Source organism: Porites lutea, chromosome 7 (assembly GCF_958299795.1).
Source record: "Porites lutea chromosome 7, jaPorLute2.1, whole genome shotgun sequence".
Taxonomy (NCBI): Eukaryota; Metazoa; Cnidaria; class Anthozoa; order Scleractinia; family Poritidae; genus Porites; species Porites lutea.
Window position 1 is genome coordinate 24,522,422 of NC_133207.1, and position 71,116 is coordinate 24,593,537.

A 71,116-nucleotide genomic window follows, 5' to 3' on the forward strand; every position below is an offset into this window, starting at 1 on the left:
CTTACCTCGATGCATTTTCACTTGGCTTAATACTGGTTAAATTGTCAAAAATGCAAATGTGGGGCCACTTGTGTCTTAGAAAACGGATGTAACTATGTAAACATATACAGCTCTTTGTCAATACTGCAATTTAGATTCCTCGTTATTGCTGATGAACGTTTCTGAAGGCAATGTTTTTTTTTTTTTTAATTTGTTGATTTAATTGCACCGATTCTCCGCTAGATGTATTTCCACGGCTACTCTCCTTAATCTCGGTGAGTGAAAATTCCGAAATAGTGGTTTAAAGCATTGGAACTCAAATAAGTACCAGCTCTTTTTACTGATGTGACGAAATGATCCATAAACTTAGAAAAAAAGTGAAAAATAATCACTTGGATCACCTTGCGTTTCTTGATCAAGTTGCCAGGTTCTTCCGCGAGGAAATCGTATGACTCAAGTGTTTTAATTTCTCCGGCTTTGTCGCGTTTTTCCAGATTGGCGGAAACATAACCTTTCACAACAATATTATTGTTATACAATAAAAATGTAAGTAATGGAAATTGTTGTTTATGATCAACTTATCCCAACTTAGAGAAAATAATTTAAATAATAATAGTTAAGATAATTCCCTGTCACATCATAGCTGTATTGAGTCTTCAAGCTGTAAATGACCTGTAAGAAGTTGTTAGCCAGCCGAGTTGTAATCAGACTCGGTACGGTTGCGTTTTTGGCATCGCATAGTTAATAAATATATAAGCAAGTTTAGCCAATCACATTCGGAGAAGCTAAACACCTTACCAAGATCGACTACTCCATATAATTTTCAAGCAACAACTTTAGAACCTTCTTTACTAATATTGTAAAAATTCTATATAATACTCAACACCTTGTAATTTTTACATTGCTCTCCTTGTTTCATTCTTACTGGAAAGCCCAATCTTAACAGTGAAATATGCGGATGGGTCACTTCCAGCCAATCACAGACTTGCGTAAGCATTAATTTGAGCTGAGTCGGTATAAAAAGCAAGGTGTGACAACAATAGAGAGAGAATTGTAAAAACTTGAAGCTAAAAAGTGAATAAACGTCCTGAATTATAGAAAAGTTGTATTTGTGAAAAGGCCACAGCTAGTCCCCGCAGAAAAGTCTTTTTACAAAATTAATAATTTACAATTTCAAACAAAAAAGTCCGGTAATTTCATAATTACTGGCACTAAATCAGCGAGTTTCTCGAAAGGAAATGGCTGAAAATTATTGCGAGAGGTTGCCAATTAAATTGTCCAGAGAAATAAAAAACAAACTAATTACAACCGCAATACCGATCGAATACCGGCAATATTTAATTTATTTGTTGTAATTCCAATGTGTTTATATACACCCGAGATAACTGGTAAACAGTGTAGTATTTTGAAGTAACTATAAATATAAATTTATGCATGAACATGGTGAAACTTTTTCTCTCGACGTTTTGAGAACATCACGTTGCAATGAGTGTGCAAAACCCCAAAACTGACATTTTTTGCACTAAGACGACATATTGCTTTCGTTCGTTTGTTTATTTGTTGCCTTATACATCTATTCGGATTTTTGAAAACGTTCAGGGGCACCCAACGAGAATATAGTTCAAAACCGTCAAGTAGACCAAAGTAAAACTGAAAAGAACTTAGAGTGCAACCGATTGCTTTATTCTCTTCCCCTGGTTTCTTTTCAAGTCTTCGCTCCTGGCTCTCTCTCCTTCCTTTTCCTTCGCTGGTGTGATTTTCGAGCTTATCAGCCGCAAAAACCCTGCCTTTTGGCCCTTTTTTTCTCAAATGGCTTCAAATTTCTTTTGGTTAGGTTCGTTTTCACAAAATCGGCTCGCATGTACAATATTCCGTCTACGAAACTCACTTCAGATTCTCTAGCTCTTGGGCCTTTTTGCAATTTCTTGAAAATAGTTCTAGTCAATAACTTATTCTGATTTGTTGAATTGGACGAGCAATTGGGTTGGCCTTGATCTGCCGAGAGGGTGGTGAGCACGGATGCAAACCCTGGCCAGAACAACACTCAGGGTATTTAAATAACTAAGGAGAAAGTACTGCCTTAATTTGTAATTGCATCTGCAAACAGTTAGACTTTCTTAGTCCTGTCGGATTAGAAAGAACGTTTGGTGCCTCCTGACAACACTTGCCCCTTTAAAAACATCTGCGACAAAGAACGAACACACTTTTCCTAAAAAGTAGGGTACGTAGTACATGTACGGTAATACATGTACTGTTAGTCTGTGAGCAAACCCTCCATGGCGAGCTGAGAGAGAACGCGCGAGCGAGCTGGAAAGCCGCGTCTCCGTTCGCGTGCCACTCATGCGCAACTCCTTGCGACTCCACCAATTGGAGAGAGTGGCAGGCTAATGCACTTGGTCAGGTGGAAGCCTACCTCTGCTCTGCCAGCATGTGGTCGGCCTGGCTGGAATAAGCTTAAAGGGCCTCTGAGCATATGAGACAACAACACACACATGCAGTCTGAAATCAGGCTTTTTTTGGGTGCTTGAACCCGTATCAAGAAATCAATCTAGAACATAGAACAGCTGTCAGCTCCTGACAACTGTATATTTTTGCGCAGGTCAAACAAGTGGGCACGGCCTACGAACAAAAAGGCCTGGACTGAGGGAAAATGACGTAAGAGTTGCGTTTGACAGCGGGCAACGAGAGAAATAGGCCATTTCCGAGTTCAAAACTCTCATTTTGAAAACGAGGCTAAGTGCGAAACCTTTGTTGTGAAAATGAGTTTTTTTTCCTATCACTGGCTTTGCACTTAACCTCGCTTTGAAATAGAGGTTGATAAGGCAATTCGGAACCGGCCCATCTGCAAAATGCAACCTTTATCATCGTCATCATCAACATCATCATCATCATCATCATCAACATCATCAACATCATCATCTCCACTCCACTCGAGGTTCATCTCCACTGTTATTATCAGTCATCATCATCACCATTCATTTCTATCTCTTCGCTCCTTATTTAGCACTTTTCATTTTCCAATAGTGTCAGACCTCATGAGAATACCCAACGCCTATAATTGTTTAACATCAACTTTGTTTCCGGTCGTACTAGCTAGGAGTGCTGCCAATAACTTGGATCTCCGCCATCATCAACGCTTTCGAACGTTATTTTTCTGTCAAATTGCTTACAATTAATATTCGGAATAACCTACTACTCGCAATCTACGTCATACTTCTTCTTTTCAGCTTTTCAAAGACAGCTTTCAAGATTTACTTACATCTCTTTATGACTAATTTCGATGTTAAACCCGGTCGGGTTTCACACAGGGGCACCCAACGGCAATTTTCGGAAAAATATCTGTTCGGAAGACGATTTGAGAACTAGAATTTTCGGAACATTTGTTGTAAAATTTCTTGCTTGCCTGCCTCTCCTAGGATTTTCGAACATCTACAAAATGGTATAATTACCCATTTTAAACGGATATTTACCCTAAAAAAGGCCACCTAGAATTTTCGGGAGCCTTTTTCGGGCTGAAATTTTCGAGAAGGTAAGTTTTGATCCCTATAATTTTCGGATCACTAGACTTTCAGCTAGGAAATCCGAACAGATGAAAAGTTTTTAGGGGATAAAAATATGCCTATATCTACCGTTTAAATACTAAAATACGTTCAACAATGCTATGTTAAGAGGTTTTGAACTATATCCTCGTTGGGTGCCCCTGTTTCACAGCGGTCGAACGAGTGAAATTTGCAAAAGTTAAGCGAAATACTTCAAAGTTAAGGTTGCTACTTTCACTATCGAAAGTTTAAGGTAATACCAACATCCTGTTAGTTTGCTAAATGTTTTAAAAGTTTAGTAAAAATGTTCTAAGTGATTGAAAAACGATGCTGACGTTATTATCGGCGCCATTTTCAAACATGATTCTCTTTTAGCGCGAAGCGTTTTCAGCGAAAGAAGCTCAAAATTTTGAGAAAAATGGAAAGATAGTTATGTTGACTAACTGATTTATACACCATTGCCCATTTTTCTCTAACTGGTAAATGAAATCGCAGCAATAAAAAACAAAAATAACGATTTAGACGTTTGACCGCGGTAGTGGTGCGGATAGTTGTTTTGTTACCCTAGTATCAAAATATCCAAGGCGTTATTAACGGGCAGTGAGGAAACTGAGAACGAGAGACTCCAGTGCATGCGCAGTTGCACAGCTGGCCGATCGGCCATCTTGGTTTTCATCCACGTTTCTGATCTTTTTCTGTTTTTGTTGGAAAGCCTTAATAACAAACGCTGCAAGGCCCTGCGGATTTGCCCGTAATGATTTATCAATGAACAGACTGGTTCTCTGAAACCTTTAAAATGTCCAGGTAAGCGCATCTTCTGACTTAAACGATTATACCGGTTTGAGATGAAAGAATTCAATAATTCTGAGAACGTTTTTTGGTTTTCGCGCCTCACTCAAATCATGTCGTTGATTCTAGTGCTGCCACCGGGGGACAAACACAAAAGTCCTATGGAATCACTTCCCCGATATCTTTGGCTGAGCCGAAGCCCAATGTAAGTTAAAACCATTTTTCTTAATTAACACTTGAATTCTTCTTTGATGCTTGCTCGCGTGCAAGCTTGGCCAAACACAGCTTGCTCTTCTATATCTTTGTGCCCAGGATCGGAGTCAGGTTACTTGGCGTACAGTGTCCTTTTTATACCTGAGACTTCCACTGTACTGCCATCCAATAAGCGGGTTAATTTTAAACGAAGCTACAAGGTAGTAAACAGTAGTGGACTTTTATTGTTTATTATTGTCCTGTGAAATATTTAAACGAAACTTTGGTCAGATCCGGCCATAATCATCCACAGCCTCAACTTCAAGCAAATCCTTAGATCTGGCATTTAGGATTGAATTTTGGCGGTTCAAGTATTTATGGTGGATACACTGTAGGGTCATTCCACAGTAATTTGGACAGAAAATATCAAAAATCAAAATTGTTTGTTTCACTCAATTTCTTGACAAATTGAAAATATACTAGTTATAGTATGTGAAAATGGTAAACTTTGTTTGTTGTCAGTTGTCGTGTATGCATAAATTATCATCAATTACCATATACAGTGAAAATAGCTGTTGCGGAGGGGAAAGTTAAATGTGTTGCTGATAACAAATTATTAACAAAAATTTTGCTGAGCTGGTATGGGACAAAAACTACTTAATGCAAAGTTACTTTAGTATTGACCAACATTGATATTTTCACCATAATGACAGCAGCAGACAATGTCATGGATGCTGTTTTCCCCTCCGCAACATTTTGAGGCCTGATAGTTTTATTTTCAGGCTAACAAATAATTAATTCAACTTTCTGTTTTCATATCTTCTAATTTTTGACCAAGGCTTAATTTTATTATGTTCTAATGGATTTCACGTTTTTAGCTGAATTTGATAAAGAATGATTAGTTTCTGTTGCGGAGGGGAAATTTTGTTGCGGAGGGGAATTCTGTTGTGAGTTTGTACTCAAACAATGCATTGTGGGATAGCTAAAACCATGTGTTCAAATTCAATATGGCTTTCTTGCTGAGTTGAGAAGTATTGAATTTTAAAAAATGCCTTCTAACACTGAAAGAAGTAGAAAGTTCAGAAAGAAAGTGAGAAGTGACCCTATTAAAAATAAAAGCAATTTTACTGTCACGCCAGTAAAATGTAGTTAATGGAACGTGACGCTAGTTATCAGTAACCCATTCATGGCGGTTCTTTTTCAACAAAGCAGTTGTGTAGTCAGGTTGTCAAGGTCAGCGAGCTCTAAGATGCATTGTATTCTAGCATAGAACTTTACGGCCTTGTTGTCTTAAGCAGGCTAGTACGAGCCACAGCATTGGCCAATATTTTCAAAGCACTATTCATGGCTAAGAGTTTGCACATGCAACGCTGAGCTGTCTTGTAGTACAGCCTTTTCTACTGGCGATGCCAGCAGACATGCGTCTAGCTAGAAAAGCGTAGAACAACTGTTCAGGGGGTTCCAGTGTTCAGCAAGGTTTAAGCGCTCAGTATACTATTCTTGTAAAAATTTTCCCTCCCTAGCTCCCTCCCTTTGGAGACGAGGTTTGGGCTTTGTTTTGTGCTATGCCATCAAATAAACTAGGGACACTCCTCGCAGTGCGGTTAAGTCTGTGCAGGGACTTCCCCCAAGCTTGTTGGCTGCATTGCCGTTTAATATCGCCTGCAAACCGATACTCTTGTCTGATCCAGCACGTACTGTATTGCATTCAGCTCGTAGTGCTGGGGAGATAAGTGAGGTTCTTTTAAATTTGCTCACGCCATCGCCGGAAGTCGCACACGCTAACCTAGCGCACGGCAGTGCTCCCCCATTATCGCCAACTTGTCATTATTTGTTTTATAATTAAGTCATTTCGCGTTAGACATGCATCATAAAGGAGCAGAGACATTAATAAATATAAAGCCAATGTAAAGTTGTTGAAGTTCATATATTAAAATATGGTCGTTATAATTAGGTTTTCGTGGCTTGTTTTATGAATACTGAAATGTGGACACATTTTCCCCTCCGCAACTTCCCCTCCGCAACAGTGGATGGTGGTCTTGGATCCTGCCTCACTGAAAAAGAGCTGTACATTAAAGTTTCCTTTTATGATTCTTGTAATTAACATAAGTTGATAAAATGGAAAAAACCAGTGAGCTTAGGATACCATTCCAGAATTCATAGAAAATTAAGAATGAAATAAAAAAACTTTGAACACGGTATTTTCTGTTCCCCTCCGCAACAGCCCTCTTTTGATGGTCTGCGAGCTAAATAATGCATTTAAGAGAAAAGCATGAGACTAGAAATGATAGCTCCCTAAAAGACATAAAAACTCCCTAAATATCCAGAAGTAAATGAAAAAAACTTATTACACTACAACATGATTAGTGTCTCTGAATTTCCCTTCCGCAACAGACGGAATACTGTGGAATGACCCTGTAATTAAAGAGATCGCATAATTATCACATAATATTATGTCTTCGGCGCCTAAAAGGGTATTGCCATTTCTAGTCAAAATGACAAAAATGCTGTCAGATAACCTGGGGCTAGTTAAAAAAAAACACCCTTTCTTAACAGTTAGCCTGTAAATAAGACTGTCATTAAGGATGGGTACCGGGGATTTCCCCTGGCTATTGTGAATGTGATCCCTGGCTACTTTCATAACAAGATACAGTATATCAAAAATACAACCAAAAGAAATCCCTAGCTGTTTCATTTCCTGCCTATCATGTTATTAACCCTGCAACTTGACATGCAGGCAGTGTTTGCCACCTAAGAGAAATTTGTCTTTGATTGGCCTTTTAAATTAGAGTTAACACAGCCACAACTGCAATTACAGTGGTAAAAATATTACTTGTAGAAAGTGAATTTGTGTTCTTTCAGTGGGCTTGATAAGAACTTGAATTCCAGCTTGTCCTTTGGACAAGCAGCTAGTTCTTGCATTTTGCTTGCCCAGGGCCATTGCTGGCGGGCTTGTCTTAGTAAATGATTTAGTTACAAGGGCAAGTGAGCTTCAAAGTTACTCACCCAGCATGAAAATCGACTTTTGTCTGCATCCTCCATAAAAGATATTAATAATTATTTACTACATGGAAATCTGTTAGTTAGAATACTTACTGAAATTGGTGAATTGAGCAGGTTGTATTTCTCTGTACCGACCAATAAATTCAAAATTTTGTTTTGACAGCAACTTGTAACACCATTTGTTTCATGTTATTTTGGGCTATTAGGGTTGTCGAAAGTAGCCGGCTGCCGGCGAAAATTGCCGCCTGCTTGGTTAGGTTTGGCCGGCTACTCTGCTTAACATTTCTTTATGGATGGCCTTTTTTGAATAAAATATCCCTGGACTGGCTGCTTACTTTGACAACTCAGCCATCTACTTCAAAACTTTCTGACAACCCTGATTATGAGCATGTTTCCCGTAAAATAAATTAATGGTTTTAATGACTCAAAACCTTGATTCTAAAAGCCGTTAAAATATCTCTGGCTTTAGTATTTTACTAAGCATTGATCATCAATAATTTTGTCCATTCCCACTTGGGCTGTTAATCTAGGTGGTTATAAAATTAACCAAAAACATCCTGCTTCCCCACCAATAGAGATGTTGTAGTTAATTTTTTATCTCAGGTAATTTTTCTTTTTCTTTGTTTTAGGGTATGGTAATGTGTGCTAATGAAGTTGAAACAAAGGCAAAATAAGAATTACCTGAGATAAAAAATTAACTACAACAGGGACTTTAAGATCCAACAACGCGACAGCGAGATCAGAACGTCGCATAAGAAGTCAATTTGCATTCTTTCAGTCTTTATTGTGATTATTCCTACCCACTTACTTTGTAAAATGTAGGCGAACCCTCCGAGATCCGAGTTCAGAAAGAGAAATAAAATTTCTTTATTGTTCATTTACTTTATCTATAAAGTGAGAAATTAGGAATTTTTACGTGGCAGTTGTGCAAAAACTGCAAAGAAATTTACAAAAAAGTGTGCTGCACGTGCAAAGTTGTTGTTTTACTCATTAAACCTTTTTTTTTTGACGTTCTTGTTGCGTCGTCTGGACTCTGGTTACTTAGTAGAGGATAGATTCTTGATACATGTAGGAGACTGCTTAGAGAGGTTAACTGTAGTTATACCGAAATATTATGCATACACTGTACAAGATTTATTTATATTTATCACGTGATGATAATTTTCTTAGGACATTGCACTCACCAAGGCCCTTGAGGAAACTCTCAAACCTTATGGAGTGTTTGAAAGTGAGGAAGAGCTCCAACACAGGTAATTAAGCTACTAAAAATGGTGTACAATTTTTCATTTATACCCTCAGGGCAGTTTATACACTGTAGATTTGTTTTCTCTCTTTTCTCAACAGGATGGTGGTTCTTGCAAAACTGAATACTTTGGTCAAACAATGGATCATAGATATAAGTTTGTCAAAGGTATCTAGGAACTCATGGATTTTATTTGATGACCAGTTGCAAGATGAATACAAAAAATGCATAAATTATATAGTATATGAAACAACCTGTATTTTTATTATTTTGTGTAGAACATGCCTGAGTCAGTTGCAAACTTAGTTGGTGGAAAGATCTTCACATTTGGTTCTTACAGGCTTGGTGTGCATACCAAAGGTAAAATTTAGAATGATAATTTTATTATTTACTGCTGTCCGATGATACTGTACATGTAATCAGATATATACACGTGTAGAACAAGAATATTAGTCTAAATGTCGAGGTACAGGATGTCATTACGTAAAGCAGAATCTTGATTTTTTGATTTTGATCTCCTGATACCTGCAATTCAAACCAAAAGTAACTGTTGAAGTGTAATGTTATTCTTCAGGAGGCTTGGAAAGTTGTGATTGTTGTACTTATTTTAAATTACATGTACTTTGTGTATAAGACTTTAAACGTTTCAAGGCTCTGCTCCAGGGAAAACTAAAGGGAGCCTAGCGCTCTGAACCTGTAAAATCTAGGGTGCCCAGCATATGATTTCTGTAAAAAATCTGAGATTTTCTAGTTGCCCAAGAGCAAAAGTTAGGCTCCAGGGGCCACTGGACTCTGCCAGAGTACAGCCCTGCATTTATATTGTATTCCCGTCCTTGGAAACAGCAGTTTTGATCTCAAGAAGGCTCAGAAATTATTAGAGCTTTGACATAATTCAAGTGGAATTATTTTCTACAGATCTTCATGAGTGTACTATGTGATTGCTTATGATTATTAATAACACCATCTTTTATGACTTTTATCCAGGTGCTGATATTGACACACTCCTTGTTGCTCCTCGTCATGTTGAGCGAACTGACTTCTTTGGAACTTTTTATGAGATTCTCAAGAACAATGAGGATGTAAAGGAATTAAGGGTAAATTTTTGCAGTAAATATGGGTCACCTTTACTTTCTTATAAAACCTGATCAGAGCTTTTTTCCTCTATTTCGCGAGTAGTCATTTACACAGAGTAGGACGTTTACTGTGTAAAGGTTGCTATCAAGGGAAGGTGCTTTCTTGAAAGTGGTTGACTGCATCACACTGTTCCAAAGTCATTTATAATTTATGGAGCATTCTGTTGAGAAAATACAATTCCTTCGCAGCTGGCTCCTTTCACACTTTTTATGCTTCCCTGTATTATAGTATAATACCTCTTTTCATTTATTCATGTTTAGTTCTTTCTTTCCTTTGACTTTTTTTATAGGCAGTTGAAAATGCTTTTGTTCCTGTCATCAAAATGGTATTTTGCAATATTGAGGTGAGTGACCATTTCTTGCATCATCATGCCTTAAAGTATACCGGTAAGGTCCCTTCAAAGATAGCCTGTGTGTCAGAGGAACTTAATTACTGGATAAGTCCATCTGCAAAAAAAGCACCAAATACCTTGTTCTGGGCCCTCACTAGTGTACCAGCATTTGAGTACATTTATGTCTGCCATAATTGGCCTGTTAACAAAGCCATTTTCAATTTACCAATCAGGTTGAAGGGAGCTTCAAGACACATTTCTGGTGATTCATTGAAGCTGTTGGGGCTCAAAACAAGGGTTGAGGTTACTAACTGAGGATTGATTACATCTTTTATGCTGGCTACTTCAATGAGGATACCCATTCTCCTCACAAAACAAAAATATGCCATTGTGTTTCATCACTGGTCATTCTCCTGGCCTTCAAAGTCTATCTGATCCAGTATAAATTGTCATCATTTTTTCACTCAATTTATAGATGGACTTGCTGTTTGCCCGACTAGCCCTCCCTGAGGTCCCGGATGATCTGAGTCTTCTTGATGAGGGTCTTTTGAAAAACCTGGACCCAAAGTGTGTTAGAAGTTTAAATGGTAAGTGTTATAGGAAAATAATATATTATTGAATTACATGGAGACAGCAGTGACTGCTGTCAGTAATTTTAGTTGCAGAGGTACATTGTGTGGTTCCAGAAAATATCCATACCCCCCCCACGGATGGTTAATGGAAATTCCTAGGGGGTGGGGGGGCTAAAGGGTAGAATTTTCCGAGGGGTACAGGGGGTGCCCACGAGAATAATTTTCCACAGGGTTGTAAAAGACGCGATCGATCATACAAGACATACTTAAGTATATGTGGATTATTTTGATTTGTAGCACAACAAAAATTAGAAGTAGATGCCCTTTCGAGAAAAAAAAACTTCAAGATGTTTGTCTCAAACGTCGATCGTCTTCTTTGCTGGGAGTTCGCTATCATCTCCACTCTAACGATTTGTCCACACGCTCTAACGATTTGTTCTAACGCTCTAACGGATTGCTCTTACGATCTAACGGTTGATTCTAAACAGCTAACGATCGGTCCGTCGAACGTTTGACTTTGACGAAGTCTTTAAATAAATATCGTCCTTCGGGCAAATCGATCGCAATTCTCAACAGGTTACTTGTCCGGGAATAAATTCTAGCGCATCGATTAATAATAATTTCTTTATGTCGAACATGTATCTAGATTGTGGACTCGACTGCAGATAGTCTGACAAAAAACTTACGCTACCGGTAATCGAGAACAAACGTCGTCTAACTCGGCGATATATTTCTCGAGCTTTGTGTAAACAACTTTATGCAAATTTCTGTTGACATTCAGTGAGCTCGTCGCGACAAAGCGTTGCGTGACGACCCAAATGAGACCTTTGCTGTATTTTATTATTGACTTCTAATAGAGTACCGTTGAAGGCAAGCTGTTTGTCCAACAGACCTTTCGCCAAATCAACTTTTGCCCGAAAATAATAACGATCTGTTCCTTCTTTGTGGAGAAGACTTTCGATCACGTGCTAGGCAACGAAATAGATCATGTTTCACTGATGTTCATTTCTGAACATGAATCGATGCAAATAGGACGCAAAATGAATGTTTGCATATTTTGTTCTTTTATAACCCAAATAGGTTTTTTTTGTAATTCCTGAGATTTGTTTAACTGCAAGTGTACTTCGTTCAAAGTTAAACTTAATTACAAACATCGAGAGATCGACTTTGTGGTGACTTAAGGACCCGAGGCCGAACAAACGATAAACTTTGTTGTAAGTTAGTTTTCTAGTAGATCCGTTTTGAAATTCGAATTTCTTCACATAGTTTAATGTTAAATCAATAGTTAACTTTGAAGTTATGCTGTAAATGTTGCATTTGAGATGAAACTGTCTTAGACAAGACGTGCACATAGTGAAACTTAATTACAGTACCAGACATCAACTTTTGTCTAACTTTGTCAGTAGGTAGATTCGTTTTGAAATTTGAAAATGTTCACATAGTTTTATTTCAATGAATAATTCAAATTTAAAGTTTTTAAATAAATGTTTGTTTTTTTAAATGTTTTCTTGAGATGACATAAACTTATTAATCTCTGTTCTGCCTCGCGCGTTTCGCTGGAAGGACTAATCAAAAAAGAGAGACCGCTCATAGTCTATCAAGCGTGCTCTACCTATGTAAGAAATACATATTGTCTTGTAAAAGATTACAAATAGGTCAAAGATTATAAGAAAAATGTGTCTTAAGATGAGAACAGTTAATTTTAAGCGGTACACGGTCGATTATCTCTAAATATGGCAAATTAAGACCATGAAAAGGAAAATAGGAAATTCCTGGGGGGTGGGGGGGTTATACATGACCCCTCTGGAACGGAAATTCCGAGAGGGTGGGGGGGTCTAATCGGAAGAACCATCCGTGGGGGGGGTATGGATATTTTCTGGAACCACACATTGTGTCATTTTATCTTTGGTATGACGATATCTGATTGTAGTTACCTTACAGTACACTGTACATGTTTTTGTATTTTGCAGGTTGTCGTGTCACAGATGAAATTCTACACTTAGTACCCAACATAGAAAACTTTCGACTTACATTAAGGGCAGTCAAATTATGGGCAAAGAGTAGGTTCTCATTATTAGTAACTTGTCAGTATTAGGACTAGAGATTGTAATTTTTTCCCGGTTAACAGAATGCAGGGTTACAAGAGCAGCAACAAGTAAATTTATTTCAACTGAGGGTATTCTTCATGGCTGTAAAGCTCTGTAGCAACTCACCACATTGGGATTTGCAGCTTTATTGCAAGCACAGGCTCTGGCAACTTGAATAAACATGACCTCCATGACACTTATCCTGAGCTCCCGAAAAATTACCAGTAGTTAAACTCTTTTGCTTGCACTTACCTGCTTAAACTCTTTTTGAGATAAAATTCTATAACCTTTCCAAGTAGTTTAATAACATACAAGGGAAGCTCTCATAAGCGGACACCCTTGGGATGCAAAAATGGTGTCTGTAACTACAGCCGGCTGCTTACGAGAATGTAAAAACTACAGAGTTTGTATGAGAATTGAGACAAACAGGGTTTTGTGGTGTCCACAGGTAGAGCTGCCCGCTTACGAGTGTCTGTTACGAGAGCTTCTACTGTAGTAACATTGTTGTAAATAATGAAGAAGGTCTTAAATGAAGAATGTTTGAGAAACCATTTAGATGATACATGTACAGTAAGTTATGCAGGTCTCAAAAAATAGTTAAATGTCATTTTCATCTCAGAGTAAAATTAAGAACTATAGATAATGTTGTTATTGTCACATACTAATTGTAACTCATTTGTATTTGTGATCAGAACGTGGAATCTATTCCAATGTTTTGGGTTTCTTGGGTGGTGTGTCATGGGCCATGTTAGTGGCTCGTACATGCCAGCTGTATCCAAAGGCAGTGGCAGCTACGCTTCTCCAAAAATTCTTTCTTGTATTTTCAAAATGGTACGTACAAAATTGTGTTTGAGGAAATTAAGAACATTTTTTGGTTCTCTTGTAAAGGGGTGGGTAATGTATTGTAATAAAAATATCACTGTATGTTATAACCAGAGATTGTACATAACTGCACTGTATTTGCTGCGGTGTCTCGTGAGACAAAGTTTTTTTTGTATAGTCATTGAGGAGAAATAATCATAATTTTGGAGGCTCTGAATTTTAGGTAATACACTCAACCCTCCCATAAGCAACTACCCAAAATGTGAAGATTTAGCAGTCGGTTAAGGGAATCGAAGCACAGGGGGTATCTTCCGAGCAAAGGTCCCGAGACATTTAAGTTTTGGCAGAGAATTTATTGTGTGCAATTATGTCACTGACAGTTCTTCATATAGTCTGAGTGGTGTAACACATACAGGGAACAAAGGGCGCTTTCTATTGAACAAAAATTCTGGTTTGAAATTTCTGAAATTTCATGTGCCCAATGGAACGGTACATTCTGGTTGCACAATTTTGTTATTTTAGGAGCTAAACTGTAAGTGACCCCTGGAAAAAAAGTTTATTTTGTTTCTTGGTAAATAATTTATATGGTGTGTTAATTTTGGTTGCGTTAACAGGGAGTGGCCAAATCCTGTTCTCTTGAAAAACATCGCCATACCTTCAGAAAAACTGAATTTTCCAGTCTGGGATCCTAGGGTAAGCAGCTTTTAATCAACTGTCAGTTTTACACTAGCAATCTGTTGTTAAAATTTGTTTTACATTGATGTACATATGAAGATATCAATTAGTTGCATTGTTTAATTAGGTTATCCAGATAACAAGAAGGGGGTTAAAAAGTAAGGTTTAGAAATCAGACATGAAACAACCTTTCAAGTGCCCGATATACCTTCTTAAATGATGATTATTTTTTTCTCTTGAAGAAATCTAAAGCTTAAGTTCGTAAAATTTTATTGTAATCACTTCAAACCCAATATCCTAACCTCGTTGAATGTAGTCATTAATATTAAAATGACTTTGAGAACACTCCATCATGCATGTTGCTGACAAATAGAAAGAATTTACTGAAAATAATTATAATGACAAATACTTACTTACTGACAAATAAAAAGAATTTACTAAAACTAATTATGTGAGTCACTGAAGAACTACTTGTTTTTTTTTGACAGAGTAATCCTGCAGACCGTTATCACTTGATGCCCATCATAACACCTGCTTATCCTCAGCAGAACTCAACATTCAATGTGTCATTTTCAACAAGAACTATAATGAAAGAAGAATTTGATATTGGTAAGTGAAAATTATTTATTTTGATAACTCACGACAATCAACCTTTTTTCCCATTTTGTAAGTTGATTATTTTTATCACAAGGTCAGGACCATTTCAGTGAAACTGGCAAAACCATGAACACTTAAAATACTTCAGGAATGTTTATTGTGTTATGACCAATCACAGCAAAGATCATTATATGTGAACCACAGTCTCGGTCAAAATTGTAACTAATTCACATTCGCATAAAAGCCACTTTATGCCTTTTGATGGATAAGTTATGGGTGAAAAATTTTGCGTAAGGCATAAGGTGGGCTGATAGAGAAAATTTGCCAGCGCCGCTGAAGGGGAGGAGGGTGGGGAAACTTGCTTGCCCGTTGTAGAGTAGACTTGCGAGAAGACGGTGAATTTGTTTGCTAGGGCGTATAAAAGGCCTAGGGAATTTCCCTGGGGACCGTAAAGGACCAATAGACTGCTTCCCGAGGGAGCACGCAGTAATCTAGTTGATTAAATCGTCACGTGGCGGCTTTTATACGAATGAGAATAGTAACTAATTCACATTCGCATAAAAGCCACTTTATGCCTTTTGATGGATAAGTTATGGGTGAAAAATTTTGCCCGACACCAGGGGTGCTATAGACTCATCCAAAAGACGGTAAATTATTGCAGAATACCTCATTAACTTGCAGTACAGCCAAATCTCCCCGAAACTCAGAAAAACTCACAAAAACTCCCTTAGAGAGATGGGCAGTGTTGGCATAATGCCTCCCAGATGTAACGGATTCAATTGAGGGGAATGGCCCGGCCCAACTGTGGGGCTTTCCCTCCCGGATACGCTAAAGGAAAGCTGAAGGGTGACTTGCAGCATGTGTAACCCGGTTAGAGAAATCCGAATGGGAGGAGATAAAAAGAAGGAAAGACCCTGCGAAAGAGGGAGGCTGGGAGGGAACCCCACAGTTGAGTCGAGTCAGGACACCGTCCGAAGACTGGATGAGGGGTGTGTTTAGGAACCCCCCCTGAGCACCACTCAAGTGTGGGGTAAGGAAATATAGTAAGCAAAAGCCAAAGAAAAATATAATATACAAGGAAACTCGTGCAAATTTATTAAGGCTGTACGCTGGAGTAAAGAGAATGTGGTTACTGATATCTAGGAGTTACGTCACTTTCTGTTTCTGCTATGTGACCTCTAAGATCACAAGTGTAATAGGTGAGGAAGAATAAACACAATATAAAAAGTGAGACGTCTCAAGGGAACAGCTGCGAGGGGGCACGGAGTATGCTGACAATGCAATGTGCAGAAATTATACAAAATGTTGACAATACAATGAGTAGGAAACGAACGGGAAAAATAAACAACTGGTCACCTTATTCTAAAATCTTTCAATACATACACGTAAAATGCCATAAAGCATCAAAGACTGTAGACCAAATGAACGATGGACGGTCGCGAAGTAAAGCCAAAGATGTCTGTTCGTCATTGTACGTTTCACAGACGTTAAAGGGCACCAACAAAATTAAAAACATGCCACCGAACTGCGTTGGTGAGATCTTCGTTTACGTTTCACAAACGCTAAGAAGCGTCAACGTAATGTCTATCCCTTGATTGTACATTTCATAGACGCCAAAAGGCGCCAACGTAACTGATTAAAAACATGCCACTGAGTAGAGCTGCTGGGATCTTCCTTTACGTTTCACAAACGCTAAGAAGCGTCAACGTAATGTCTTTCTCTTCATTATACGTTTCACAGATGCCGAAGGGCGCCAACGTAATTAAATACATTCCACTGAACTGCACTGTTGAGATTCTCCTTTACGTTTCACAGACGCCATGAAGCGCCAACGTAAATATGTTCCGGCTCGTTTTCGTTCTACTGTAACAGACGCAAAAGACGCGACAATAATCAAATAAGGGTCGTCTTACCTCTGGCACGTTGCACAGACGCCTAAAAGCGCTAACGTAAACAAACTCCAGAACAGAATGGTGAAAAAGATAAATGCCACGTATGTGACAAATTGACAAGAAAAGGGGGAAGCGAGAAATTAAAACATGATACTTAGGTGGATGGTGTTGGTGCTGGTTGAGGCTCTGTCGAAGCAATAGCTACCGCATCAGCTGGGTCTGGTTAAACAGGGACGAGAGCCATGAAAGAGCTTCAGCGGCTCTGGTCGCGTTGCGGAAGAATGAAACTTGCTTGTCCGTTGTAGAGTAGACTTGCGAGAAGACGGTGAATTTGTTTGCTAGGGCGTATAAAAGGCCTAGGGAATTTCCCTGGGGACCGTAAAGGACCAATAGACTGCTTCCCGAGGGAGCACTCAGTAATCTAGTTGATTAAATCGTCACGCGGCGGCTTTTATACGAATGAGAATAGTTCAGACACTTTGCTGTCTCCTTGCCCTCCCAATGTTGGTGTGCAAGATTTGGTCAGTTAACTGTGATAAAAAAACATTGGGAGGATCAGGAGAATGGGCCAGAAGTAAAAAAAACAGCATTGGGTGTGTGCGAACTATTTTTGTCCGAGACTGTGTTGGAGAAGGAACTGAATTTGTAGTCACAAAACTACAAGCTAATTAACATTCTTGCTTGTAGTTTAATTTCTCATGCCCGATTGGCTTTTTTCTTGCAACACAATAACATTCAAGAAATATTTCTGGTGCTCATCATTTTCCCCATTTGACAGCTCATACTCTGCTTGTACATGTAAATGTGTGATACACTTCTTGTATTTTTCTGCAATTCTGCATTCTGATTGGTTGATGTACTACTTGCTGTCTATGGGCTCATAGAGTACAGGCCACAGGAATAATTATTGTAGCATTACATGCGCACGTTTCTTGTGTGTAAATCTGCCATGTTGCACGCAAAGTAAATAAAAACTACATGCAAAAATGCATGAGAAGATACATGTAAATTTTCGGAAACTGAGTTTAAAATTTTACCCCTGGACTGTGTGTATTTGATAACTTTTTTCTTTGGCTAAAATCTGTGAACAATGAATGAAGATCTCTCACCCTCAAGGCGTACTCTGAATGTCCATCATATTTTGGGGAAAAATAGAATGATCATTTCTTTCACTTAGGCAGCTACAAAAATTAGTGTCGATTCCATTTCACTTTGTAGATTGCAGTTTAATCATTTGAGTGTCTTTTAAAATTTTCCAATGCTCCTTGTTAAGTGATTGAAACTGTGATGTAGAATGATTCGCTATTCTTTTTGAAATCTTTCTGATGTTTTCAAACATTTTCAAGGACAGGTGATGTATGGCCTGTCGGTATTTTACACCTGTAGGAGTATTTTGCTTGTAAATCCTCATATTGCATGCAATTTACACACATGTAAATGCTGCAATTCCCATGCAGGGCTGTTCTCTAAGGAAAATTGAAGGGAGCCCAGTGCTCTGAACATGTAAAATCCAGGGTGCCCAGCATATGATTTGTGTGAAAAAACGTAATATTTTCTAGTTGCCCAAGAGCAAAAGTTAGGCACCACAGGCCACCGGGCTCTGCTAGAGCACAGCCCAGTCCATGGCCTGCACTGTAGATAGCAATGACAGAAAAGCAAGGTGTTTGTCCAATACATGTAAATAATTATTTGATAGAAATGCAAAATAATAGTTCTCTTATCAATTATTTTCAGTAGAATACAGAATTTTTATGTCAAACAATAATTTATTTTAGGGCTAACCTTCGATGTTTATTAGCTTTTGATAGTTGACATGGTAGTTTGTCATCAGTCAACTTTCTGCCAGTAGAAATTTTAAGTTCAGCTTGCAAATGTCAATATACTCTGTGGTTACCTTTTTTTGCAGGCCTTAAAGTTACAAGTGATGCATTGATTGGCAAGTCCACTTGGGATGTACTTTTTCAACAACCCAACTTCTTTAGCAAATACAAGTACATAATTTTTCCTTGTCTAATTGTGTGTCTTAATCTAGCCTCAAGCCCTCCTTCCCTTGGCTTGAATGATTTTCGTCATCTAAATGTATATCTTGAACTTGCTATTGCAATAAAGAATCTCTGCTTTGTTACTGTGGTGTGTTTCATAATCTGTTCTTTCCACACAACTATTTCTGAATTAATGGTAAAGAAACAATATTTTTGCTTTATCAGTAGGTGTTCTTAAGGTGCAGGTTTTCCTCAGCAACATTCCCAAAACTGATTTTTGCTTTCATTTGCTGTGAATTACAGGCTTTCTGGGCATTCCATAACAAGTTATCGTGTATTCTCAGTTGGTTCATGTTTAAATCTGTTATATTTCAAAGTTTCATTCCTTTCATAACATTATTGAACAAAATATTGGATATTGTTTCCTGTCTTTCATTGTCTTACATTCACAGCTGCAATTTAACAACCCAAAAAAGCTGTGAAAACTAAAATTTTTTTAAGTGCATTTGAGTCTGTTGTCTTGCGGATTGCCAGTTAGAGCTGTATGCATGCTGGCAGGTCATTTATGGCTGGTGAATTCTGTTCTCCACATTTCAGACACTATATTGTGTTAAGTGCCATATCAAACTGTGAAGAGGATCATTTAGAATGGTGAGTCAAGTTAAACTGGTACTTGTTTGTGCATTTAAGTTTTACAATTTAGTTTGGTCTACAATTTTGAAGCCCAAGAAGGGTAGCCAGGAAATGCACAGAAATCAGTCAATAGAATTTGTACATGAAACTAAAATTTTAAGGGTACTGTCAAAATATGTGTGAGGAATAATAGTTTATTTCGCAATAAATGAACAGTGACTGAAGAGACGAACTTGTGGCTTGTTCTAATCCTAAACCTTTGGGAAAACTCTTGGGATCAAGTGGTATACCTCCTTTACATCCCAGGGTGAAAGAAAGTTGAGCTCAGTTTATTTTTCTTTCAGGATTGGTTTAGTCGAGTCAAAAATCAGAATTCTGATATCAAACCTGGAGAACACTCAATATGTCCTGTTAGCTCATGTTCAACCAAAGTCATTTCCTGCACTAGTACCTGACAAGTAAGGTTTCTTTCTCCGTCTTTGGCTATTAATTTACTTAAGCACAATAAATAGTTTTGGCTTTAGTGCAGAGATTGATTCAATTCTCTATTAAAAGATTACAGGATTCAAAATGTCAATTTAAGATGTAATGCACATAAAATTTAATACAGTAGTATAGCTCAATTCTACATAATTGCTCTTGTCATTTTGGTCTATTCTCCGCACACAAAGAGCATTGTATGAGCAAGTCCTTCGTGCAATCATTTTTCCTGTGACTGCTCACCTTTTAGGGATGAAAGATCAATTATTATTATGGCTTGCTCCTTGGGCAGGCAAGGTGAATCTATACTTACGCTTTTATATTGGTTAGGCAAATGGGGAAGATGTGTCTACATTGTCGGCTTTGTTCCTAGAAGAAAGAAATCAGTTTCTCTTTTCAAATGAAATGAATCCTTTATTGCTCAACTAAGTATGTTCAGTCAAGATGCCTGGATTTTTGTCTCATTTGTTCATTTTTGTGAAGAGAAGTTGAGAAGAGCCTTGCCAATATTATTTCTAGCTATATTTCAAGCTTGAAAAAAAGTTTGATTATTTATGTTATGGTTAGTGATAAGTGGATAAGTGATTTTCATGTATTATTAAATTATTATTAATCCTAAAATATCATTGGTGGATTTCTTATTATTATATGACACTATATTTTTATGTCAAGCTTGCCTTCTTCTTAATGGTGTGTTTTCTAGGGCTGCTCCTACTACTAGGTGGTTTATTGGGTTACAGTTTGAGAAAAAAGGTAAGGTCATTACCAGCATCAATTATTATTTTCTCCTAAAATTATCAGTACATGATCAAGAGAAAAAGTTATGAGAATTATTAAAATAATCATCTTAAGGAGAATTATATGATCATTTGTCAAATTCTCTCAATCAATTCTTTAAGTAAATGTGTGGAAATCCGTTTGGAGAATTTGAATCTGGTTATTGGGGCTCTAATGGTTAGGGACGAAATTTAAACAAAGTCTAACTGAAACCGCGGTTTAAGAAATCTTTGAACCTCCAGATATCTTCATCACTTGGTTACCTTAAGAAGACAAATGCTTTTCTAGTCTACGCTAAATTCTTTCATTAAACCTTTTCAGGATTAATGGTGTTTACGTAAAAGCTTTTGCAAACTGAAAATGGCTTAGAACACAGTTTTGTTAAACACTGGCTAAATTCCCTTTAAATAACTGTCTTAATTTAATTTATACATACAATGTTGTTCTTTCAGTATTATTAACAACTTGCAAGACGGCCCCTCCATTTTTTGGTCATGTTTGAAAGTCCTTCAAAGTTACAGAATTTTTGCTTGTGACAAACAGTAGACAAACTGCTCTGAAAGTTTTCTTGCTTGTTTTTGCTTTGTTTCCAAAAAGTATGCGTGTGCAAAAAGAAAAAAAATATCCGCATTCCCACTTTTAGCATTCTTTAGCCTGCAAACCATCTGTTTCTCCTCGCTCTTCGCCGCTGGGGATGTTATGTTTACATAATAAATCCGGTAGTCATGGGGTTGCAAATATAACTTTGTCCAATTTTGCGTGTCTTCTGGTCGATTTTGGTGAGGTGTTGTGTTCATCTGCCAAAAAGCTCCAGCAAAACTCAAATGCTTCTTCTAGAGAAGAACATATTCCAGAAATATTGACTTGTTTTGTTAAAGATTCTTCGCATTTACATTCGACCTTTGTGGCCTTTTGTTTTTTGTCTGTCATTCATAAACAATAGCTAAAACAATGTAACTGCTCCGTCGACCAATCAGCGCTTCTAACCAGATTCCGGACAGATTTTATGTCATCAGTATGGAATTTCTGTCGCTCTCTGTCATAAGTAACTTAAACCTGTTTAACTGATAGATGACCCATATTATCGTGATGTAATTGACCAATCAGGTTAATAACTAGAGTTAAATACATGTACCATCAACTGACGTGATTCAACTCACTTTGACACTGAAGATCACTACTGCACAGGTAATGGGTTATCATAATGTCAGTCACTGTCAACAACAGTCCTATTCAGGACTATGTTCACTCGTACGATCATGTTCAACCTACTTGTGAAATGACTCACGGCTTCATTTTCCTTTATATCTTGTCATTAACATTATTAAAAAATTATTTTGTCCTTATTTTGTGTGCATCCACAGAAAATGTGAACATTGATTTGACTGGAGCTATTCAGATGTTTACAAACACTGGTTTGTAATTTAAAAGTGCTAAACAGTTTTCTTTTGTTGTGTTGTGTTTTGTATTTTGTTTAAGAGTTACAAACAGCAGGGGCGAACTTTGCTAACTATCAGGCTCTTTTTACAAACCCCTTATTCAAATTTACCCATCTGTGCTTTTTTTTTTTGTTTACTGCATTTATTTCAACAGTGCTTTCAGTGTTTTAAGGGAGCTGTGTTACGACATTCATCAAAATTGAGACAGTGGGAACTGCAAACAAATTGAGTGACACTTAAAAATAACAGCTCCAAACTATAAAAGAACGTTGAACTATTATAAAAGGAGGCATGGATGGACAAACTTGAAGAGGATTGAAATGGATTGAAAACTTGTTAGCCTAACAGTTTTTCAAAGTTCATTCTGTTTGTCTTCAGCTTTTGATATAATGCTTGGGGGACAAAGTTGTTTGATATAAAGCAGTGGTTTTGTCATTTGCAAGTTTTTTTTCTTGCCAACCCTAAGTTCCATTGAGGCTAATGGCGCTTCCATTTTTCAGAACTGACTAGCCAGACCATTCCAGTCATGTGAGAATTTCACTTTTGATCAAAACTATCCAGCCAGATCTGTCAAATCCTAAATAGTATGCACGAAGCAGGTAGTGTTTCAACAAAAACTCTTGGAAAAAGCATTTTTCATTGTCAAAATGACTGGTCTTGCTATAGTTCGGCTGGACTGTTCTGACTTGTGGAAAGTGCCCTAAGAAAGAGTAATTGGCAATTTTAACAAAATGAACTAGGAAGCCACTGACACAAGCCTTTTAAAGGTGATGTTTTTACATGGGACCATTCGCAACAACGATTTTTAGTACAACACAGCATTACAACATTGTTCCAACAATGCTACACTGTGTTGCACTCAAAATCGTCGTTGCAAATCGTCTTGTGTAATGTCACCTTAGTAGTTATTTTTGTGTTCCACACAATAAGGTGGCCAGTTCTCCTGTCTGAATTTGGTTGAATTTCATGTTACAGTTCCCTTTAAGACTACACATAAACCAAAAGCACTGTTTGGTTTCTTTGTTTGTCGGGGGTAAGGGGAGTGGGACACAAGGTCATGATTCCAAGCTGTATCAGCAGCTACCTGGATTAAGAGTTTCATAGTCTCATTTTTATCTTTTAATCTTGGCACACTTTTTCTGCAGTTCATATGCAAGCTATGACGGCGAAAATGTTGAAGGAGGGAATGAGAACAGAGGCCAAACATGTGAAAAAGTGAGTAAACTAGGTGTGCTTACTATTTACATGGAAAAATCAGAAATTCCAGTAGGAAAATCAAATAGTTCTCACCGATATGTTTGGGAAACTGCAGAAAATATGGGCTGTGATTGAGGTGATAAAAGTTTTCCTAGTCGGTCCAGCTGATCTGGATATATTTTGTAGCTGCTCGTTCTCCCGTCACATCACATTTTATAGTTTTGTGTTTATGCAAAAGATTTTCACCCGGGTGGATTGTGTAAATGGTAAGCACCCCAGACTCAATTTCAATGCAAATCATATTCTGTGATTTAAATCTATGACTCTGTTAATCCATTAATCGTTTTGATTTTCATAACCTTACCTTATTTGTTTTAGGCCTTGATTCTTACACTTTTTTGGCTTATCATGGCTTCACTTAAAGCCAAACGAAAGTTGTAGGAGAAATGAAAAAATTTTCCTTCTTTTTGGCAGTCATAAATGGCCAATTGTCATCAAAATTGTATCCCAGAGAATGGGGACAAGTTTGCCTCTTTTGGCGTCACAAATCTTTTGTCTGCAATCTTTTGTTTGCCATGATAGCACGTGTTTGATTGCAGTAAATTGCAATTGACTATACTTATATCGGTGTTGTTTACGTGTTTTGTTTTGTTTTGTTTTTGTACAGAAAGCAGCTCAGTGAGTATTTACCAGCAAGTGTTCTTAAGCAGAAAAAGAGAAGCTCTGCTGCACCATCAGATGGCAAAAAGGAGGTACATTTCTTCTACTTTATACTTCTCCTGTATCTGTCAGTAAAACGAGACGGGCATGTATTTTGTCCACGGTATTGGGTTTTATCTTCTTTATTGCCTGAACAGGATAAGTGGCCCTCCAATTCCTGAACGTGGGCCAAGTGCCCCTCTTAGGAGGTTAGACAATAGGTTTAACGTGACTCCGAGGCTTTCTGGTCGTTTTTCTATATCTGGTTTGGTTTTGTTTTTGCTCAAGTCTCTTCTGGGAATTGTGAGCAATGGAGTCGCGAAAAATTTGCAGTTTTGACCCTTAAGCCTCGGAGTCGTGTTAGAATTGTAAATATAACGAACTTGGGCTATTAGATCAATCTTGATTGCTTGGTCAACTAAAAATATTCTTTGTTTGACTCGTACTATCCTGTCTCAGGCGTTCAGATTGTTGCTCGAAGATGTTAGCTTGTTAGCTACTCTAAAATTCGAGTATAAATAAAGTTTTATGTTACGTTATGTTATGAGACGGTGCAATGAGATGTGAGCAGGAAAAACAGCGAGGGGGTGGGGTAGGGAGTGATAGCGAAAGTTTCTTCCTCTTTCCCTCTCTTTCCCCCTTTTTTCTGCCGCTCTCTGACTTCCCGCCACACTCCACTGCCAGAACGTCTGAAAAAGGCTAGACTCGTACAAATCGCCCAGAAAAGTTTAAAATTCATGAATTAGAAATTTTATTTAGATCGTAGGAGATGGCGGTTAGGTTTAGATATTTGAGTATTGTTTTTGTTTCTAATGCTTTGTGATCTAAAATTGCAAAATGTCTTTCTGGGATTAATCAGAGTACTGTTGGAGTAACAGCTAAATCGGATGGTGGTAAAGCAGATGTGTCGCTTGACTCAACACTTAATGCCAGCGATTTGAGCCTGGATACTACTACAGAAATCATTGATGGTGCTGATTCGACAAGCGGAAAGGAAAACAATGAACAAACAGGTAAAGCAACAGTCTCCTAGTGGGAGCTACGTTAGAAACAAGGTGGGAACTGGAGCCGAAGTGCGTCCCGCAATTGCTTCTGGGATCGTTACTGGTGACGTGCCAGTCAGCTATTGGCCAATTTTTCTTTTGCCTGTCTCCAGTAACAGTTCCCAGAAGTCTTTGCGGAGGTTAACTCGTTCCAGTCTCCCTCCCGTTTCCCTAGTGGCGAATGGAAGCCACGTGACATGTCAACGTTCCCTTTCTACAGTACCGTATTTTCTCTTGGAGCCCGGCGTGAAATCGCGAAAAAATAACTAACTTTAGTAAAAATCGTCGATATTATATAGTTAAGATCACAAACGTATCAAATCATTACTTTCGCTTCACACCACGTGACAGACATCCATTTATCCTTCAGTGCACTTGAGTAAGCCTTTGCGTCTGGAGCATTCAAAAATTTCCGCCGTTCAAATGAGAAGGCATTCTTGATCTTTCATAACTTCGTGTTCTTTCGTAGCAGTTGTCAGTAGTTCAGATGATAAAAAAGTGCCGCCTGTGGTGTCTGCCTTTACAGCCCCCGTGTCAACAGTTGGTGAAGTGACGTCATCAGATACAACTGCAGTTCCTGCTGAGCCGTCAGCGGTTTCACAGGACAGGGTATGCGTTTTAAAAATGACTTGTAACTTTGAGCTGTATTCTTATGGTTGCAAGATGTTTTCCCTTTCTTTGTAACTTCTTTTCCTTTCTTTCTCAGCCTACTGGATTGAAGCGACCTAGTTCTCCTAAAGAATCCGAAAAAGAGAGCAAGAAACCTCGATTGGATAACACCGAAAACTCGGTTTGTTATTATTAATATTGTCAATTCTCGTTGTTTCTCCTTCCCAAAGATCGGGTAACTTGTCACAGATAGCTTGATTGTGCTTTTTAATACTAAGATTCATTTCCCAACTTATTGTGGCTGAATAGTCTTTGAACCAGTCAATCGCTGTTGAGAATGCCTTGTCCAATCATAGTACGAGCTGCTGATAATTAAACTAGTCAATCATATCTCGAATCTCATAGCAAATGCGTGTGACCGTCACCCAGCGCTTGAAACTGCTGTGGACAACTCACTGTTGAGAGTGCCTTGACCAATAATAACAAGAGCTGGTAATTAAACTAACCAATCACATCTCAAAGCAAATGCCTGTAACTAGCGCCAAGTGCGGTAAAACTACTGTGAGGAACTCACTGTTGGTCTTGGGTGTTTATTTTTTATTTGGATGAGAAAATCATTTATTGGGTGAATTCTTCAGTCAAAGGGAGTGTCTGACCTATGCCCTTGTAAAAATAATCTAGTTATTATTTGTGAACGTGAACGTAATCTTCGCAGTAGAACGAAAAACCTAAGTTGCTGAAAAAGAACCTGAGCGTTACGTCCAGTTATCGCAAAGGTCAGGGTTCGGTTCTCGGTCAAGCCTGAATTTTTTCAGGCTTTTAGTCACCCGCTTAGGTTATTCACTGCTGCGAAGATAATTTTCACTTTCATATCTTTATCCGTAGTTCAAAAATATGATTCTTTTCACATATTTCAATTAAGGATTATTTTGTTTCGTTACTTGAAGGCGGTCAGTTCTGTTGATTCGATTAACGGTGAAAATTCAAGGAAGCGGCCTAACTCTGCTGACGGTGACAGTCCACAGAAAAGGATAAAGTTGGAGCCGAACAAGGTGAGTTTAATTCTTTGTGTAAAATTTGTCAGAATGGCTAGGTGGGAGAAAAAGAAAAGCTTGCTCTCACTCATAAAACCGTTTGCTCTAACCCGGACGAGAAGCAGATCTGTTCGTAAAGGTGATAATGAAAGATGGAGAAGCATCAGTAACAGTAAAATTTGACCCTGGATCTTCCAGAGAGCATCTCGCGACAGAAAAAGGTTCCGAAGCGAAGTCTAACCTGACCAAAAGACCTTCGAACTTTGATCCATCGTTACTTTTACCCTCGTAGCTCTCACCAAGGAAACGAAAAAGCGTGGTACATGAATACAAGAACGCTTCAAATTCCCACAAATTACAGAAGTCTTGTCTGTTGATATGCCGTTAATCATCTGATCTTTCCCAGGACACTTCAAACGAAGAGGAAGAAGAAAAAGAAGATGGAATTACTGAGGAAGAATTTAAAGAAACGGAAGTTTATAAATCGCTTATGAACGACATTGAACTTAAATTTGGGACGATGGTAAACAATTTATTGCCCCCCACCCCCCGCTCTCCACCCCTTCCATGTTCTGGCCTTGAAAATTACCTAAGTTGTCTGTCCTCTAGTGAGTGATTTAGTATAGCAGAGAGAGACACTATCATGGGTAGACTTGGTGAAAGGTTGTGGCGTTGCCATTTCTGGTATTGGTTCTTGTAACAAAAGATTCTTTTTTTTCTTTTTTTTTTCATATTTGTTTAGCAAGAGCAACTATGTCTCCTTCTTGATGCGTTCCATTTACCTGTTACCTTTTTTTATTAGTCTTCAGGTGAATCGTCAAGTACAGAAGGTGTAGTGGATGGAAACACAGGCAACCCGACCGAGGTGAGTGATAACTTTCCCTTTATTATCCCAGGTGTGTCCCGACGTAAAGGTAATTAGTATACAATCGGACCTTTCTCGTGAGCGACCGCGTCCTATAGGCGATCATTTTCTTAAAACGAAAACAATTTTCCCAGTCAAAGCTTTATAGTTGGAGCCTCTTGCAGACGACCACTGCTCGTAAGCGACCGCTACCACTTTTGGGGGTGATGGTTTTGTTATTATTCTCTGTTGTTTGTAATCTCTTTAAGCGACCACCTGATTTCTATGTTTCAGTGCTGTATTTACCATGCTACTCAGATTATGCGAAGAATTTTTAGTGACAACGTGAACTATACATATCATAACTTTAAAATCGCATGCAGTAAATTTCGCTCTTAAAATATATATCTCCCATTAGTATCATTAACATAGAGTACAGTGAGATATAAATTCGTAAATGTAAAGCGGAGTGTTGATGAAAAATCCCATTAGAGGCTTAATAGCCACTAAAAGGATGTGGGCAAGAGGGAGTTTGGGCTCAATGGCACGATTTGTGTGTAAACTTTTGATAAACTTAATTGTTAAATGGTTGCTTGGTCCCTTTGTAGCTGTGGTTAGCGTATGTATGTATTCTGTGTGTAGGGACGAGGCCAAGAGACTTGTGAAGTAAACGAAGGCAAGGGATCCCCAACAAGTGAAAACAGCACGAAAGCAGACGTAAGCGAACTATTGTGTATTAGTAAAATCCAACTAGTGGTCTATAATCATTGCTGCTTTCTGATTGGTTGAGCTACTACTAGGCTATATGTTATAGCCCACTAGTTGGGGAAAGCGCTAGCAAACAAGCATTAAAGTCTAGCTTTAACTAGCTAAAGTTGTTTTGTCTCGATATTCTTGACCAACTAGTTGGATTTTCAATTATTCCTCTCGCCCTCATGGCCTCTGAGTCAATAACCCATTCGCCCTTCGGCCTCATGGGCTGTTGACTCAGAGCCCATTCGGGCTCAAGGAATAATTGTTAAATAGTAGTTTCAAAGACAATTCTACAACTGTTGCGTCAACATTTCAGTTATAAAAAGCAGACTCGCCATTCAGAGCTTTTATGTTTATCGTTTCCAGATACCCAAACCTGAAGAGACTAAAGGAGCTGTAAAAAGATCGATATCACCGAATAACGAGGAAAAATTGCAACAAGAACGGCAGAATGTGAGTCACAATGTTTTTTAAACCCCGTGAAAATGGTCACGACATTGCTGGCCAACAACGCCCAACATTGTTAGATGTTACATGTTGCGTCCGTTTGCACACATGTTGCATGTTGTCGCGTGTTGTTGGAAGTTGTTGTGCAGAGTTCGAAGGCGGTCAGACTTTTGATCCAACAACCCCCAACAGGTAGGTCTTTTGTTCCGTGATGGCCGAAGAATAGTGCAACAATGTTGAAATAGGATCCGTTTGAACAGCTCTTTCAACGTTCTTGGGGCCACGCACTTGCATTCCACATGGTCTTATGGGTTGTATCCTTCCCACGATGCACTCTAGGTCTCAACATTGTCTGGAGTCGTTCCATCCGTTTGCGCACCAACGCCAACATGGACGCAACAAGTCCCAACATTGTAAGGCCAACAATTTTGGGAGCTGTTGCGTCCGTTTGCACGTAGCTTCAAAGGATGAATGCTGTATATATTCACCTTCTTTACCTTGAAAGTTTTCTGCCTTTGTTGTAACTCAGTTATAATCCATATATCTTTTGTATTGTGGTCACGTGCCTATCTCTTATTTTACTGTGTTGGAAAGCAAAATATTAGACTGTTTGCACGTGATCACCTTTTGTGATTGTTGTGTAGTTGTTTGTTAATCAATTTCATTGCCCCTATTTTTTTTTTTTTTTTTTTTTTTTTTTTACATACTCGGAAAATTTCGACCGAATCATTTGGCCTTCAACAGCCAATTAAACAGCAGAAATATTCCAGATATACTCATCATCCCTGTCCCTTTTATTTCCCGATTTTAACTTGTTCTCTAAGGGCCTGTTTACATGGAGGTGGGGGACCCCAGGTAGGTGAGGTAACCCGTTTAGGAGGGGTAACCCGCCTGTCCATATAATCTCTCATTTTAATTTGATCACGTTTACATGTTAGGTGGGGTAACCCGCCACATGTTACCCCACCTACCTGGGGTCCCCCACTTATTTATTTATTTTATTTATTTCAATATTTATCCAAGGGCATCCGATTTAGCAGAGCTAGTTTAAATGGAGCCCTGACAAAACACAAAAACAAAGACATTAAAACATTAAAACATTAAAATTAGACAATTAATTAAGTTAAGACAACATGTAACGCAGGTGTTACTGTTTAAAGTGGCGCTTTAGCTTGATTTTCATGTAAACAGGCCCTTGTTTAGTTTTGGTTCCGCTGTTGTTGCAGGAACCTGAAAAAGAATTAATCGATGAAGGCCCTCCTCCAGCAAGCCAGATTCCAGTGGTAAAAAATGCAATTAAGATAAAGCTCAAGTAAAAACATACGGCGGAAATTGATTTTTGGAAGCATCCGCAAGACCATGATGCAGCACAGCCCAATGAAGTCCAGAGAATGACCTTTCTACTGTTACGATTAATGTTTGAGCCACTGAAAACCGACCGGAAAGAACCATCACTGATTAAGGAGGTAACGAGTCACATGTCCTTCAACGTGATCGGTCACGTCTTCGTCACGTGCCGCAGGGATTGTTTTCACCGCTCTCTACGTGATACGTGATTGCGATGCCATCATCCCGTACGCCGAATACTTGTATTATTTTTGTGAGTCTGTACAAAGAAAATAAACTAAAATTGTATATTTTGACCTTTGTGTTGGTGTTAGTGTAAGCTTTGTTTATCACTTGCTACAATGTTTACTTGTTTTGTTCATTGACGCCTGTGAGAACTTTTCCTATGTACAAGGAGCTTCTTAGAATGGCAGGGAGTTTATAAACTTCGTGGGTTTTACACTGTTATGTCAGGGGGTCGTTGATTATTTGTAAGGTGTGACAGAAAGTAGCAGAAGTTAAGGAAGTAGAAAAAGTTACGGAAGTAAATTAAAGGGGCTGTGACACGGCTGGCATCTCCACAGTATTTCTCTTGTTCATTTTGTTTCCAATTCCAGTTTCGCGTCCTTATTCGCTATGAAATAAGGGAAATTGAGAAATTTCTTGAGAATGATAAAATCACAGCTTTGTGTCAAACTCCCAAGCGTTAAATCAAACGTTCCAAACAACAAGAATGAACTCTGAAACACTGTTAGACTGACAAGTTTTCAACAACATTAACTGTAATCCGTTTGTATCCTCTTCAGTTTCGTCCATCCGTGCTTCCTTTTGTCTTTGTTGCATCATTTATACCTTCTTTTAACGTTTTGAGCGGTTATTTTTACGTTTCACTTGATTTGGTGGCAGTACCCACTTTTGGAATTTTGATAACTTTCGTGACACAGCTCCTTTACATAGTAAGGGACCACGGAGCTCTTAGGAACTTCTTTTCATTGGCCGTTGAAAACACACCTGCTATTGCGTTTAGGGCTAGGGATACTGTTGAAGTCATTCATCTTTAGTTTCCTCAGCTAATTAAACAACTAGCCTGAGAAAACAGCCGACATTTCGCCACCCCGCCATTGATTTGCCCGCGAAATGACGTCTGGGGAACGAGTGCAGAAATTCCATACTGATGACGTGTCACTACCCAGATCTGGGTCGTGCTTCTGATTGGGTAAACATTTACCTTAACCAATGAGAAGCACTCCCCACATCTGGGCAGTGACACGTCATCTATCAGTATCGAATTGCTGTGCTCGTTTTTCAGACGTCATTTCGCGGGGAAACCCAGCGGCGGCGTCGCGGAATGTCGGCTGTTTTCTCATGCTCTCCTCTGGGTTATTGAAGAATTTGTTCTTGGGACTTCGTGGTATCCTGGTAGGAAACAGTATTTGCAAGTTCAATCTCATTTTACGGTTAACAACTTTTGTGAGTAGTGTTAACTTTTGCTGTCTCACCTGAAAGCAATAAACACTTGTGTAATATTGTTGTGGTCTTCTGTTGTTTTTTTCGGAAGCTCTGTGTGAAGGTATTGAGTGTTACTAGAATTTTGAAATAGTAAAGGAACTTGATATATTGACCGGCATTTCGAAAGGCAAAGGCAATGTGGTCTTGCCTTAAGTCATTTGTAAGACTAAGGAAGAAATTTCCTTTCAATGTTTTGGCAATTATGTCAAGTTCCTTAACTGTCAAATCAGTCCCCTCCCCCAACCCTCTTCAAAAAATATCTAGGTGTTGAGTGACAAGTGCGGCTTGCAACGCAGGCTTTGTAGTCTACGGTGGAGATCCTTTCCCAGGTCTCCCTCGCTGTCACGAAGGTCGTGGACGGGAAAAGAATGAATATTCTAATCTTCACTTTTTTTTCCCTCCGTGTCCAGGGAAATCACGTTTTTCACAGAAAATTTTACCATCCCTAAAATTCGCTTATTAATGACAGAAATCGAGATAGGCCAGCTATTCATACTTGGCTCCGAAACTGAGGGTGCATAAAGACTCAGCCGGGGTGAATAATTTATTTCCTGTGTAACGAAGTGTAGTGAAGTGTAAATTTCACCATTGAAATTGGCCTATTTGGATAGCTTCAGGCGTTCACTCGCGCGTACGCAAAATGTGAGCAGAAAATACAGCGAGGGGGTGGGGTTTGGGGTGAGTGCGTCATTCACGGTTGGAATAAAAATTTGAGGCCTTTGGCATAACATAAATTTTATAAATCCAAAGTTGATTGTCTCCAAAATGAAGAATTCAAAGATAGTATTTGAAGTGAATTTTGGATTCTGTGCCACAGAATTTGCCGGAGTCGTCAGAAAGGAGTTTCCGGTCCTTACGGGGGGTTCCGCCTTTTACGGTACTCCCTCGTTTGTGATCTGATAAAGAAATGGCGGGATGTGAAAGTGAAAACGTTGATTACATGATGTATGATTTATCGAATGACAACAACGGCCCACCATCACTCAGTATTACTATTCCAAAGACAAGCGATCTGGTTGTAATTTCAAAGCGTTGGGCGGAAGTCCAGCTGCCGATAGATATTTTGCTTTTGGCAGTAAAGGACGACGACTTCTTAAGCTGTTACTATTTTCTGAGCGATGCCTTTCGAAGCTTCACGATAACTCTTGGATACGTATATTTCGGGAAAATCGGCAACGATGGAGAGGTGAAACTGAAAGTCGCCTTGATTACGTGCTCAGAAGGTGGTGGGGAACCCGGAGGGTCAGCGATGGTAGTGAAAAAAGCCGTTGAAGTTTTACAGCCAAAAGCGGTACTTTGCATTGGCTCTTGTAGGGGCTTGTATCGCGATAAAACCAAGCTAGGAGACGTAGTGGTTCCATCCAAGCTGACCACGTACGCATCACGAAGAGTGACAAGCACTGGAGTCGTGCCGTGCGGCTTTACAACGCCTTTAAGCTCAATAATGTCCCGCCTGATCAGACAGGCTGGGTTTGGTTGGAAGCCGCCATTGCAGAACCCGGAAGTTGGCGAAGTGAAAGTTCACCACGATATCGAACTCCTGAGCGGACCAGAACAGGTGGAATCGATTCAACGACGTGATGAACTCGTTGGATTGTACTCCAACGCTATCGCTGTTGAATTGGATGGGGACGGTGAGTAAAAGATTATTAAATTTTTAAAAAAATCTGAAAAAATCGATTCATGTTGCTTTGTTGATTTTCCATCCGCTTTCCATACATTTACAAATGTTATATTACTAGTAAAATAACAAATTAACGTATTAACTTTGTGTTACTTTATAAAAATGATAGGAAAATTTCTCATTGCCAGCACTCATCGGAAATATTTGCTGAAAAAGCAAATTCAAAGGTCAAGGCGTCATTTATGTTTGCCAGGACAGCGCGTGACATGTTACATAAGGAACACATTGATTGAAGTTGTACACCGCAGTTCGTGCGGTGGCTGGGTATAACTTTGTTGCAACGTAGGACCGGTTTCTATTTTCGGTTATAAGGCTTTGTTTGGTGTTTTAGTTGTGCAGTAGATATGGCATTTTGGCAAATACCTATCCCTTTTGCTTGAGGCCATTTTCATCACTACTTTAAAAATCTTTGAATATTATAGCAAGCGTCTAGAAATAGTCTCTTGTATTGTTTCTTGATATGACATTAACTTCCATTTTTTTAGCTTACTTCCTTTTTTCACTGATCTTTCTGCAGGATTGGCAAAAGCTAGCCATGAAGGCAAATATACATATTTTTTGTACAATCTGTTATATATGTAGGTGATCATCCTTTGATTGAACAATCCATTTTTTCACTTTAGGGATTTTTGCAGCAGCACATGATCTTAAAACAGAATGGGTTGTCATCAAAGGTATCTCTGGTTATGCAGACTGCGCGGCATCACTCACTAAACAGTGGGTGTCATTTGCAAGTGTCATGGCGGCATCTGTGATGTATAACATTCTCAGTGATACCTTTGTTTTCGAGCAATGGCCTCACTATCAGAATCCCATCAACTCCAGTCAAAGGACACTGAATGAAGGTATGGTATATTTTAAGGCCATGAAAAACGATGTGGAGTTGGCAGTGAGTGACTGAAACCCAAGACTAGTTTTGAAGTTGTGGCATAACAAATTGGAACAGGGGGACTGTTTGGAAGAGCTAATATTACCTAGAATTTTCTATTACTTGAGGATGGCTAGAAATTTCTAGATGGCTGTTCCATTCATGCACAATTTTCAAAGCTTATCTGATAAATGCCCTACAATTCTCTGAAGTTTAATTTTTCATATTTCACTCCCTAGGTTAGGCTATTTTTCGTAGAGAAAAGGAAAACTAAATGTTTTGGATTCAAAAATATGGTGGAGAGAGAAATCAGAAAAACTCTCACTTTCGTAATAATTTGCCTCAACAATTTTCTGGAAAATAATTCTGAAGCGCCCTGTAATTTCGAAAAGACTTAAGTTCCCCTAAGATAACCGAACAGATAGAAATTTTATAGCGCCACTTAGAATGCATTTCTAGAAATCTAAAAGTACTCTGGATAGCCTAAAAAGTGTTTTTAAAGTATTTGGGAGGAAACTGTTGTTGGGTGCCCCTGTTGAAAATGGACTTTTACGAAAGTGAAGTATTAAAAATCCTGCTCATCGAAGGTTTAAGGGACTTGTGGGCTAGCACAAAAGCAAATTAGAACATTTTTCAGGGGGGGAAGGGGGTGGAGAATGGAGAAGACTTCCCTAGGGTTGTTTATGGTATCACTAGATTAATCTGTAGGTTTTTCATTAAACTAGTACAATTTGAGTGCAGAGCATTATTATCTGAAGCACAGCAGTAATTGATACCTGGACATGTTTGGAGAGTAGAAGTGGCCACTGTGGAGTAAATACTGTACTTACCTGGGGTATTAAATATACATTATTGTTATTTCATATATTACAGAAAGCTTCAGCCATGCATCAGTTCAGCTACAGAGCGAAAGACCTCAGGTTACCTTGGCTCAGACTGGTCAACATCAGAACTATGGCCAGGGATTTCCAGGTATTAATTCATGAATGTGGTATTGGACGTCTATTAAAGATTTCCAAGAACTTCAAGTGCATAGTCTGTGATCACATGGTGGACTGATCACATTATCAGTCAGGGTTCTCATTACATTAGGTTTTAAAGTAGATTAAAGCTATGATATAGAGAGCAGCAGGCGCGGATCTAGGATAAATACCAACCGATTTCCTGAACGAGCGGCGAAAGCGCAAGCTTCCAGGGGAGTCCAGAGACAGGCTCCCCCAGGAAATTTTTTGGATTTTCATTCCTTAAAGTCCCCTTTCCTGGATCTCATAGTCATTCAGACAGGATACTGGCCAGATTCCAACCTTGGAAGTGTTTTTATTATCAAAACTATATTTATTATGAAAAATGTGACCGATTTCTGTAAAACAGTGGAAACCGGTGTGGATCCGCGCCTGAGCAGGCAGCTTGTCAATTGAGTGCTGAAAGCACTGAAGCTGATGCGTCATCTGCCAATAGTTTTGTTTTGAAAATTAGAAAGTAATATGTGGGAATTTAACAGCTTTTTTATCATATTGAGAACAATGAGAAGCCTTGACTGTGCTTTGTTGTGTTGTAAGCATTTGGGAAGGGGCTTCAGAGCACTCAGGAAGTAGGTCAGCAGGGTGTGCCAAAACCTATGTCCGATTGTCCGGGACAGGTAGATATACAGTTCAGACAAGTAAACCTTTGACACAACTTGTCCGTGGGACAAGCACATTTTTTATTAGAAAAAATACAGAAACAGATGAAAGTTGACTTCAAATTACAGAAGAATTAAAATTTATCTTATAGTCATAAAAGCAACCCTCATGCTTGTCAAAATAAGGTTAAATATTCCTTTAAAACTTTGCCATTCCACAGCTGTTTCAATCATTTTGTTATTTTACGAGCTCCATTTGGCTTAGGAACCTGGCCTTAGTAACCAGGCCTGTTAACTTACCTGCAAAAAGGCTGATTATGTGGTAATAAGAAGTAAAATATATGTCCGATTGTTTCTGAGTTTTGAGCAAAACGTTTTGGACAAGAACCCTTGGGTTTCGGACAACCAAATTTAATATAGTGCTTGTCTGAAGGACAAGTGGATAAGAAAATTTTGGTGCACCCTGCGGTCAGAGGGTCAGATTGACACACTCAACTACATCTCCTGTTACCTCAGCCCTATACACTTCTTCCATGCTCTAGCTGCATCCTGCATGCTTTACAACATAGCAGAGCAGAAAGAGCATGATGCGATAAAGTCACTTGTGAAAATTTTTTTTAAAGAGCTCAATTGGTTAAGAAGTTATATATATTAAGCTTTGATTTTTGAATTTCCGGCCATTTTGTTACTATTTTTAGAAACACAAGCACATTTTAAAATGCTATATCTCCTAAAGCAATTGAACTTCTCCAAAAAATTTTCACTGTTGTTTCTATGACATTGTGCTTGTTAAAAATTATCATCTGTTAGCTGGTCACCTGTTGAAGTTTAAATTTTGCTGTCAACCATGTGATGTAATTTTCTGCCAAAAACCATTAAAATCTAAAAACAAAAAACATACAAATTATTGTATGGAGTACAAAGTTCTACCATCCTGGAAACTTTGCACTCAAATGGATAAAAACTGTAATTTTTAAGTAGTTTCTTGGCTTCAATTAAGTGACCTAAAGGTTGTGACAGGTGACCCGGCGTGAGTCAAGGTTTCTTTATTGAATTTATTTCCTGTCAGTAGCCTGATTATCTTTATATTAATATTTTTATATCTTAATATAATGTTAACATTTGAGTTTGATAGATTTTATTATTCTTTAAATAACTTTTAGGCCCTTTCAATGGAGGAAATCTTGGTAACACAGGTAATTTACTCGGAAGCCTGCTTCAGACATATGTTGGAAGCTGTAACTCTGGTCAGGTATGTACAATTATGGCCTTCAAAATCTGTTTGTTTTTTGTTGTATTTATATTTTGTGTTTTGAAAAAATTTCTTTGTTAACAGTTTATTTTTTGCTAGTACAGGCAAAAAAAAGTTTCCTTGAAGAATCCCCTTGCTAAGAAAATGACATGCTAGTTTTTGTTTGTTTTTAAAGACAAAAGAATAAAATCTGTCACATCTAGAGTTTATTCATTTCATTGGTATGGCTGCAAAGAAAATTTGTCAAAAGATTAGGAAAATCACAACCTTGGAGACTCAGAGACAGTCAGTTGGGTCAGGATAAATTGCTCCACAAAGGTTTCTACATAATGCTCGAAAAATATTGTTTGTGCCATTTCTCTCAACCTGACTGACTACCCCTTGTCTCCAAAGATGGTAAAATCAGTGTTTCTATACCATTAATTCTTGTACATGACATTATGATGGCTAGTGTACTTGCTTAAAGTATCTTGGTTCAACTTCTATTGATAATTCTGCAGCAATACTTTTATTTAAAAGCCTATAGTTAACAAGCAATAAATCTGGTGATTCTCCATTTTTGCATGGACCATGCTGCACCCTGTTTACCCCCCAAATTTTGAACCATTGTTTCTCCTGGGTATTCCTGGGTATTAAAGTTGTCCCAAGAGAAATCAAAGACAGTGGTTAAGAAAGATTTGGGGTGGGGTGGGGGGGGGGGGGGTAGACATTAGGTAAATTATGGTCTATGTGAAAATAGTGAATTGAGGTGCGGAAGAAAAAAAAAAGCTTTGAAGGTTGTAGTTCTTTAGTATGGAGTGTATCATAGAGTTTTGTTGTCAGACCAATACTTATGATCGGGGTCTTATAAATAACCTTGCAAACAGTTAGGCTTTTGCATGGCTCAGATGACCACAGCAGTCCCACCACCAGAGCAGACATTAAAATAGTGTCTTCGTACTTTCCTGCTAAATACGCTGACACTGAAATAAATTGTATCTTTCCATATGATCAATATGATACTGAAATTAATTGAAGTTTTCATATTTAGATGAACTACGAGGGACGAATTTTCTGCTACAAAGCTTATGGCAGGTTTCACTCCTTGAGGGAGCCATTGGTGTTTGATGCCAGTGCTTCGGATCAAGAAAGTGGAATCACTGTTGAAGCAAAACATCATGATAACGATCAAAAGGCCATTGGTCATGCTGTAGAAAAGCTGAAAGGCAAACTACAAGAAAAAGGGATTATCTGAGGCCTGGACCTGACGTTCCATTGAAAGCCGTGGATTCTGAAGGATTGAACGGCTGGTTCTTCAGGGGCGTGGCTAGGGGGGTCTTGGGGTGCCCATGACCCCCCCTTAGTAGGCCTTCTTTTGAGCAAACAACCTACGATATTCAGGTGGCGAAAACGCCATGACAATATCTTGGCCGTAAAAGTCATTGTTGAAAAGCCCACTTTTTTAAAATTTGTTTTTTTGTAAAGTATTTTCGTAAACTATTTTCGTCAGCTATTGTCTTTAGTTAATATGGGCCTTCATGCCGCGATAATACGACTGAGCCCCCCTCTGTGACCCCCCCTTTGATAAATGCTGACTACGCCTTTGTTCTTAGACTACAACGACGGCGCGACGGCGGCACTAAAATCGTCACTGAAAACGTGGATTTGCGTTTTTTCAAACTTAATGGCGTTTCTTTAGCTTCGCTCAATTTGCCAAATGTAGGTTAATTTTCCTGGAGTGACTCAATAGATTTACTAAATTCGCCTCACAGTTGTTCTAAAAATAAACTGGTCAGTGAAAACGCCGTTACATGTGCACATGAAAGTTGCTCACCCCGGGTTATGGGCTGCTAAATTCATCAGATGAATTTTAATTCTGGGTGGATTTTAGCTGTTTTAAAAAGTGAATAAAAGGGAAGTTACATATCTTCATAAAAATCACTATTTTTTTTAGATTAAGACAAAATAAGTGAGCTGTCGAAGTTTATACCTAAGTGTTATATTAATCTGTTAGCAAAACTAATGGCTAAAATGCAGTCTAAGAAAGTTCTTAAAAATGGAAAGCAACGTGGCTTCTTTTATTGATGTGGGCAAATAATTAAAAAGAACTGCACCTAAAAATCTAAACTGTGTTTCTTCCTAGCTTTAACTTAGGGTTCGGTAGATGAATGTCGTTCCTTTGTCTTGTCTTGTAAGTGTAAATAGTGCGATTTCTAATAAAATAATGCGATAACATGATATGGAAGAACTAATTCATTTAGACATGTAAAAATTAAAATACATTTGTCGGCTTACCTTTCTGTTTCCAGATCCACCCACCCTAACAGTTTGAATGATTCTTCGGTCGTTGCTCACACGATATAATTGACGAGGATGTACGATGAGATAATCGATACTTCATACACGTGCATCCCGTCACACTAGTGCTAAGTGTATAATAGGACTACGATACGAGCTTGATTGCAACTGCTGTTTGAACAAACGAAAGATTATACGTTAAAAGGAAAACTTTTAGAATTGCCTCCCACCCCCTTGAATAAGTGCCCTCCTTCCAATAAGCGCCCCTCCTTTTAGCTGTAATTTGCAATAAGCACCCATCATTAACAACAACTATATGTTATTCGAGGCGGGTTGTATAAAAAAAATAATAAATAAATAAAAATAATTAGCTAGATTAGTAAAAATAAAATGTAAAAAAAAGTGATATAAGAAATAGGAAGATTAATGGGGTAAGACAATAGAGGACAATCGATTACTCTGGTTGGTTTGTCTATACAGGGTTCGCACGCACCTTGAAAGTCCTTGAATTTTAAAATAAAAAACTCAAGGCCATGAATGTCCTTGAAAATTGCAGTCGATGCTGGAATGTCCTTGCATTTAAATGCTAAATTTATAGGTTAAGTAGAACTCCAAAGAAAAAGGAGCAACTACAGAAAGACGACCTTCGGGATAAAATTACTCATGTTGCGGAAGAAGTAAAAAAGACATCGACTCAAGGCTCTTTTTTGCAGTGAATGAGTCTTTGAAAAATGAGAAATGTGTCCTTGAAAGTCCTTGAACAGTCCTTGAATTTTTTGTTCAAAAAGACCACGAATCCTGTCTATAGTAGGTTTCAGATGGTAGCTTTGCAGGGACAAAAGGAAATTGTGGCTGTAGGGAGACTTTTCCGTTTTAGAAGATCAGTATTGAAATCGTCCATTATGTAAACGGTTTTATCTTTAGTTGCAAGTTTTTCGCAGCAGTCATCAAAATAGCCTGAGTAGCAGACGATTACTTCGAGTCGTGTCGTTTCTACTCCCTGGGAGGAGAAAACGACTAGAAGCAGCCTAGTCCCTAGGCGTTCTCTCTTGACCCGTTGTCCGCGCGAAGTCTGGGAAAGAGCGGGCGAGTATCTCTCGGTGACGTCACAGCTCACGGTAGAGTCCATGATTGACCGCGCCGAGAACGCCTCGGGACTAGGCTGGACTAGAAGTAGTAATCGTCTGAAATTCAGGCTATCATCAAAGTACTTTTGGAAACTCTCCGGGGAGTTGTTTTGTCTATACAAGACACTAAAGATTATAGACTTGTTTTTGTTTGACGGACTAAGATTTTAAGTCCTAGATTTTAGGTCATTTCTGATCTTCTAGAATGTTTATGATAGCGTTCACTTGCCCTTCCCGAAATGTCTATGACTATAAATTTAGGTGATTCAAAGCTTTTAAAAGAGAATCCTCCGTCTTTCATTTGAATCGGAAATCTCTTTGATCCGTGCCTTCAGATTATAATGTAATTAAAAAAGGTAGCAGTCTAAGTCGCGGAGAGTTAACCTTTTTCCAGGTAGGTTTTGTTTGCACCCACAAGTCTCCTGTAGCTCATTGGTAGAGCATCTGTTGACTCCTGTTGGCGAGTTCTCTGATTTTTTCTTTCGAGTCGTCTGTGTCACTTTCTAGAGAACAGTTTGTCAAGGTTTTGGTGTGTGGAAAAGATTACTATAAGCTTTCTTCATATAAGGAGATGAAGGAATAGCCTAGGGTCGACTTTATAACCAAACTCTCTTCCTAAATCATCAGGTTTCGTATAAATAAATTTACGGATTTAAATTCACTGATTTATGGTCTTTTCTCATCATAAAAGGTATGAGACCACCGCTCTCAAGAGCCTACCTTCCTTCAGTGGTTCCCAATTCCATTGGGCGACAGAGCGAAGTTGAGAAGATCATCGGACATGTCACCTCCGAATCCACCCGACTTGTGTCGATCTGGGGTTCACCTGGATTCGGAAAAACATCGGTTGCAGTTGCAGTGGGACACGCTCTTCAGACTCAAGGGCTGCCTGTTTACTGGGTTTCATTGCGGGGACTTCAGACAAAGGCGGGTCTGACTTCAAAGATTCTTGGCCTTCTGAGGCAACCAACCATTAATAATCAACTGTCCTATGAGCGTCTGTCCCATGATGATGAGATTTGCCAACTATTCAACAAAATATCAAAGCAGTCTGTATTTATTCTTGATAATGCCGATGATTTGTTAGAAAGTGGTTGGCCAAAAGTGAAGGAAGAGGTCATGCAAATACTCAGACAAAACCCAAGGGTGACATGCATTGTAACCACGAGAGAGTCTCTTGAGTTTATCGACATTCATTTTCAAGGCCACCAAGGCTTGAGAGTAAGAACATTGGATAAAGCCCTTACAAAATCCTTAATTCATGAGTTACTGCCAAATGCGAGCGCTGCAGATTGCATAGAAGTCGCGCATATCTGCGGACAAGTTCCTTTGGCCATAAAATTAATGTGTTCTTTGATTTCTGAGGATAATTCTTTACCAAGCCATTTTCTAGATGATTTCAAGGCCTCCTCTACAGAAAGTATCGTGAGCATGTTGGACATTTTTTACTCCTCTTTCCAGAGACTAAGTACACAAGAACAAGTAACACTAATTTCTTGAGCATTCTCCGTGATAACTTCACTACTGAGGTCGCTGCGGCCGTTTTAGGCACCAAAAGTGATTTTCAAGCCAAAAGGATGTTACAAAACCTTCGGAGGAAGTCACTGATTGATTCAGGTTCTAAACCCGGGACTTTCACGATGCACAAACTGTTGCAATCATTTTCGAAAGATAAAGGAGGCAGTGAGATGAACAAGACGATTCTCAATGCAAAGGGTCGTTTGAATGCATTCTATGTCTCGTACTTTGATAAACTAAATAAACAATTTCTCACCGGGCATTCCATGGATGCATATATTGCATTTTATGAGGATAAGGAGAGCATTATTCAAAGCTTAGTACAGGGATGTTTTGACTCCAAAACAGCTGACACTGTCTTTGACATATTGGTCAAGGGGGAGTTGTTTTTTTGACTCGCTCAGTTTTGGACCACGAATGAAGGAAAAAACTTTGATGACATATACGATGCCGCCATAAAAGCAGCCAATCTGCATGGAAATGAAAAATACCACAGGCAGCTACTTACTTCCAAAGCTTTCGGTGAAGCAACCTGGGGAAGAAAAGGACAGACGAATCATCTTCTCTCTGAAGTGAAAGTTCTGCAAGCAGCATCGTCCCTTGTTTCTTATCAGGAAAAAGGCAAACGCTTCTGCTATTTAGGAACCTGTTACCTTACTGCTGAAGAAACGAAGAGTGGAGTCCACTGCCTACAGCAGGCGCTTTTGTCACTGGAGATTTGCCACGACCCAGAGTCGTTATTTCTAAAGTTTCTTATTCTTCAGATCCTCGTTTGTTATTATCAGTCCCTAAATGACTTCTACAATGCAAGTTACTACTATGACAAATCACAACCTCTGTCCTCTGCAGTAGGAGATTGCAAGCTGCTTATTATTCCGCCGATGAAAAGCAAAGCACAAAAAACTACTAATGAAATGCAGGTTGAAAAGGACTCAAACATTTTGCTGGATCAACCTTTCGAATTCCAATTTGTCTGTCTCTTAAGTGAAGCTACAAAGTTTTTCACTGACACTAAAACCAAACAAACTACAAGTCACTTGGTTCTTCAAATGTTACTCGAAAAAGATGTTACACCCTCAATTGGTTTGTCAACTTTTCACACAGCTGTGGTAAAGTTGCTGTGGAATTGGAATAGTGAAGACCCTGAAAAACTATTGTGGTCAAGAATAAATTGAGCGCCTGAGCGCTTTTAGGATATATAACACGTTTAGCATTTCGACTGGTAGCCGAAAAAATAAAAGTCCTGACATTATGCTAATATGCCTATTAGAGTAAGCGCTTGTGGAATATAGAACACCTTTAGTATTTCCACCCGTAGAAAGAAAGATATCCTATCATTTCGTCGTACTAAATCAATGTAAATGTACTACATAGCACCGAACTACAATAAGGGGAGCACTAACGAAATTGGGTAATATTAAACTATAGATATTTAATCGCTCTTGCCTGTGTTGGCAATGAGATCGACCGCAGACTTTAAAATGTTCTTTTTAGAAGGCAATGAATTATTATTTTCGTACATTTTGTTAGATACCGCGCTTTAAATTAGTTTTATTTCTCGCCCCAAGATGATGACATGATTGCGTGGAAACTGACGCCTCTATCATATTAGATGCGAAATACGATCAGAGTTTAGTGGAACAGGAAATGTTGCAGGCTACTGGGTATCCAGCTGAGATAACTGACTTGTACCCAACTATCTCAGCTGGATACTGAGGGGCTTTTTTGGTTGCTAAGATCGTGCGGCACGTTATGGGGGGCTTGCACATCTCCCATAATGCACCTTATTTGCTTTCTTTTGTTTCAATAAATTTGCATAGATGCTGGCCACGTGAGTGAAAACACTCTTTATCGAAAGTAGTCTGGGCTCGACGTCACACAACCCGGAAGTCGGGAATAACGTCATTCGTTCATTTTGAGCTGGGAAAAAACCTAAAAACAGGTTAATTTTACAAGTTAAAGCCGATTCAACGTCGAACCTTGCCGTCTCAAACATAACTGCTGTTATTTCTCCAGGCGACATGAATATTATCCAGGATATAGCAACATTATACTCTGCTCTTTTGCTGATAACCGGTGAATCAGGACAGGTTCGTTATCATAGCTGTTATAATTCATATTTCAGTTTTTGTTGTCTCACTTACTATCTATTTGCACTTGCTTTATCTTTTTAATCCTAGTATTGACTGTGTTGAAATAATAACTTAAAAGTTCTCTTCCGGCCTCTACATTCACGCGCCACAGCTAAGCTGGTTTTCATGTTTGTTTTCGCTTCCTGATGAGGGAGAAGTTAGTTTTCAGTTTCCAAATGACATAAGTCTACAAACATTCTCAGATACAGGCTCTCAAGACCACGGCAATCGCGTAACGCAACACACGATAGCTACGATGCGTGACGTTTTCTTAGCCTACAATGCGAGGAAGGCGAACGGGTTAATGCGAGTAAGGGGCAGTGGGGAGGAGAAAGAACTTGCTCCCTTCCTCACGCGCCCTTTTAAACGCCTATCAAGCAGGTTATCTTCAAGCGGTTGATCAGGTTTCATCATCATCATCAATCTTTATTTATACACGAAATCGTATCATTTTACATGGTCTTCCTAGGAATCGTGTTTAAAAGTGGACTAAAATACTCTAAGGAACTATTGACTATAATGTTAAAAATACAAAAACTTACTTTATTAATAATAAGAGTTACAATGGGTCATGGTGTATTAGAATAATCTTTCCCATGAATTTAAGTTTTAAAAACATTTAAACTAGGCAGTTTTTACTGGTTTCCTGGAAAAGCAGGATCAAGGATCAGAGATCAGTTGAAAATATATCAAATAAATTACCCCTACGTGACTCAGGGTTTCCTGAAAAGCCGAATCAAGGATCAAGGATCATGATTCTTGATCCGGCTTTTGCAGGAAACCGGTTGTTACTACGACTTTTGCTTTTTAATACGATCTCTTTCTATGTATATAATCTTTTGTTATTGTTGTTGTTGTTGTTGTTGTGTTTTCATGTTAGCATGTTTACTCCATCATCCAATAAAGCACTACCTATAAAACTATCCTGCCTGCGAGAAATCTCTCTCGGGGACCGAATTTTATAGTAAATTTAAAACAGTAAACTGATCCTTACGGCAGGGAGAGTGATAGAGAAAATGAATAAAGAAAACAAAAATAAAGTGGTGAATTATATTTGCCAGATATTTCGGTTTCCAACACAAAAGATTTTACTGATCCAGGTCTACTAAAGATCCAGAGGATCCTCACTGGTTTGTCCCTGTGGTTTTGCCTTCACAAGAGTCTCCCTGGGGTAGTCTGGGATCGAGTGACGGGAGCTGAGAGAGCCCCAGAGTCCTTAGAGAGTTTGCTTGCAGGCTACTTGAACTACAATACCCCACTGGAATTCTTTAATTCACTCTGACAAAAGGCCAGTGCTGAAAAGCGCAGGTTGTGAGCCATTTATAGGTAGCAGATTCATATTTTAACAACTTGGTCGACAAATCTTAACTTTGCATGCACACTGCCGTAACTGACCACTGACTGACGGATCATAGCCTGAGAAGCAGGCGTCGAAAGGGGTAGGGGATAGGGAGGAAAAAGGAGGGAGATTGGGGAGAGAGGGTACCCGCTCCCCTTTTTGCGCCTGCCACGCAGGCTAGACAGATCAACACAGAATTGCCGACATTCAAAGTCATTTTCTGTTGCGTGCAGAGGCGAAACTTTCTTAGTGTGAGCTGGCTTTTCGCACGCTTGCAGTTCACACTCGGCTCAAAGATGAACCCTTTGCTCTCAACAAAAACGACAACAACAACAATAAGCTTTATTTGCATGACCATAACAAAGTATTACAGTATTGCAAAAGCTACTTGAAATTACTCATTGATTCCTTGTAAATTAAATATTTAAAATAATTTGAAACTTATTAATCATTGTTTATTTCTAACCATCAGTAGGATTAATTATTCCGGAGATAAGTTTGTCTCTCAATTCAAAGCAAGTTGATATAAATGAAATTAATTGGATGTTAATAAAATAGTCAGTAGAATTCATCAGATGTGATAATAAGGACTCATTTGATTGTAGTCGTAGAAACGGTATTTTAGGTTCTAGTTTAGAGAAGAACATATCTCTTATCGAAGAAAAACTTGGACAATCTAATAAAAAGTGAGTTTCATCTTCAATTCTGTTACAATTGCAGAGATTGCATAACCTTTCGTCACGTGGTAGATTGTCGTATCTACCTGTCTCAATCCTAAGTTTGTGACTGCTTATTCTCAGTTTCACTAATGTTTTCTTAGAAGGGTTCTTTCTTGTTAAATCTAGGTAGACAGAAGGGCTATAATTCGTTTTGATTTTATAATAAAAGTTAAGTTTTTGTGAATGTTGAAGGGTATGATTCCAGTAAGTGATATGTTTCTTTTGCATAAGATCTACATATTGCTTAATTTTACATTTATTCAGTAAATTACAATTAAAGCGTGGGAAATCATAGTAGTCAGTCATCTTCTTAAGACTGGAGTAAAAACTAATGATTTTGACCACTATGATAAAGGTCAACAGATATTTTTAAAGATTGTTTAACTATAGAATTTTCATCTTTTTCTTGGAGATAGTTTAAGTAATTATGTATCTTGTTATGTATATCAATGATCAGAGGGAATCTGCCAAGTTCAGATCTGCATGCAACATTGGATGACTTGTTATGGACTTCTAAATATCGTTTACAGAAGTGTAAATGAGTTTTTTCGATTCCGGAGTTATCTCAGTTATCTCAGGATATCAGACTCGTAGTACCCAGGTCCCAGTTCGTTGCTTTTTTTCAACATTGTTGTTTATCAGTCTCCTTTAATTTTTTTCCCATTTTTTTTCGCAGTTGAATTATCAGGGACGAGTGATAAGCTACAAGGCAGAAGGTCGCATCCACAAGCTCAAGTGGGTGTACGATGGAACAGCATGGGATATAGAGAGTGGAACAAGTGTTAAAGCTAAACACTATCAAAGCAAACACGGAGCCATTGAACACGCTGTTAAAGAACTAATTGATAAACTCAAAGCTAATGGAATAGTAACTGGTTGAATCCACGTTTCTCTGTTTTAATGGTTAAGTTAAGAGGTCCTTTTTTCTTATGTCATAACTGGTCTGCCTGTGGCAAGCCCACACTTAAAATTCTCTTCTGTTCGGTCGTCTTCGTCAAAAAACGAGAACCGTTTATTATAAACCCGGCGTTGTGTGTTTTGGTAAAGCATTGGCTCTTCATTTTAATATTTTCTTTTCTTTAATGTAACACACGCCTTTTGGAGGTCTAAATATTAAAAGATAAGGATAAATGAGACACGGACGCCATAAAAGGAACCGCTAAGAATTCCGTGCCAGTTAACGTTCATGATCTCAAGACTTCACGTAGCTTGAGCCCATATGATATATGAGGGCCGGAAACCCAGCTCCAGGCGTTCAGATAGTAGAGCGCGGAATTCAGATGGTGGGGAGCACCATAAGTGTAAGTAAACTTTATAAAACGTGCGCAAGCTTAACAAATCACCAGCAAATAAAAAAAAAGTGAGTGCAAGGTTAGTACATGTCAAAACTTACAAACTTAATATATAATGTGCCCAGACTTAATAAAATACTTCCAAGCGTTATAAAGTCAAATAAATGAAAAAGTAACAAACTCAGTGACGTTAAGGTGAAATTGTGCTGGCCGATGTGGACACTAGTCACAAATAATAGATGGCAAAACCTGCGCAGAGTTAACAAAATTCATCCAAACTTAATTAAAGAACATGCAAACTTAACAGAGCACCTCCAAACCTTATAAAGAGCATGCAAACTTAATAATACGCGTGCAAACTTAACAGAACACAAGCAAACTTTATAAATAGAATGCACACTAAATATAATATGCGTGCAAACTAAATAGAGAGCATGAAAACCTGACAGAACGCATGTAAACTTTGTAAAGTAAAGAGCATGCAAACTTAACAGAGCAGATGGAAACTTTATAAATAGCATTCATACTTAATAGAGTAAATGTAAACTTTATAAAGAGCGTGCAAACTTATTATAATACGTGTGCAAACTGAACAGAGAACATGAAAACTCGACAGAACACATGCAAACTGTATAAATAGCATGTATACTTAACAGTGTAAAATAGCATGCATACTTAGATAATACGCGTGCAAACTCAATAGAAACCAGGGAAACTTAACAGAACACATACAAACTTTATAAATAGCATGCAAACTTAACAGAGCACATGCAACCTTTATAAATAGCATGCATACTTACCAGAGCACATGCAAACTTATAAACAACATGCAAACCTCGTAAATAGCACGCAAACTTAACAGAACATGATGGAAACTTCATAAATAGCATGCATACTTACACTCTCCTCCATATAATAATTAATAATACACGTGCAACTTAATAGAGAGAATGCAAACTAAACAGCGGACGTGCAAACTTTATAAATAACATGCATACTCAGAGGCGGATCCAGGACTTTTCGTAGGAGGGGGTGCACTACTAAGGAATGGCGTAATTGACTGGTGACGTAAACAAATTTTAATAACGAATGCGAAGAAGAAGGCTTTCGACTAGGCAATAACATAATGTGAACTGCTGAGAATACATATCAAATGATAAAGCAGATTTTGTATAACTGTGAAGCAGACTGCACAGTGTTAATTAGAAAGCCGCAGGTCATTTCAGGGGGGGGGGTGCGCACCCCCCGCACCCTCCCCCTAGATCCGCCCCTGATACTTGATATAATTCGCGTGCAATTTTAATATCAGATCATGCAAACTTAATAAATAGCATGTATACTTAATAATACGCGTGCAAACTTATAAAGAGCATGCAAACGTAACAGAATACTTGCAAACTTTATAATAGCCTGCAAACTTAACAGAACACATGCAAACTTAATAATTAGCTTGCATACTTAACAATGCGCGTGAAAATTAACTTCAGCCGAGAAAGCATGCAAACTTAACAGAACAAATGCAAACTTAACGGAGCAGATGGAAACTTTTTAAATAGCATGCATACTTAATGGGGCACATGCAAACTCTATAAAGAGCGTGCAAACTTAACAGAGAACATGCAAACTTTATAAATAGCTTTCATACTTAACAGAGTACATGCAAACTTCATAAATAGCGTGCAAATTAACTTAACAGAGAATATGAAAACTCAACAGAACACATGCAAACTGTATAAACTGCATGTATACTTAACAGTGCAAAGTAGCATGCATACTTAATGTAATACGCGTGCAAATTCAATAGAATGCCGGCAGGGAACTTAACAGAACACACACAAACTTTATAAATAACATGCAAACTTAACAGAGAACATGCAAACTTTATAAACAGCATGCATACTGAATATAATGCGCGTGCAAACTTAATAGAAAACATGAAAACTAAACAGAACACATGCAAACTGTTTTAATACTTAACAGTGCAAAATAGCATGCATACTCAAAATAATACGCGTACTTAAAAAAATACTTAAAATAACACAACACAAGAAACTTTATAAATATCATGCATACTTAACAGAGCAGATGCAAACTTTATAAAGAGCACGCATTTAATATAATAAGCGAGCAAACTTACTAGAGAGCATAAAAATTCAACAGAACACATGCCAACTTTATAAAGAAGGTTAAAGAGCCTGCAAACTTAATATAATACGCGTGCAAAATTAATACAGAGCATGAAAACTTAACAGAACACATGCAACTGACTTATAAAGAGCATACATACTTACCAGAGCTTATGCAAACTTATAAACAACGGGCAGACTTCGTAAATAGCATGCAAACTTAACAGAACATGATGGAAAGCGTGAAAACTTAATGAATAGCATGCACACTTAACAATACGCGTGCAAACTTACGATAACCGGGAAAAAATACAAACTTAATGAATAGCATGCATACTTAACAATACGCGTTCAAACTTACTATAACCGGGAAAGCATGCAAACTTAATAAATAGCATGCATACTTAACAATACGCGTGCAAACTTACGATAGCCGGGAAAGCATGCAAACGTAATGAATAGCATGCATACTTAACAATACGCGTGCAAACTTACTATAGCCGGGAAAGCGTGCAAACTTGATGAATAGCATGCACACTTAACAATACGCGTGCAAACTTACGATAGCCGGGAAAGCATGCAAACTTAATAAATAGCATGCATACTTAACAATACGCGTGCAAACTTACTATAACCGGGAAAGCATGCAAACTTAATGAATAGCATGCATGCTTAACAATACGCGTGCAAACTTACTATAGCCGGGAAAGCGTGCAAACTTAATGAATAGCATGCATACTTAGCAATACGCGTGCAAACTTACTATAGCCGGGAAAGCGTGCAAACTTAATGAATAGCATGCACACTTAACAATACGCGTGCAAACTTACTATAGCCGGGAAAGCATGCAAACTTAACAATACGCGTGCAAACTTACTATAGCCGGGAAAGCATGCAAACTTAATAAATAGCATGCATATGCATACCTAACAATACGCGTGCAAACTTACTTTAACCGGGAAAGCATGCAAACTTAATAAATAGCATGCATACTTAACAATACGCGTGCAAACTTACTATAGCCGAGAAAGCATGCAAACTTAACTGAACACATGCAAACTTAGTAGAGGCTCTGAAAGGGGGTAACTCGATAACACTAAACACTTCATTTTTTGGCTTCGTAACATGAAACAGTTAAATGTCTTAAATTTTAGACATTTCAACACAAACAGTAAAAAATTCTTTGAAAGGGTAAATTTTTTCCAGAAAGAAGCAAAAACGGCTCCAAAAAGGCCAATTTCGGCCATTTTACGACAACTCCAGGTTTCAGTAGATTTTTCGATGACTACCGACGATTCCCGAAGATTGTCGAAGATTTCTGAAGAATAACGAAGAGGTCCGATTATTGCCGAAGATGTCTTAAGAACCCTCCAAACACTTAACAGTAGTTTCTTCGGAAACAATAAACATAAAAAAAAATGGCCAATTTAACAGCAAACACTAAAAATTATGGGCAACTAACACTAAACGCTAAACCCCATTCAGACCCTCTTGATAAATAGCATGCGAACTTAACACGTGCAAACAAAGAGAGAATACATAATGAGTGAAAGAGCCGGGAGGGGGGACTGCCCTTAATATATTTTCCAGGGCTGGTTATCCTTCTTTTTTAAATGAATCAAACTTAGGTCCTGAAAAAATTGTGTCACGCTAATTGAAATTGCGTGACTGGATAATTAATTCCCAGTCCTTCCTGCTCTTCTCTGTGCTTGGCAACATGGACAACGCAGATTTGGAAAAGCTGTCCATTTCTCCTGGCAAAATAACACCGAAATTTCATCCTAACACCATTGAATACTCAGTAACTCTTGGAAGCGATGTCAAGCAAATTAAGATTGATCCACTGACAAGTGATTCAGGCGCTTCTTACTCTATTCATGTAAGTAAGCTTTGACACTTCGCCTTCCCGCCAATTTGATCAATTTCTACCTCCTGCAAAAGACATTGTTTTACTCGCTACAGTGTTTCTTTTGCTTTTTCAGGGAAGTGGTGGCGGAAAAACAGTTCCCCTGAAAGAGGGAGAAGTTACTTCGGTAAAAATAGAAGTTACAGCTGAAGATGGTAGCACGAATAAAAATTATTTCGTTCACGTTATACGACTGTCTGCAAGTGATGCCTCCCTGACTGACCTCAAACTGTCAGTCCCTACGAGCTTGTGTCCAGATTTCGCCTCTAATATCAAGAATTATTCAACCAGCGTCCCGTTTAGTTGTTCTTCTGTCGAGGTAACACCTATTTTTGCCGACAAAAAGACTCTTGTGAAAGTCAACCGTGTGGATTCTAAAGAACCGATTGCTTTGAACTATGGAGAGACAATCGTTGAAATTGAGGTGACTTCGCCAGACGCTAGTACCAAGCAGCTCTACACACTGTCAATATCCCGTTTGAAGCTTCTGTGGCCTATAAAGTTCGCAGACGAAAAGGAGAAATCGAAATTTGAATGTCCAGTTTGTTTAGCCGTTCTTTATCAGCCTAAGTCAATAAAAAACAGTGACCCGAAGCATGTGTTTTGTAAGAGCTGCATCGATGAACTGACTCGAACATCAAAACAAGACCCCTTAGACGGCTCTGCCCTGTCCGATGAGTGGCGTGTTGATGAGTTCGAACTGGACAAGGAGCTCTCTTTTCAAACAGTAGTTTGCATTTACAAGCATTGGGGATGTTGTGAGACAACTAAATTGCGTGACCTTGGTCCACATGTGAAGCAGTGTGAATTCAGACCAGCTGTGGTGGAGAAGTCAGGGGAGCTAGTACCAGCTAAAGAATTGGATGAGAAAACAAAAGTAGGATGTTGAATAAAAGTAGGCTGCAATTGTTCAAAAGTTGTACAGCTCTATCCATGCGATACAATAAATTTATCACTATCCAGAGGGTAGTTAAGGTTATTAGGAGAACCAATTTCATTTTCACTGGATATAGATTTATCCAGTGGATAATGCTATCCACATTTGGAACAACTAAGCCCTAGCCCTGGTTGGTCAATAAGTGGATAGGGCTTCATGTATCTGTTGTGACTCAATTTTATCCTTGGTTTAAATTTTATTTCCCTTTGCTTTAAACTCATTACCATACATTACCATACCCCAAACAAAGGGAAATAAGATTTAAACCAAGGATAAAATTGGACCGCAACATTTCCATTGGATAAACCACTATCCAGAAGAAAAATATTAGGAGAGCCAACTGCGTTATTCACTGGCTAGAGATTTATCCACCTTTAGAGCATGTGGAGCCTGGTGGATAGTGTTATTCAAGGTTTAAACAGCTTGGGCCAGTGGTGCATGTTAGAAGTGCACCTGCCAGGAGGGTCCCCAATACAGTTTTCATTGCCTGTCATCCCAACCAAAATTGTCCCACTCTCTTGAAATTCTGACTATTGTCATCAGGTAATCCTGATTACTAACATACATTCTGAAAAGTGCCTTATGTAGAGGCTATTCCCTCATTTTAGGGGAATCATATATTGGTAGTTACATGCAGTGGTATAGGGTGTTGAGGTTGGAATATTCACATGCCAGGGTTGAGGGATGTCTGTTAAGTTAAACTAAATGGGTTTTTCCAACATTTGACAAAATGAAGAAGACTTTTTCTTACCAGAAATTGCTTCATTTGAACAACCTTTTCCAAATCCCACTTTGTAAAATTGCCTTATCCCACATCTTGATGATTATGATCACCCCATCCCATTTCCTCTTATATCCCCAATCCTAACCTTCTAATAAGGCATATCCTAGACCCTAAAATAAACAATTGGGGAATCTATGACAGGGCTGGGAATATTGAACTGATCTTCTGAACCTTTTTGATTAATATTTCATTAATCGGTCATAAAACGTATCAATAAACAGAATTATTTGAAAAATAAATTCAACGCCAGCATTACTAGGACATTAAATTTAGAAATTTTCTTACTGATTTTACCCTAGTCTCTCCTGGTTTCTGCCCTGCATGTGTACTAATCCCCTTTCTATGCCCTGTCATTCACGGCTTAAAGTTGACTAACTGAATAATTTGTATTGATAATAACATGATTAGTAGTGATATTTGGCATAAATACTATGAGTGATGTTTCAAAATATTGTTATACATAATTTTGTGAGCCGTTAGGCGAGTGAAATTTGAGACAATTTTGAAATATCACGAGTGGTATTTATGCCAAATATCACGTACAAATCATGCTATTATTTGTTTATGCTTCTACCTGCAAAAGGTTGTAATTTTCACATGTAGGTATTTCAAATTAAGCTGAAATACCAATGCTCTAAGCCAATCAAATTGCAGAAATTTCTCATGTAGTAGTATAATTCTAATTATTAGAATGGTTACATTTTTTTGGTTTACAGGATGCATGTAAAGGTTGCCCAGACTGTAACCGGCCAGTCAGAACAGCTGAGCTTGAAGAGCATAAGAACTTTATGTGTACAACTAAACATCCCAACACAGCAGCTAAGCATAAGGCTGAAATCAGAGCCTGGGAAAAGAAGTTACAGCAAGATACAAGTGAAAAATCCATCAACAAAATGACTCTTACTGCAAATGAGCAGGCCAAAGAATGCTTCAAGGTTCTGCCTCAACATGGTAAGTTCAGCTGAAGGGCAGTGCAAGTACCTTGTGGTACAAATAAAGCGAAGGGGTGTGGTTGAAGCTGGTTAACCAAAGTGGATACTATAAATATAGTTATTTTCTTCCCCTTCTACATTTTGTCTACCAGTACAGCTGCTGCATGTACCTCCTTATTATACAAAGAAAGTTGGTCTATTTCGACCATATCAGAATCTATTTTCCCTACAACATATACACAAGAAGGTGTGAAATATTTTGTGTTGTTTTTTTTTTGTTAAACAAACTGCTGTTGTTATTATTTTACAGGTAATGCAGGTCATTTTGATGGAGAGGTTTCACCGTTGAGGTATCTTGAGATGGCTGCTGAGTGGTTTGCAACAGCCATCAAACTGTCACCCAAAACAGCTGAACTACACTTTCAGCTTGGACAGGTTTTTGAGGAACAACATTATGTGCAGGATGTGTATGGAATAAAACCTTCTGTAAGTTCATCATTGTTTATTTAACTTTCTCACCCGGGGTCAGTGAGAGAGACATGAAGGGTGCTGCAAAGGTGTCCTCTAAGGTCTCCGGATTACAGCTGTAGTAGCACAACCTCTCAAAATCTAGTCTATTGGTCATCATGAAGAGTAGAACAATTTGACTGGGATGACCTAGATGGCTGGGATGATTGAGTTGAATAGGATGACCAGGATAACTGGGATGCCTCGGATGTGGACTGAGAAGATGGAAATGACTAGGATGACTGGGATGACTAAAATGACAAAGATGACTGGGGACAACTGATTAACTGGGATGACTAGGTTGACTGGATGACTAGGATGTCTGGGATGATTGGGAAGACTAGGATGACTGGGATGGGTAGATTGACTGTGATAACTAGGATGAAAGGGGATGACTGGGACTGAGATGACTAGGATGATGAGGATGAATGGGATAACAGAGATATCTAGGATGGCTGGGATGACTAAGATGACTGGGATAAGTGGGATGGCTCAGGGATGATTGTGATGATTAGGATGACTTGGATGACTCGGATGACTTGCAGGACTGGAATGACTTGGGATGACTGGGACCAATAAACTGACGGGGATGACTAGGATGACTGTGATGACTTGGATGACTGGGATGACTATGATGTCTGAGATGACTGGGTTGACAGGGATAACTTTTTTACTAGGATTTATGGGATAACTGGGAAGACTGGGATGGATAGAGTGACTGCTGTGACTAGGATGACAGGGGATGACTGGGAATACTGAGATGACTAGGATTACTGGGATATCTGGAGTGTCTTGGATATTTAAGATCTCTGGGATGACGTGGATGACTGGAATGACTAAGATGACTGGGATAGCTAGGATGACTGGGATGTCTTAAATGAATAGGATAACTTGATGACTGGGATTACCAGGGTGAGGATAACGTGGATGACTGAGATGACTATGATGACTGGGTTAAGGAGAATGACTGGGATGACCAGGCTGACTGGGAGGACTGGGATGACTTGGATGACTAGGGTAACATTACTGATCAACTGTGACAATGTTGATCACTGGAATTATTGACCATGGTGATTGGGTTATCTGGGATGACTTGGTTGATGAGGCTGAGTAGGATGAGTGGGGTAACTGGGATTAATGCAATGACTGACTGGGATGACTGGGATGACAAGGGTTGACTTAGAAGGCTAGGATGGCCTGGTCACTAAGAAAATGGTGTGTACCTCAGGATAAGTTGTGGCTACACCCTTCAAATTATATAATGTTGTAACGAGAGGAGCTCCTCCACATTGACCTTTCAGCAAATTAATATTATTATTTGCCTAAAGGCTGGCATTGACAGAAGGGAAAGCAAAGTTTGTTGACTTCAATATAAAAGAAAATATATTAACCAGCGTGCAAAGAAAGTAGTGTCCAATAGCCCAGGGCTAGTGGATTTTGCTATCGGGCTAGTGAGTTCTGTTTTTAACTTGCCCGACAGGCAAGTGATGTCTTTTGAGGAATTCGAATAACATCAAGAACTGTGAAATCAATTCTGCTAGTCAAAACGTTTTTGGGGCTAGCTTCAGCTTACCCAAATGGCAAGCTGTAAAAATGATTTTCTTTGCACCCTGATTAAAATACTAAATTTGGGCTTGCTCTTTGCTCTATTCCTATCTTTGTTTCACCCCACTAGCAGCGTAGTTCTACAGTGTAACTTTTGAGTCTGTTGACTCATCAACTACACTGTAAGTCTGTTGATTGTGATGTGAATTGGCCACCCTAAAGGCAATGAAGATTTGTCTCCTAAACGTCTGACCCTTCATGCGGTTCTTTTTGTCTTGTAACAATTGGCCTCCTGTTCTAAAATGCTTGTATCATTCAAAATGTTAGCTTTTAGCAGATTCCTGCGGATCAAGATTAGTGAATTGCTTGAATTTTTTTCTGCCAGAAATTCTCGGATGATGAAGAAATGGATTTTAATATGAAATCCAAAGAGAGCTCAAAGGAAGATGATATTCAGGCCATCTGTGAGATGCGTGGTGCAGGACGGAATGCCCCTCTAGCCCTTCAGCTGAAGGCAATCGATGAGGAATATCACTATCTTTTGGACCAAGGACAGTCTGACAGGGCGGATTATGTTCAAAAGTTGTATGCATGGAAATCAAAACAGGCAACCCAGGTAAGAAGGGTTACTTCAATTTGCGTTACAGTCCAATGTTCCTTAACGAACACTCGTAGTGGGCAGTGCTTTTAGCTGCCTTAACAAAACTTTGTTTGAACTCCCTGGTTTGGAAACAGTTTGTATGGCGAAACAACCAAATTTCCTCCAAAACCATTCCCCATACGTCAGGGGCACCAACGAGAATATAGTTCAAAACCACTTAAACGCGGCATTGTTAAACGTATTTTAGTATTTAAACGGTAGATATAGGCATATTTTTATCTCCCCAAAATTTTTCATCTGTTCGGATTTCCTAGCTGAAAGTCTAGTGATCCGAAAATTACAGGGATCAAAAGTTACCTTTTCGAAAATTTCAGCCAGAAAAAAGGCTCCCGAAAATTCTAGGTGACGTTTTTAGGGTAAAAATCCGTTAAAAATGGGCAATTAGATGTTCGAACATTCTAGGAGAGGCAGGCAAGTAAGAAATTTTACAACAAATGTTCCGAAAATTCTAGATCTCAAATCGTCTTCAGAACAGATATTTTCCGAACATTGACGTTGGCTCAATCCAGTTCCATGACAAAAAAAAACAAGGTTAAATGAAATGTTATCCAAAAAAATCAAAGTTACCTTGACCTTGATTATTCCAGATACCATAAATAATAAATCTGTGTGCTGTTTATTGTAAAAAGTGTTGCTGACAAATTATAAGAGAAACTAGATTTGAACTGTTGTCAAAATGATATTTCCAGATTTTAACTGACGGTGAGATCTTAACTGTCTCCAGAATAAAACAGCTCAAAAGGCCACCAATGAAGAGGAGCCTCTTGGAAAAGCTTACATGAAGTATTTAGATGCTCTTTCTAATGCAGCAGATAACCATCTGTACAACTTGCATGTTGGCAGAATGCTTCTTTTACAAAATAAACCAGAGGATGCTATAACACGCCTTCAGGTCGCTGTGGGATTGAAACCAACCAGTGTTGATGCCAGGTCAGTTTGAAATGTATTTGCTGAATTTTGAGCTGCTCACTAATGTTTTCCTTGGGTGTTGAATTCTTTGCGGTATAAAGCATTTCAATTTTCAAAAATTTTGCTGGGAGTTACATAAAATCTTATGAATGCTACATTGTGTGTTCGCCTGAGACTAGTTGAGACCAGAGTGTTAGCTTGCAGTATGGTGCTTGATCTCGCATCATTAAAGCACTTGAAGTTAGGGTGGTCTTCACCTGGGTGTAGGTACCCTTAAGAAAAGATTGTTAAGTCCTAAATTTCCTTTCTCAGCTAGAAACATGGCAGAGTTAATCGTTAAAAGTTAGGTTATTTTGTATTTTGTTTAATATCCCCCACATGTGATTTTGTGTTTGCAGATTTTATCTTGGACTGGCTCTTTGTCAGCAAAAAGATGGACCTGGGAAACGAGAATCGGAAGCAATCAAATATTTGTCTGAAGGAGTACAACACCTGCTGATTCAAATCACTGCTGATTCAGATAAACCAGGCTTTGATCCTGAAAAATGGCAACAAACGACTCTGTCTTCAAACAACTTGATGAGACCTGACAATGTTCAGCTGCTGCAAGGGTGTGCTTTGCTCGGAAGTGCATGTAAAGGAATGTCACCGTTGCCAACTGGCATAATGTCTGCACAAGATTCCCTGCACTTGTCAGTCAAATTATCTTCATATGTACTGTCGCATCTTGTTGCTAGGGGAGACACCTACCACCAAACTGAGTGGGTTCTTTATGAGGCTCATTTTCAGCTGCTGCAAATGATGCTTGATGCAGCAAAGAACAAAGAGACTGGAAAAAGTGATATCATTTCGCGCTTCTGCGAGAATTTGTCTGGTTTGCTTAACTGCTCAAATATTCCACCTGGAAAACAAATTCTAGAATTACAAGAAAAGGTTAGCACACCCCCAAGGGAGGGAGGGAGGTGGTGAGGAGGGGGGTGGTACCATTTATATTGGTAGTTTTTTCCCCGTAAAAATATGGCCATTAATTCGCCTTGCCAAGGCGTGAAATGATGTTGAAAGAGTAGGTTAGTTGGGTAAAGAAGAGATGATTGAATATATAAAGTTAAAAACTGCCAAAAGGCAACGGCCAGGGGGTGTTTTATTTGCTTTACGCTGTGACTGGTTTCTTTCTTTTCTTTCTTGCTGTCTTTACCACTTATTTACTTATTTTATTGTACTGTTTACTCTTTGCATTCACAGACCTGCCAGCAAGCTGTTGTTCTCCAGCCATGCAACAGTCGGGCTCTTTATCGTTTGGGCGATGCGCAATTACATTGCCATGAAAACGATGACCCTAATTCAAGCCGAGCTAAACAGATCCTTCAAGATGCGGAGCTAAGTTATCGTGCCAGTATTGAAGAAGAAGGGAAGCCGTCCACGGGCATGGAGGCTTCGTCCAAGCTCACGGAACAGCAGTGGCACAAGGAGCGCATGAAAAAACAAGAAGCAGAAAAGAAAACAGTTGCAGCTAAAACTCCCCAGAAGGCTGATGCTGCATCGGCTGGTAAGGGAGCTTTGCCAGCTGGAAGAGGTACACAAGCGGCAAGAGGTACAGTGCAAACACCTCAGTGAAAGGTCATTTAGTAGAAAAGAGGGTTGCGAGGCAGAATCATAGTACCGTATTTATTCGAATAAGCGCCCAACTTCAAATTAGCGCCCACCTCGAATAAGCGCCCATGCTAAAGGCAGAAAACTTTAATAAGTGCCCAGCCTCGAATAAGCGCCCACCCTACCCCACTCCCTCCCACAAAAACTCCAATAAGAGATAATAAGAGACCCTCCCGAAGACGGAGTTTTCTTGAGAGTATTTTACAGAAACCTTGCTTTGCTACATCTTCACTTTTTGTTACTGTTTTGTTGCAAAATATACTACTACACTTGCTGAGAATGGTGAAAATTTAATAAGCGCCCAGCCTCGAAAAAGCGCCCACCTCGAATAAGCGCCCACTCTCAAGGTCCAAAAATTTAATAAGCGCCCAGGGCGGTTAATCGAATAAATACGGTATGCACTACTACTCATGCTTACATGTACAATGCAGCTAGAGCTGTACTTAGTCAATTTCAATTTTAAGTGACAATAAAGTATTCAATTTAATTCTTACGATATTCACCAGATGCAATAATGCACTGAACAGCACCAGATTAACAGTAGCAATAACTTTTTCCTCGCGCGAGGTGTCCCCCTGTATATTCTATTCTTTATAGACCTCTCTTAGTTACTTTAATACTCTCTTCATTTCCTTTTTTCTCCCTGCTAGACGAACAAAGTACAACCTGAGAGTGAATTGTATTCTGAGCCTGGGGAGGTTGTATTAATTTTTCAGTCTACCTGGGACTTGTCGTCATCATGCACGGTATCAGCCTACTACGTAATGAAGGCTTCTCACGCCATTTGTATTCAATTCCACATCTTCTGGAATGTTATGTTCAGGAAATTCTATTCAACTTATCGGCACATGTGTTTTAATTTTCAGGTCGTGGTGGAGCAGCAGCAAGAGGCAGAGGCAGTACTCTACCATCCCGTGGTGCAGCAACTACCGCAGTTAAAGCAACGGCTGGAGGAGCACGAGGCAGAACGTCACCTACAAAGCCCGCTGGAGCAACAGCAAGAGGTGGTACGAGAGGAGGTAGTACAGCAGCTACCGGAAGAACTACAGGTATTGTGTTAGCTCAGCTGGTTGGGTAGCTAACAAAGTGTAGCCTCTGTTTTTCATCTGGGAATGGTTCGACCTTTGTTTCCTCTCGGATAAGGATAGTTACAGTAACAATAACAATAACAATACTTTATTCAGGGCATAACAAAACAAAAGGAATTTCCTCTATAAAGGAAAAATCTTGAGGTTAACCCCATATAAATGACTCCCCAAAGTAAAAGAGAAAATCGAAAATCAAAAAACTAGAATCTAAAACATTATTTACATATCATAATCGTAACCATTTAAAACCGTTGGCCTTGTCTCGCAGCACTTTCGCTTTCTCTAGTTTAGACCTTCTCTCGTTTCTCAAGGTACGGAGAGAAATAATTTCCCCAAAATAGTGTACCAACAGTTGCAATAGGTGGGAATGCCAATCTAGGAGCAGAGGACATGATGGTGAACGTGTTTCTTGTTGTTGTTGTTGTTGTCGTAGTCTCATCATCAAAGTCATCAACGGCTTCAGTTTCGAGGCATAAATCAGGTGCGTGTTCTCCGACGAAGCAACCAGCTTCAACGAAGTTATCAACACAGACAAAAACAGACACAAAGAAACCAGCCACTCCGACTCCAGTCACTCCTGCACAGCCCAGCCCTGCAACTGAGCCTGCGCAGAAGCCAAGTGGACCACCTAACAAGCCTTCCTTCCAGGCCCGACTTGGATTGGGGCGAGTTTTAATGCGCAAAGGCGGCGAAAGTATCAGTGAAGCCCACAAACTGTACGAAGAAGTGATAACAATGGCGCCTGCTGTCCATGATGCATACATCGAATTAGCTGACTCCTTGGTCAAGGCAGACCCAATGAAGGCTGTGGACGTTTATAGCAAGTACCCCTTCCAGGTGAGAATTACGCAGTTATTATGTTTTATTATATATTTGCTCCAAGTGATTTATTGCTGTTGTTCATGGCACCATGTTAACACTGTTTCTTATAATGGTCTTTCAAATGTCTCCTGTTAGTAAATATAGTAACGTGCTGTGGTGTCCTTATTTTTCGAGTCATGTTGGTTTTGGCTTGAAAAACTGGACGTTCGTAAACTGGGGTTGAATCCATAGCACCTGCAATGCGTGCCTTAGGAAGAGAAGTCAATTTCAGAAGTTTCGAAAAATCGATGGTTTAAAAAACCTAGTTTTTCACACTAACACTTACACCATGGTTCGTACAATCTTGAAATGGTCTTGAATTTTACTAGTCGTCTTGAAATGTCCTTAAATTCAGTTAAGGGCCTCGAAAAGTGCTGGATTTCTTTATTAGGTAGTGAAAAGTCCTTGAAATTCACTACCCTGTCTACCAAACCGTCCTTTTCTGTAAAATAAGATTAATTTGGCGAGGAAACTTTGGCTCATCCTCGGTGTAAGAACTTGTAAAACTCACGGGTAACGTAAAACATATTTGTGCTGGAACAATATTTCATTTCTAGTTATATATTCCAAATGCTATTCTGTACCTCAGATGCAATTGCAAGTCATACCCTGTCATTTTTGCAAAGTGTTGTTGCGGAAAGTAGTATAAAATATAGTCCTTGAAAACTGTAATTTGTCCTTGAAAAATCCTTGAAAAGTCCTTGAAATTTGTTTGTCTGAAGTTGTACGAACCATGTTAAACATAAGTAAGCGTGTTAAAGTCATTTACGCAGTCCTGAACAAACACCTCTAACGGTTTAGATCTTGGCTCTTTTGAGGCCGTTTGAGACCCAGTGTGCTACAGCTGCATAGTGGTTATAGCGAAAATTGACACTTTGTGAAAGTTGACATTTTCTTCACACCATTCCTGAAACGTGTTCTAGAGGTAGAATTTGAAACATTTTGCTGGTTTAACGCCCTTGGTGGAACATGCGAAAGACTGGCGAAATGTGTTGTCTTAAAATTTTCACTAGCAGCATTTTCCCATCAGACTTAAGTATCTTACTAGACACATAGTGCTTCTGTGGAGTTGTAATGTCCTAGTGTATGTCCTAGCCAACTTGATTAAGGAAAGGTGACTTTACCAATTTTAACTGGTAAACCGTTTTAACTGCTTTAAAAAGCGGTTTTAAAAAAGGAGGTGATTACCAGTTTGACAAATCCGCGTGCTTCCAAGAATCGGAATCTCTAAGAGTCATTTATGCTGCTGCACTGAAAATGTCAAAGGCCCCAATTCCGATAGGAGGGCGAGGCCGTGAATACTTTGAATTTTGGATCTTTTGGCCCGGTTCGAGCCTTGCAATCGCGTTGTCTCAAGAATTTCTTTCTCCACCATGTCTCCCTTTACCCGGGTGTATAAATAGGCACCAGCGACATACCGCTCGGGGGTAACCCTGCGATGGACTAACATCCCATCCATGGGGAGTAGCAATGCTCCTAATCGCTCCATGCTAGAGAAACCGGGGTAAGCGCCGGCGTGTGGGTCGCATGGCTCGTGTTCGCGTTTACCTTACCTTCTCCCCACCTCCACTGACAAACACAGTTGTTACTCCCTCCCTTCTTTTGACCCTAAACACAATTATTGCCCAAGGCTCAAACTACATCATTGTGGTTATCATAGGAGCCGTTAACATTTGACGATGCTTACATCCACGGTGAAATGGTTCGCTTGTTAATGAAGAACGAAAAGTATGATGATCCTCGGCTGGGACCCAGCATGATTTCACTCGGAAAGGTGATGGGGCTCACGGTATTGGAGAAATACGTGGATACCTTAGACAAGACCTTCAAGTACAGCAAATTGCTCATGCAAATCTATGCTGGCGTTCATGGAAAGAGTCCAGATGATCCGGATTTACAGCAGTTTTTCAAGTTCAAGTGCTGGGTTTAAGGTGCATTGTGCAGTGCACGTTGCAATGGTAGGATATCCAATATCCAAGTAACATAATAAAGACAACACAAGACTGTGTTTGAGGAAAGTGGCATAGTTACATGATCCAGTCTTGTCAGCAACGTCTTGACTGTTTGGTTTTAATCATTTACATGTAAATGTCTGACCCCTTTTCGCAACGTCAATTGGCGAAGTGCTCAATTGGTTTTATACAGTTTTTAGTGCATATGTAATGGCCATCAGTGTGCGGGCTTCAGCGGTTCATTTGTGTTGTGACAAGTACCTTTTGTAGTTCTCTTTTAGTTGTTGTTGGATATTGTTTCATTTAAGACAAATCTCGATCCTACCCCATCCTTCCATAAGCAAATATTACACATGTTTTATAATTTGACTTAAAAGACTCGATTGGCTTTCTTACAGTTAGCTTGTCCTAGGCAGACTATGGGGAAGGTGCAAAGAGAGGCAAGCAGGAAAAACAGTAGCTTGATTAAACAGCCGACATTTTGCGACGCCATCAACGGTTTCTCCGCGAAATGAGGTTTGAGGAATGAGCACAGAAATTCCATACTGATGACGGTCATTACCCAGGAATCTGAGTAGTGTCGCGTCATCACTATAGAATTTCTGCGCGCGTTGTTCAGACGTCATTTCTCAAGCAAACGGTTGGTGGCCTCGCGAATTGCCGGCTCTTTTCTCAGGCTAGACAAAAAGAAAAAGAAAGAAAAGAAAATACCTACAGAGAGTTAGGGATAGAGGGCAAGGAGAGTTCTCTCCTTTCTTCCTCTCTATCTCTTCCGCTTTTTTCTCCCTGCTCTCCGTTTCGCGCCTCTCCCTACTATCTGATCGCCTGGAAGAGGCTATCTTGAAATGCCTTAATTTCAACCGTAAATCGCTACTAAGCGTACAGTTTCATACCGTTTCTATCTCGCAAACGAGCTCATACGTACAAATCTACAGGTTTAGTTAACTATAACATAGCTGGCTTTTCTTCAGTACCAAACACTTAACTGGTTAATTTTTTTAACCCTAGAATAACATTACAGAAAGTTCTGGTTGTTGTTAATTAGTTTTTATTTATTTATTTAGGTATTGTGAAAGTATTTGTTATATTAAGCTTTCGCTTAATTTGGCCAAAAGGCTTGGTAACTTATTGAATAAATGTTATATTTCTTCCATCAGTGTTCAAAATAATAAATATATTTGTTAGTCTAACCAGCATTACCCTGCCTTTCGCACGGGTTGCATGTCTAGAAGAATATACTCTTAAATAGAAAAAAACGGAGGTCTTTCCGTTCACTAAAGGCCTTTGGCAGCGTTTGACCTTTCTGGAAACTTTTTTGGCCGAAAAGCTCATGAGCTCCTGGTGGTCACCTATCGTTTCTATGGTAAGACAACTTTTACGATTTCACTAGATCAAATTAGCTTTTTGTTTACAAGACAAATTTATGTAAACTTGGTTATGTATATTGCTCCCACTCAGATAACTCGGTAAATCTGACGTAATATTTTTTCGCTTTAGAGTTTGATAAACCTGTCGCAAAAGGTAATATCTTAAAATGGAATTTAATGAGGTAGCTTACAGTTAAAAACTTTAAATTAAACTTCAACTTTGCCCTTTGGGAATTCTCAAGTACGCAGCGAGAAAGAGCTTCTTATGTTTGAGGGTGAAAAAAAAAGCATCGAAATGCTTGCATTTTTCGTTTAACGAACATATTTTAATAAACATTAGGCAACTTACGTCCTTGTGCAGGTGCTATAAAAATAAAAATGAAAAATCCTCTGTTTATATCTTCCTCGAAAGAAAAGCACATCTCCTATGCATCTCATTTTCTCAAGAAAACGTGTCAAAATTCTCACCAGCATCAGGAGCTGTTGAGCAAGTTGCTAGTTGCTATTATCTCCCGTTTTGTTCCACGTTTTATCACAGCAGTTTGTTAAGGCCTCTTTGTGGCGAGGAATTGATCTAATAGAGTGGTGTTTTACCGGGGGTCGTGAAACCAAAACAAAAGTGGTTGATTTCAGTTCATTGATCGCGAGAACCGTAAAACGAAAATAATTACTTGGGCCAATCACTATACGAGCAGGCAGTTAAGTAAACGAATCGTCTCTCAAGGCAAGTGCTTTAAGCTGACGCACGGCCAAGGGCAGGAAAACGCTTCCTGGTAGGGCAAGATTGGTTGAGAAAAAGTCGCGAAAATGTTTGAGCAATGCAAAGCCCAAACAATTACTGAATTGCTTCCAAAACGATCTTATCTGTTATACCTTTGAATCTTTTGAGTGATTTTCAATTGGATGATGCCCCCAAACCGAAACCACACTGATCGGAACGCCAAAACTCAAACAAAGCCGATATGGGAGTAATTTAAGATTTTTGTGCTATTTTCAGTTAGGGCGACGAAAGATTTTGTTACCAGTTACTATACAAAGGAAAAATCGTTGGACATTCAACTGAGAACCCTGTAAGGAAAAAAATTTTAGGAAAAGTTGATCATCTCTCGAAATTTTTAAAAAGAGAGCCTATTTTGATGATTTCGTCTTTTTGCTATTTTGCAGCTTCCTTAAAATAGTTTTAATCTTTTTCTTGTTCTTTCCCTTTCCGTTATCTTCATCTTGATCCTGCTGTGCAACTTTTTCGCTGTTGTGTTCATTTTCGTCTCTGTCATTCTGTTCACTTGGAAGGCTGCCTTCACTTGTGAAGGATAACGGACTTGCTAGCCTTGACAGCGGATCTGGTGCTCTTGTACCAACCGAGCTGTTCCCACTGATTGTGTCTGCTGTTTTAGAAAGCGAAAATTGCTTTTACCAAGCTTTCAAATTACAAGAATCTGACCTACACCGTTCTTTTAAATCCTTTTTTTTTTCTCTGTGGAATATTACAAAGGAATAAAAAGGCTCTTGGGATCATGTGTTCGATGCGCCGAGAAACTTACCAGATGAAGTCAATGCTTTGCCAATGCTCCCCCCATCTGAATGTTGATCATTTAGCTCTGCAGATAGGTTCAAGGGCAGCAATTCCTGTCAGAAGAAAGAAGATGAAGGAGGAGGATGAATAGAGAAAGAATGACCTTAGCTGAAACATTTTTTTAAATGATTGAAGTCCACTAAAGTGCTTTGGAGATCTGATCAATAGATCCTTAAAGAGGCCTTGTCTCGTGAGCAAGCGAAAACAAAATTACCATGTTTTCTAGATTAAACACTAGGCCTCGAATTAATAGAGGGAGTTAAAAAACCCTTCAGACGACGCGTGACTCTGGCCCTGTTGGCTGCGAAGGAGACTACCGGTAGTTTGTGGTATGAAAACCCGTAAGATGCAAGGGAAAGATACAAAGGATACTTCTGGGCTTTAAAGATTAGCACGCTCGACGAAACTACAGATTCAAACAAACGCTGGGTCCACCACGTCCAGTCTGGGGTGATTAATTGAATTGGTGTCATAGGCTATCTGACTTAAGCCCTGGTTGTTCGAGGTCGGCGAGATGGGATGAAATATGGACCTCGCTGACGTCTGATTTCACCTCTCTGGTTCTTCCGCAATTAAGCTAGTGCAAAACTGGCACTGTTTCGTTTTATTTGTTACGATACCTTACGAAGAAATCCAATTCAGACTGTCCAACAATTGACTGACTATTTTAAGTGTATTACATGACAAACGTGAAGGTGAAGGTGTGTCCTGGGTGGACGAGTGAATTCCTAATTATTACCTCATAGCATCGTTTTTGGTTAGACCTATACCTTGACCAATTTCTTCAGCAAACCGTGAAATGAATCAGTCCAGTTCTTATTTAATGACAGGATGTCACTGTTTCATCTGGGAATATTCTATTCCTAATGTCTTTTACATTATCCAGCTCTCCAACTTTCGTTACGCTGACTTAATTTGTTTTTTGATACAACAGTGAAGCCCCACTTTACGGACACCCGCTTAATACGAACACCTCAATATTACGGACAGTTTGCTTTGTCCCTGGGGAAAGAAAGTCCATATTTTCTCTAAATTCAACCCGCATTATACGGAGACTTTCTATAGTCCCCTCGGTGTCCGTATAAACGGGATTTGACTGTACTAACAATGTGAAGTCCTCTTACCGGCGTGTGGGTCCGTTCAGTGTGTTTTTTGTGCTGGCTAAAAGCAATGTCAGTGGACGCTCTCTGCTGGAGATAGATGGGGTCTTGTCTTGCCGGTCGTTCCTGTAAACCTCTGCGAGATACGCTCCTAAGATCCCCATTGGATAATGATCCCCACAAGGGTAACTCTTGTGACACTGACTCATCGCTTAAAACTCCTTTGAGGCTGCGTATTTCCTCCCTTAGCTTCCCAATTTCTAGTTGTAGCCTCCTGTTTTCACTCTGTAGGTTTACTAGTTCTTTCATGGTTCTGTAACTCTCTGCCTTAATGCTTGACAGATCAGACTTTAATCGTTTATTTTCTGATTTAGTCGAGGACATATTGCGCTCGAATTTAGCCTTTTCTTTTTCGAGTCTTGACATTTCTTCTTGCATGGCCAGAGCTTCTTGTTGTAATCTGTTATTGTCATCTTTTATACTTGATACCTCCTTTTCCATCCTTTTTACAGATAATGTCCTCTCACACATTTTAGTTTTGAGGTGATTATTTCTGCTCAGTAACTTTTGCACTTGACTCTGAAGATCCGAATTGTGCCTCTTGATAATTGACAACTCATTCTTGACAAGAACATTGCTGCATTTGGTCTCTGCGAGTTCTTTCTGCATCTTTTGTAGCACCCTTATTTCGGGGCCTATATTGGTGCTATCTTCTGACGAAATTTGATCAGAGGATATACTCATGTCGAGATCCGTTGCGGACACAAGCGAGCTACTTGTGTTGTTAACCTCCATGCTGGAATCATTATCATCAGAATCGCGCGTTAGGACATCTTCAGAGGCATCATACATTGGATCAAAGCTGGCATATTTTCTGGAATTGTTCTTTAGCCTTTTCCTCTGAGACAGCCTGTTTATCATAGGAGTAGCGTGTTTTAGGGATTTTTCGGTGAGTACTCTTTCATAGTCAGTCAGCAATGGGGGAGTTCTACCATTTCTTGCATCATGACTTGACCTCAAGGATTGATGGCTATTCTCAGCTGTCAAAGGACCTCGATCCCTTTTTATGCTTTTCTCTTCGTCAAGCGAATTTCCCACGTGGTCTATTGACAGTCCTGTTTTCTTCTGGCGAGAAACAATTGACGAACGTGGGAACTGATATGTGTTTTCCCCTGCCTTGCCTTCGGCTTGACGTGGCGTAACAGGGCTGACAGCTCTTCCTTGACCGTTTGGAGATGGTGGAGAATTAGTTGAAGGCAACTGTATCAATTTTTCACCAAGAGATAACGTTAAGTTACCTTTTGAGGTAAACGGCTTTGTTGATGTCTCAGCTTCTTTTCTTTTCTCAGATTGTGTTCCTTCGCCGTCACTTTCATCTTCTGTTGTTCTTGGGGAGAACTGGGTGCAGTTGTCAGTGATTTCCATAATCTTAAAGCTCTTTAGCATGTTGTTCTCAGCTTGAAGTGCCGAGAGCTGTGCCGTCATTTGAGAGTTCTCATCAAGCACGCATGACAGCACTGTTTCCAGTTTGGTGTATCTTTCAGTGATATCATGGAGTTGTGTCTCCAACCTGAGTTTTGACGCATCTGTGTCCTCGGAACTTACGCGAAACAGCTCTCGCTCCATCGCCTCTTTGGTTTCCATGGCGTCTGATAATTCAATCTCAAGTCTTGCATTTTGGCTTTCAAGGTTCTTTTTAGCTTCTTCGATCTCATTTTTTTCTTTTTTTAAATCTCTTAGGTTTTGCTGAAGCTCTTCAAGTTCCTCGTCGTTTAGTATTTGTTCCTTCAAAATCGCTTCATTCTGTGTTTGAAGCACAGCTGTTTTTGCCCGAAGTGACTCGCATTCACTAACCAGTGAGCTGATTTCCCTTTTCATGCATAGCTTTTCTTCCATTAGCGAGCCAATTTCAAGCTGGTTTTTCTCGTGTTCCTCAGCACGTTGTGCCAGCTCTGACTTTAAACTGGAGATATTCCACTCTAATTCACGTCTTGATTTTGAAATATCAGTATCAGTGTTGGTGTCAGGAATTTCCATGTCATTGGAGCTTATCTCTTCCATTTCCATTGGCTTGCTGCTTAAGGTGTCGCTGGGTGCATCATCAGATATTTGCTGGTCAGTTAGCAATAAATTACTTGGAGCTTCGAGGCTGGACGTTTCACCTGGTTCCAGGACAACCGTAGTGTAAGACGCCCTCGGATACGGATTTTCCATGATCTTGAATTCTGTTTCCGAAGGTAAATTTATCTCCAATGTCTTTTCGTTCATTTCTTGTAAAGTATTTTTGCAACCAACTGGACCCTCTGGCTTCATCTCTCCGCAACGTTCCTTGTCCACGGAATACAGAAAATTCTCGTTTTCTTCGTCTGGAGTGCTCTGATCGTTTGGTGAGTCACATTCAAAGTCTTCAATGCGAAGACTGAATGTTGTAGTGTGTTCGCTTCTACTTATGCCAATATCATCGAACTGCGACACGATGATTATTGGAATAGGAAGTCCCTGGTAATAAATTGCTTCTTCTAACATCTTTGGTCCTGTGCAATTTGATAGTGTCCTCTCCGCAGTTTTTTCTGGGTGGTCGTAATTACCTTCTGGGATATCGGAACGGCTGATGCTTTGAACACCATAGATGTTGCTCTCGACGGCATTGGTGTTGTTTGAGACATCCTCAGTTATGTTCTGGTAACTGTTTTCTTTACCGTTGTCAATACCTTCAGCATTTTCTGAATGGCTAGGGTTGTCTCCATGGCTATCGTTTGCCACTGTTTTGTCTTCAAGAAGGTTATTTTCCCATTTATAGAAAGAAGTGATGGTTTGAACGCACCGACTTTGAAAGCTTTGCGTGCTTGGATTTGTACTTACAGAGTTCCTTTTCGGTTCCTCTGCTTTTACCAGCTGTAAGCTGCTGTATTGCGCTTCATTCGCATCTTTCCATTTTTTCACTTCCACTGTAAGGTCCTCGTTTCTGTCTTGTAAGTCTTTAATTTCAGCTCTACAGGAGTGTAACTGTTTTTCCAGATCGGTCATTTGTTGAAGTTGGTTGTGACACGTTTCAAGCTCACGTTTCAACTTGTTTTTGATCTCTGTTTGGGAAAGTAAATCTTTCTCAAGTTCCGTTATCAGGTTTTCAGCTTCTTTACCCTTTCTTCGAATATCTTCAAAGTCAGACTCGATCTGCTGCAATTCTCGCAGTTTTTCCTTAGCTTTCCGACAATCAGTACTTGTGTTTTCGACTTCTTTTAACAAGCTTTCTTTTTCTTGGCTATAGGATGACAGTAAAAGTATCATCTCTTGTTCCTGTTTCAGACAGGACTCTTTGTTATGCCTTAGCTCATTCTCCGTCCAGTTTTTTTGCTTATTTGCTTCCTCTAATTCCTTAAGTAAGCTCTCTCTTTCTTGTTTGAGCAATGCATTTTCTTGTGCGAGATTCTCGAGACACTTGCTGTCATCATGTTCTACCAGTTGCTCCCTTCCAAATTCAAATTGAGTTGTCTTTAATTGGCAGACATCTTTAAAAGTTGCCTGTTGTTCCTCTGTCGATTCTTCGCTTAAGGCTTCATGGCCTTTCTGTGCTAGGGCATTTTCCACATCATCCTTATCAGTTTTGAAGCATTGATTTTCTTGCACCAGTTCTTCCGTTTCCTTTTGTGGTCCTATTTGATCAGCAACATCAGGCTGCACTGATTGTGGTTCGCATCCGTGATTACCAGGCAAGATGAACTGCGGAACTTCTCTGGTAAGTCCGGTGGTGGTTTCCTTGTC

The 71,116-nt window shown here is 39.1% G+C and overlaps 4 protein-coding genes across 6 annotated transcripts in view; 3 read left to right on the forward strand and 1 right to left on the reverse strand.

Annotated features, from left to right (window-relative positions):
• The first annotated feature begins 4,166 nt into the window (after positions 1–4,166).
• Positions 4,167–30,435, forward strand: LOC140943292 (poly(A) polymerase beta-like). 3 transcript variants are annotated; one of them, XM_073392372.1, is made up of 27 exons: positions 4,167–4,322; positions 4,437–4,512; positions 8,673–8,752; positions 8,847–8,913; positions 9,024–9,105; positions 9,730–9,839; positions 10,169–10,222; positions 10,686–10,797; positions 12,753–12,842; positions 13,562–13,700; positions 14,306–14,384; positions 14,855–14,975; positions 18,762–18,846; positions 19,435–19,488; positions 19,815–19,928; positions 20,654–20,703; positions 22,092–22,142; positions 23,312–23,381; positions 24,031–24,115; positions 24,922–25,075; positions 25,575–25,714; positions 25,812–25,895; positions 26,662–26,766; positions 27,551–27,613; positions 28,235–28,309; positions 28,712–28,798; positions 30,019–30,435. In XM_073392372.1, exons 1-27 carry the CDS (start codon positions 4,315–4,317, stop codon positions 30,106–30,108), a joined length of 2,325 nt encoding a protein of 774 aa, XP_073248473.1. In that variant the 5' UTR covers positions 4,167–4,314; the 3' UTR covers positions 30,109–30,435. The 3 variants fall into 3 exon arrangements, with proteins under 3 accessions (XP_073248473.1, XP_073248474.1, XP_073248475.1); XM_073392373.1 differs by having other exon boundaries at positions 25,578–25,714; XM_073392374.1 differs by lacking the exons at positions 27,551–27,613; positions 28,235–28,309; positions 28,712–28,798; positions 30,019–30,435 and adding an exon at positions 27,155–27,379.
• Positions 30,436–32,534: 2,099 nt separating this feature from the next.
• LOC140944663 (uncharacterized) lies at positions 32,535–47,224 on the forward strand. Its single transcript, XM_073393781.1, has 9 exons — positions 32,535–33,261; positions 33,935–34,156; positions 35,053–35,151; positions 36,964–37,052; positions 38,083–38,281; positions 41,148–41,938; positions 42,379–43,057; positions 43,895–44,064; positions 46,841–47,224. Exons 1-9 carry the CDS (start codon positions 32,535–32,537, stop codon positions 47,042–47,044), a joined length of 3,180 nt encoding a protein of 1,059 aa, XP_073249882.1. The 3' UTR covers positions 47,045–47,224.
• A 3,934-nt stretch (positions 47,225–51,158) lies between these two features.
• Positions 51,159–63,803, forward strand: LOC140943284 (uncharacterized). Its single transcript, XM_073392360.1, has 11 exons — positions 51,159–51,461; positions 51,565–52,365; positions 53,926–54,160; positions 54,452–54,627; positions 56,579–56,809; positions 57,579–57,784; positions 58,162–58,696; positions 59,006–59,354; positions 60,280–60,462; positions 60,935–61,338; positions 63,023–63,803. Exons 1-11 carry the CDS (start codon positions 51,300–51,302, stop codon positions 63,290–63,292), a joined length of 3,552 nt encoding a protein of 1,183 aa, XP_073248461.1. The 5' UTR covers positions 51,159–51,299; the 3' UTR covers positions 63,293–63,803.
• Positions 63,804–63,998: 195 nt separating this feature from the next.
• The window catches only part of LOC140944664 (uncharacterized), a 31,211-nt gene continuing 24,093 nt past the window's right edge, over positions 63,999–71,116 (reverse strand). Inside the window, exons 20-22 of the mRNA XM_073393782.1 lie at positions 67,379–71,116; positions 66,223–66,307; positions 63,999–66,066 (exon numbers count right to left, since the gene is read on the reverse strand). The exon at positions 67,379–71,116 is cut by the window's right edge and continues 5,822 nt beyond it. Coding sequence (XP_073249883.1) covers positions 65,810–66,066; positions 66,223–66,307; positions 67,379–71,116 — 4,080 coding nt within the window. The 3' untranslated portion in view covers positions 63,999–65,809. The remainder of the gene's footprint in view (positions 66,067–66,222; positions 66,308–67,378) is intronic.

Excerpts from the sequence above, each read along its gene's own strand:
- LOC140943284 (XM_073392360.1), top strand. The coding sequence starts at position 51,300 with ATGGACAACGCAGATTTGGAAAAGCTGTCCATTTCTCCTGGCAAAATA. Across the intron at positions 56,810-57,578 it reads AATCAAAACAGGCAACCCAG|AATAAAACAGCTCAAAAGGC; the intron begins GTAAGAAGGGTT and ends AACTGTCTCCAG. Across the intron at positions 57,785-58,161 it reads CCAACCAGTGTTGATGCCAG|ATTTTATCTTGGACTGGCTC; the intron begins GTCAGTTTGAAA and ends TTGTGTTTGCAG.
- LOC140944663 (XM_073393781.1), top strand. The coding sequence starts at position 32,535 with ATGGCGGGATGTGAAAGTGAAAACGTTGATTACATGATGTATGATTTA. Across the intron at positions 35,152-36,963 it reads CTATGGCCAGGGATTTCCAG|GCCCTTTCAATGGAGGAAAT; the intron begins GTATTAATTCAT and ends AATAACTTTTAG. Across the intron at positions 43,058-43,894 it reads AGATGTTACACCCTCAATTG|CTGGGAAAAAACCTAAAAAC; the intron begins GTTTGTCAACTT and ends GTTCATTTTGAG.
- LOC140943292 (XM_073392372.1), top strand. Across the intron at positions 13,701-14,305 it reads TTTCTTGTATTTTCAAAATG|GGAGTGGCCAAATCCTGTTC; the intron begins GTACGTACAAAA and ends TTGCGTTAACAG. Across the intron at positions 18,847-19,434 it reads AACTTCTTTAGCAAATACAA|ACACTATATTGTGTTAAGTG; the intron begins GTACATAATTTT and ends TCCACATTTCAG.